Genomic DNA, 72,089 nt, shown 5'->3' on the forward strand with positions numbered 1-72,089 from the left:
TCATTTGAGCAAGTATGGTGCCATTTTAAAATTCGTCAATACGAACTGTTCTGTTTTGACAGATTCTGCCTTTTATTTCGCATTGCCTCTTTCGCTATGTTGGATGAATTTCTTTGATCCATTAATGTCCAGTAGCATTATGCAATGTCCAGAAGTGTTAAGAATGATTGTGTCACCTCTGAATATGTCAATTTATATTGTGCACTAACCCTCTAATGAGTTGTTTCGAGTTTGGTGTGGAGGAAGTTTTCAAGGATCAAGAGAGGAGTATGATGCAACATGATCAAGGAGAGTGAAAGCTCTAAGCTTGGGGATGCACCCGGTGGTTCACCCCTGCATATTCTAAGAAGACTCAAGCGCCTAAGCTTGGGGATGCCCAAGGCATCCCCTTCTTCATCGACAACATTATCAGGTTCCTCCCCTGAAGCTATATTTTTATTCCATCACATCTTATGTGCTTTTTCTTGGAGCGTCGGTTTGTTTTTGTTTTTTGTTTTGTTTGAATAAAATGGATCCTAGCATTCACTTTATGGGAGAGAGACACGCTCCGCTGTAGCATATGGACAAGTATGTCCTTGGCTTCTACTCATAGTATTCATGGCGAAGTTTCTCCTTCGTTAAATTGTTATATGGTTGGAATTGGAAAATGATACATGTAGTAATTGCTATAAATGTCTTGGGTAATGTGATACTTGACAATTGTTGTGCTCATGTTTAAGCTCTTGCATCATATGCTTTGCACCCATTAATGAAGAAATACATAGAGCATGCTAAAATTTGGTTTTGCATATTTGGTCTCTCTAAGGTCTAGATAATTTCTAGTATTGAGTTTGAACAACAAGGAAGACGGTGTAGAGTCTTATAATGTTTTCAATATGTCTTTTATGTGAGTTTTGCTGCACCGGTTCATCCTTGTGTTTGTTTCAAATAAGCCTTGCTAGCCTAAACCTTGTATCGAGAGGGAATACTTCTCATGCATCCAAAATACTTGAGCCAACCACTATGCCATTTGTGTCCACCATACCTACCTATACTACATGGTATTTTCCGCCATTCCAAAGTAAATTGCTTGAGTGCTACCTTTAAAATTCCATCATTCACCTTTGCAATATATAGCTCATGGGACAAATAGCTTAAAAACTATTATGGTATTGAATATGTAATTATGCACTTTATCTCTTATTAAGTTGCTTGTTGTGCGATAACCATGTTCACTGGGGACGCCATCAACTTTTCATTGTTGAATTTCATGTGAGTTGCTATGCATGTTCGTCTTGTCTGAAGTAAGAGAGATCTACCACCATATGGTTAAGCATGCATATGTTAGAGAAGAACATTGGGCCGCTAACTAAAGCCATGATCCATGGTGGAAGTTTCAGTTTTGGACAACAATCCTCAAATCTCAAATGAGAAAATTATTAATTGTTGTTATATGCTTATGCATAAAAGAGGAGTCCATTATCTGTTGTCTATGTTGTCCCGGTATGGATGTCTAAGTTGAAGAATAATCAATAGCGAGAAATCCAATGCGAGCTTTCTCCTTAGACCTTTGTACAAAGGGCGGCATAGAGGTACCCCTTTGTGACACTTGGTAAAAACAATGCATTGTGATGACCCGGTAGTCCAAGCTAATTAGGACAAGGTGCGGGCACTATTAGTACGCTATGCATGAGGCTTGCAACTTATAAGATATAATTTACATGATGCATATGCTTTATTACTACCGTTGACAAAATTGTTTCATGTTTTCAAAATCAAAGCTCTAGCACAAATATAGCAATCGATGCTTTTCCTCTATGGAGGACTATTCTTTTACTTTCAATGTTGAGTCAGTTCACCTATCTCTCTCCACCTCAAGAAGCAAACACTTGTGTGAACTGTGCATTGATTCCTACATACTTGCTTATTGCATCTATTATATTACTCTATGTTGACAATATCCATGAGATATACATGTTACAAGTTGAAAGCAACCGCTGAAACTTAATCTTCTTTTGTGTTGCTTCAATGCCTTTACTTTGAATTATTGCTTTATGAGTTAACTTTTATGCAAGACTTATTGATGCTTGTCTTGAAGTGCTATTCATGAAAAGTCTTTGCTATATGATTCACTTGTTTACTCATGTCATATACATTGTTTCGATCGCTGCATTCACTACATATGCTTTACAAATAGTATGATCAAGATTATGATGGCATGTCACTCCAGAAATTATCTGTGTTATCGTTTTACCTGCTCGGGACGAGCAGAACTAAGCTTGGGGATGCTGATACGTCTCCGACGTATCAATAATTTCTTATGTTCCATGCCACATTATTGATGTTATCTACATGTTTTATGCACACTTTATGTCATATTCGTGCATTTTCTGGAACTAACCTATTAACAAGATGCCGAAGTGCCAGTTGCTGTTTTTTGCTGTTTTTGGTTTCAGAAATCCTAGTAAGGAAATATTCTCGGAATTGGACGAAATCAAAGCCCAGGGGCCTATTTTCTCACGAAGCTTTGATGCGTGTGGTTGGCACGTCCGTTGGGAACCCCAAGAGGAAGGTGTGATGCGCACAGCGGCAAGTTTCCCTCAGTAAGAAACCAAGGTTTAATCGGACCAGTAGGAGTCAAGAAGCACGTTGAAGGTTGATGGCGGCGAGATGTAGTGCGGCGCAACACCAGTGATTCCGGCGCCAACGTGGAACCTGCACAACACAACCAAAGTACTTTGCCCCAACGAAACAGTGAGGTTGTCAATCTCACCGGCTTGCTGTAACAAAGAGTTAACCGTATTGTGTGGAAGATGATTGTTTGCAGAAAACAGTAGAACAAGTATTGGCAAGAGATTGTATTTCAAGAAAGAGAATTGGACCGGGGTCCACAGTTCACTAGAGGTGTCTCTCCCATAAGACGAACAACATGTTGGGTGAACAAATTACAGTTGGGCAATTGACAAATAAAGAGAGCATGACCATGCACATACATATCATGATGAGTATAGTGAGATTTAATTGGGCATTACGACAAAGTACATAGACCGTCATCCAACTGCATCTATGCCTAAAAAGTCCACCTTCAGGTTATCATCCGAACCCCTTCCAGTATTAAGTTGCAAACAACAGACAATTGCATTAAGTATGGTGCGTAATGTAACTAGTGACTACATCCTTGAACATAGCACTAATGTTTTATACCTAGTGGCAACAACACAACACAACCTTAGAACTTTCTCACATCGTCCTGTGTCAATGCAGGCATGAACCCACTATCGAGCATAAATACTCCCTCTTGGAGTTAATAGCAAAAACTTGGCCAGAGTATCTACTAGTAACGGAGAGCATGCAAGATCATAAACAACACATAGATATAACTTTGATAATCAACATAACAAGTATTCTCTATTCATCGGATCCCAACAAACGCAACATATAGAATTACAGATAGATGATCTTGATCATGTTAGGCAGCTCACAAGATCCGACAATGATAGCACAATGGGGAGAAGACAACCATCTAGCTACTGCTATGGACCTATAGTCCAGGGGTAGACTACTCACACATCACACCGGAGGCGACCATGGCGGCGTAGAGTCCTCCGGGAGATGATTCCCCTCTCCGGCAGGTGCCGGAGGCGATCTCTGGATCCCCCGAGATGGGATCGGCGTTGGCGGCGTCTACGGAAGGTTTTCCGTATCGTGGCTCTCGGGCTGGGGGTGTCGTCACGGAGACGTTTGAGAGGCGGAAGGCCAGGTCCAGCGGCGGCCCGGGGGCCCCACACCACAGGGCCGCGCGGCCAAGGGGGGGCCGCGCCGCCCTAGGGTGTGGCCCCTCCGTGGCCCCTCTTCGTCTCGCCTTCGGACTTACGGAAGCTTCGTGAGAAAATAGGCCCCCGGGCTTTGATTTCGTCCAATTCCGAGAATATTTCCTTACTAGGATTTCTGAAACCAAAAACAGCAGAACAAAGAATCGGCACTTCGGCATCTTGTTAATAGGTTAGTTCCAGAAAATGCACGAATATGACATAAAGTGTGCATAAAACATGTAGATAACATCAATAATGTGGCATGGAACATAAGAAATTATCGATACGTCGGAGACGTATCAGCATCCCCAAGCTTAGTTCTGCTCGTCCCGAGCAGGTAAAACGATAAATACGTATAATTTACGGAGTGACATGCCATCATAATCTTGATCATACTATTTGTAAAGCATATGTAGTGAATGCAGCGATCGAAACAATGTATATGACATGAGTAAACAAGTGAATCATATAGCAAAGACTTTTCATGAATAGCACTTCAAGACAAGCATCAATAAGTTTTGCATAAGAGTTAACTCATAAAGCAATAATTCAAAGTAAAGGCATTGAAGCAACACAAAAGAAGATTAAGTTTCAGCGGTTGCTTTCAACTTGTAACATGTATATCTCATGGATATTGTCAACATAGAGTAATATAATAAGTGCAATAAGCAAGTATGTAGGAATCAATGCACAGTTCACACAAGTGTTTGCTTCTTGAGGTGGAGAGAAATAGGTGAACTGACTCAACATTGAAAGTAAAAGAATGGTCCTCCATAGAGGAAAAGCATCGATTGCTATATTTGTGCTAGAGCTTTGATTTTGAAAACATGAAACAATTTTGTCAACGGTAGTAATAAAGCATATGCATCATGTAAATTATATCTTATAAGTTGCAAGCCTCATGCATAGCGTACTAATAGTGCCCGCACCTTGTCCTAATTAGCTTGGACTACCGGATCATCACAATGCATTGTTTTTACCAAGTGTCACAAAGGGGTACCTCTATGCCGCCTGTACAAAGGTCTAAGGAGAAAGCTCGCATTGGATTTCTCGCTATTGATTATTCTTCAACTTAGACATCCATACCGGGACAACATAGACAACATATAATGGAATCCTCTTTTATGCATAAGCATATACCAACAATTAATAATTTTCTCATTTGATATTTGAGGATTGTTGTCCAAAACTGAAACTTCCACCATGGAGCATGGCTTTAGTTAGCGGCCCAATGTTCTTCTCTAACATATGCATGCTTAACCATATGGTGGTAGATCTCTCTTACTTCAGACAAGACGGACATGCATAGCAACTCACATGAAATTCAACAATGAAAAGTTGATGGCGTCCCCAGTGAACATGGTTATCGCACAACAAGCAACTTAATAAGAGATAAAGTGCATAATTACATATTCAATACCACAATAGTTTTTAAGCTATTTGTCCCATGAGCTATATATTGCAAAAGTGAATGATGGAATTTTAAAGGTAGCACTCAAGCAATTTACTTTGGAATGGCGGAAAAATACCATGTAGTATAGGTAGGTATGGTGGACACAAATGGCATAGTGGTTGGTTCAAGTATTTGGATGCATGAGAAGTATTCCCTCTCGATACAAGGTTTAGGCTAGCAAGGCTTATTTGAAACAAACACAAGGATGAACCGGTGCAGCAAAACTCACATAAAAGACATATTGAAAACATTATAAGACTCTACACCGTCTTCCTTGTTGTTCAAACTCAAAACTAGAAATTATCTAGACCTTAGAGAAACCAAATATGCAAACCAAATTTTAGCATGCTCTATGTATTTCTTCATTAATGGGTGCAAAGCATATGATGCAAGAGCTTAATCATGAGCACAACAATTGCCAAGTATCACATTACCCAAGACATTTATAGCAATTACTACATGTATCATTTTCCAATTCCAACCATATAACAATTTAACGAAGGAGAAACTTCGCCATGAATACTATGAGTAGAAACCAAGGACATACTTGTCCATATGCTACAGCGGAGCGTGTCTCTCTCCCATAAAGTGAATGCTAGGATCCATTTTATTCAAACAAAACAAAAACAAAAACAAACCGACGCTCCAAGAAAAAGCACATAAGATGTGATGGAATAAAAATATAGTTTCAGGGGAGGAACCTGATAATGTTGTCGATGAAGAAGGGGATGCCTTGGGCATCCCCAAGCTTAGACGCTTGAGTCTTCTTGATATATGCAGGGGTGAACCACCGGGTGCATCCCCAAGCTTAGAGCTTTCACTCTCCTTGATCATGTTGCATCATACTCCTCTCTTGATCCTTGAAAACTTCCTCCACACCAAACTCGAAACAACTCATTAGAGGGTTAGTGCACAATATAAATTGACATATTCAGAGGTGACACAATCATTCTTAACACTTCTGGACATTGCATAATGCTACTGGACATTAATGGATCAAAGAAATTCATCCAACATAGCGAAAGAGGCAATGCGAAATAAAAGGCAGAATCTGTCAAAACAGAACAGTTCGTATTGACAAATTTTAAAATGGCACCAGACTTGCTCAAATGAAAATTCTCAAATTGAATGAAAGTTGCGTACATATCTGAGGATCATGCACGTAAATTGGCTTAATTTTCTGAGCTACCTACAGGGAGGTGGACTCAGATTCGTGACAGCAAAGAAATCTGGAACTGTGCAGTAATCCAAATCTAGTACTTACTTTTCTATCAACGGCTTAACTTGGCACAACAAAACACAAAACTAAGATAAGGAGAGGTTGCTACAGTAGTAAACAACTTCCAAGACACAAAATAAGAACAAAGTACTGTAGGTAAAAACATGGGTTGTCTCCCATAAGCGCTTTCTTTAACGCCTTTCAGCTAGGCGCAGAAAGTGTGTATCAAGTATTATCAAGAGACGAAGTGTCAACATCATAATTTGTTCTCATAATGGAATCAAAAGGTACCTTCATTCTCTTTCTAGGGAAGTGTTCCATACCTTTCTTGAGAGGAAATTGATATTTTATATTACCTTCCTTCATATCAATAACAGCACCAACAAATAAGAAAAGGTCTTCCCAATATAATGGGACAAGATGCATTGCATTCAATATCCAAGACAACAAAATCAACGGGAACAAGGTTATTGTTAACGGTAATGCGAACATTATCAACTTTACCCAAAGGTTTCTTTGTAGAATGATCAGCAAGATTAACATCCAAATAACAATTTTTCTGGTGGCAAGTCAAGCATATTATAAATTTTCTTAGGCATAACAGAAATACTTGCACCAAGATCACATAAAGCATTACAATCAAAATCTTTAACCTTCATCTCAATGATGGGCTCCCAACCATCCTCTAGCTTTTTAGGAATAGAGGCTTCGCGCTCTAGTTTCTCTTCTCTAGCTTTTATAAGAGCATTTGTAATATGATGTGTAAAAGCCAAATTTATAGCACTAGCATTAGGACTTTTAGCAAGTTTTTGCAAGAACTTTATAACTTCAGAGATGTGGCAATCATCAAAATTCAAATCATTATAATCTAAAGCAATGGGATTATCATCCCCAATGTTGGAAAAAATTTCATGACTTTATCAAAGGCGATTTAGCTAGTTTTAGCAGCTTTCATGCAGTTTTTCGCGCTTTGCATTAGAAGTGGAAACATTGCTAACACCAATTCTTTTATTAGTATGAGTAGGAGGTGCAGCAACATGTGTAGCATTAGCATTACTAGTGGTGGTAATAGTCCAAACTTTAGCTATATTCTTTTCTTTAGCTAGTTTTTCATTTTCTTCTCTATCCCACCTAGCACGCAGTTCAGCCATTAATCTTATATTCTCATTAATTCTAACTTGAATGGCATTTGCTGTAGTAACAATTTTATTATGATGATTTTCATTAGGCATAACTTTTGATTTCAAAAGATCAACATCAGCAGCAAGACTATCGACTTTAGAAGCAAGTATATCAATTTTCCCAAGCTTTTCTTCAACAGATTTGTTAAAAGCAGTTTGTGTACTAATAAATTCTTTAAGCATGGCTTCAAGTCCAGGGGGTGAACTCCTATTATTGTTGTAAGAATTCCCATAAGAATTACCATAGCCGTTGCCATTATTATAAGGATATGGCCTATAGTTGTTACTAGAATTGTTCCGGTAAGCATTGTTGTTGAAATTATTATTTTTAATGAAGTTTACATCAACATGTTCTTCTTGTGCAACCAATGAAGCTAATGGAACATTATTAGGATCAATATTAGTCCTATCATTCACAAGCATAGACATAATAGCATCAATCTTATCACTCAAGGAAGAGGTTTCTTCGACAGAATTTACCTTCTTACCTTGTGGAGCTCTTTCCGTGTGCCATTCAGAGTAGTTGATCATCATATTATCAAGAAGCTTTGTTGCTTCACCAAGAGTGATGGACATAAAGGTACTTCCAGCAGCTGAATCCAATAAATTCCGCGAAGAAAAATTTAGTCCTGCATAGAAGGTTTGGATGATCATCCAAGTAGTCAGTCCATGGGTTGGGCAATTTTTAACCAAAGATTTCATTCTTTCCCAAGCTTGAGCAACATGTTCAGTATCTAATTGTTTAAAATTCATTATGCTACTCCTCAAAGATATAATTTTAGCAGGGGGATAATATCTACCAATAAAAGCATCCTTGCATTTAGTCCATGAATCAATACTATTCTTAGGCAGAGATAGTAACCAATCTTTAGCTCTTCCTCTTAATGAGAAAGGGAACAATTTTAGTTTAATAATATCACCGTCTACATCTTTATATTTTTGCATTTCACATAATTCAACAAAATTATTAAGATGGGCGGCAGCATCATCAGAACTAACACCAGAAAATTGCTCTCGCATAACAAGATTCAGTAAAGCAGGTTTAATTTCAAAGAATTCTGTTGTAGTAGCAGGTGGAGCAATAGGTGTGCATAAGAAATCATTATTATTTGTGGTTGTGAAGTCACACAACTTAGTGTTTTCAGCGTTGGCCATTTTAGCAACAGTAAATAAAACAAACTAGATAAAGTAAATGCAAGTAAACTAATTTTTTTGTGTTTTAGATATAGCAAACAAGATAGCAAATAAAGTAAAACTAGCAACTAATTTTTTTGTATTTTGATTTAGTGCAGCAAACAAAGTAGTAAATAAAACTAAGCAAGACAAAAACAAAGTAAAGAGATTGAGAAGTGGAGACTCCCCTTGCAGCGTGTCTTGATCTCCCCGGCAACGGCGCCAGAAATTTGCTTGATGCGTGTGGTTGGCACGTCCGTTGGGAACCCCAAGAGGAAGGTGTGATGCGCACAGCGGCAAGTTTCCCTCAGTAAGAAACCAAGGTTTAATCGGACCAGTAGGAGTCAAGAAGCACGTTGAAGGTTGATGGCGGCGAGATGTAGTGCGGCGCAACACCAGTGATTCCGGCGCCAACGTGGAACCTGCACAACACAACCAAAGTACTTTGCCCCAACGAAACAGTGAGGTTGTCAATCTCACCGGCTTGCTGTAACAAAGAGTTAACCGTATTGTGTGGAAGATGATTGTTTGCAGAAAACAGTAGAACAAGTATTGCAGTAGATTGTATTTCAGTAAAGAGAATTGGACCGGGGTCCACAGTTCACTAGAGGTGTCTCTCCCATAAGACGAACAACATGTTGGGTGAACAAATTACAGTTGGGCAATTGACAAATAAAGAGAGCATGACCATGCACATACATATCATGATGAGTATAGTGAGATTTAATTGGGCATTACGACAAAGTACATAGACCGTCATCCAACTGCATCTATGCCTAAAAAGTCCACCTTCAGGTTATCATCCGAACCCCTTCCAGTATTAAGTTGCAAACAACAGACAATTGCATTAAGTATGGTGCATAATGTAACTAGTGACTACATCCTTGAACATAGCACTAATGTTTTATCCCTAGTGGCAACAGCACAACACAACCTTAGAACTTTCTGTCACTGTCCCAGGTGTCAATGCAGGCATGAACCCACTATCGAGCATAAATACTCCCTCTTGGAGTTAATAGCAAAAACTTGGCCAGAGTATCTACTAGTAACGGAGAGCATGCAAGATCATAAACAACACATAGATATAACTTTGATAATCAACATAACAAGTATTCTCTATTCATCGGATCCCAACAAACGCAACATATAGAATTACAGATAGATGATCTTGATCATGTTAGGCAGCTCACAAGATCCGACAATGATAGCACAATGGGGAGAAGACAACCATCTAGCTACTGCTATGGACCCATAGTCCAGTGTAGACTACTCACACATCACACCGGAGGCGACCATGGCGGCGTAGAATCCTCCGGGAGATGATTCCCCTCTCGGCAGCAGGTGCCGGAGGCGATCTCCTGGATCCCCCGAGATGGGATCGGCGTTGGCGGCGTCTCTGGAAGGTTTTCCGTATCGTGGCTCTCGATGCGGGGGTTTCGTCCACGGAGACTTTTTATAGGCGGAAGGGCAGGTCAAGAGGCGGCACGGGGGCCCCACACCACCGGGCCGCGCGGCCCACGGGGGGGCCGCGCCGCCCGCTCGGGTGGCCCCTCCGTGGCCCCTCGTCGCCTCTCCTTCGGACTTCCGCAAGCTGCGTGAGAAAATAGGCCCCGGGGCTTTGATTTCGTCCAATTCCGAGAATATTTCCTTACTAGGATTTCTGAAACCAAAAACAGCAGAAACAAAGAATCGGCACTTCGGCATCTTGTTAATAGGTTAGTTCCAGAAAATGCACGAATATGACATAAAGTGTGCATAAAACATGTAGATAACATCAATAATGTGGCATGGAACATAAGAAATTATCGATACGTCGGAGACGTATCAAGCTTCCAGAAGTCCGAAGGAGAGACGAAAAGGGGCCACGGAGGGGCCACACCATAGGGCGGCGCGGCCCCCCCCCTTGGCCGCGCGGCCCTGTGGTGTGGGGCCCCCGTGCCGCCTCTTGACCTGCCCTTCCGCCTATAAAAAGTCTCCGTGACGAAACCCCCAGTACCGAGAGCCACGATACGGAAAACCTTCCAGAGACGCCGCCGCCGCCGATCCCATCTCGGGGGATCCAGAGATCGCCTCCCGCACCTGCCGGGAGAGGGGAATCATCTCCCGGAGGACTCTACGCCGCCATGGTCGCCTCCGGTGTGATGTGTGAGTAGTCTACCCCTGGACTATGGGTCCATAGCAGTAGCTAGATGGTTGTCTTCTCCCCATTGTGCTATCATTGTCGGATCTTGTGAGCTGCCTAACATGATCAAGATCATCTATCTGTAATTCTATATGTTGCGTTTGTTGGGATCCGATGAATAGAGAATACTTGTTATGTTGATTATCAAAGTTATATCTACGTGTTGTTTATGATCTTGCATGCTTTCCGTTACTAGTAGATGCTCTGGCCAAGTAGATGCTTGTAACTCCAAGAGGGAGTACTTATGCTCGATAGTGGGTTCATGCCTGCATTGACACCGGGACAAAGGATGTAAAGTTCTAAGGTTGTGTTGTGCTGTTGCCACTAGGGATAAAACATTAGTGCTATGTTCAAGGATGTAGTCACTAGTTACATTACGCACCATACTTAATGCAATTATCTGTTGTTAGCAACTTAATACTGGAGGGGGTTCGGATGATAACCTGAAGGTGGACTTTTTAGGCATAGATGCAGTTGGATGACGGTCTATGTACTTTGTCGTAATGCCCAATTAAATCTCACTATACTCATCATGATATGTATGTGCATGGTCATGCTCTCTTTATTTGTCAATTGCCCAACTGTAATTTGTTCACCCAACATGATGTTCGTCTTATGGGAGAGACACCTCTAGTGAACTGTGGACCCCGGTCCAATTCTCTTTACTGAAATACAATCTACTGCAATACTGTTCTACTGTTTTCTGCAAACAATCATCTTCCACACAATTCGGTTAACTCTTTGTTACAGCAAGCCGGTGAGATTGACAACCTCACTGTTTCGTTGGGGCAAAGTACTTTGGTTGTGTTGTGCAGGTTCCACGTTGGCGCCGGAATCACTGGTGTATGCGCCGCACTACATCTCGCCGCCATCAACCTTCAACGTGCTTCTTGACTCCTACTGGTCCGATTAAACCTTGGTTTCTTACTGAGGGAAACTTGCCGCTGTGCGCATCACACCTTCCTCTTGGGGTTCCCAACGGACGTGCCAACCACACGCATCAGTGTCACAAAGGGGTACCTCTATGCCGCCTGTACAAAGGTCTAAGGAGAAAGCTCGCATTGGATTTCTCGCTATTGATTATTCTTCAACTTAGACATCCATACCGGGACAACATAGACAACAGATAATGGACTCCTCTTTTATGCATAAGCATATACCAACAATTAATAATTTTCTCATTTGAGATTTGAGGATTGTTGTCCAAAACTGAAACTTCCACCATGGAGCATGGCTTTAGTTAGCGGCCCGATGTTCTTCTCTAACATATGCATGCTTAACCATATGGTGGTAGATCTCTCTTACTTCAGACAAGACGGACATGCATAGCAACTCACATGAAATTCAACAATGAATAGTTGATGGCGTCCCCAGTGAACATGGTTATCGCACAACAAGCAACTTAATAAGAGATAAAGTGCATAATTACATATTCAATACCACAATAGTTTTTAAGCTATTTGTCCCATGAGCTATATATTGCAAAGGTGAATGATGGAATTTTAAAGGTAGCACTCAAGCAATTTACTTTGGAATGGCGGAAAAATACCATGTAGTATAGGTAGGTATGGTGGACACAAATGGCATAGTGGTTGGCTCAAGTATTTTGGATGCATGAGAAGTATTCCCTCTCGATACAAGGTTTAGGCTAGCAAGGCTTATTTGAAACAAACACAAGGATGAACCGGTGCAGCAAAACTCACATAAAAGACATATTGAAAACATTATAAGACTCTACACCGTCTTCCTTGTTGTTCAAACTCAATACTAGAAATTATCTAGACCTTAGAGAAACCAAATATGCAAACCAAATTTTAGCATGCTCTATGTATTTCTTCATTAATGGGTGCAAAGCATATGATGCAAGAGCTTAATCATGAGCACAAAAATTGCCAAGTATCACATTACCCAAGACATTTATAGCAATTACTACATGTATCATTTTCCAATTCCAACCATATAACAATTTAACGAAGGAGAAACTTCGCCATGAATACTATGAGTAGAAACCAAGGACATACTTGTCCATATGCTACAGCGGAGCGTGTCTCTCTCCCATAAAGTGAATGCTAGGATCCATTTTATTCAAACAAAACAAAAAACAAAAACAAACCGACGCTCCAAGAAAAAGCACATAAGATGTGATGGAATAAAAATATAGTTTCGGGGAGGAACCCGATAATGTTGTCGATGAAGAAGGGGATGCCTTGGGCATCCCCAAGCTTAGACGCTTGAGTCTTCTTGATATATGCAGGGGTGAACCACCGGGTGCATCCCCAAGCTTAGAGCTTTCACTCTCCTTGATCATGTTGCATCATACTCCTCTCTTGATCCTTGAAAACTTCCCTCCACACCAAACTCGAAACAACTCATTAGAGGGTTAGTGCACAATATAAATTGACATATTCAGAGGTGACACAATCATTCTTAACACTTCTGGACATTGCATAATGCTACTGGACATTAGTGGATCAAAGAAATTCATCCAACATAGCGAAAGAGGCAATGCGAAATAAAAGGCAGAATCTGTCAAAACAGAACAGTTCGTATTGACGAATTTTAAAATGGCACCAGACTTGCTCAAATGAAAATGCTCAAACTGAATGAAAGTTGCGTACATATCTGAGGATCATGCACGTAAATTGGCTTAATTTTCTGAGCTACCTACAGGGAGGTGGACCCAGATTCGTGACAGCAAAGAAATCTGGAACTGTGCAGTAATCCAAATCTAGTACTTACTTTTCTATCAACGGCTTAACTTGGCACAACAAAACACAAAACTAAGATAAGGAGAGGTTGCTACAGTAGTAAACAACTTCCAAGACACAAAATAAAAACAAAGTACTGTAGGTAAAAACATGGGTTGTCTCCCATAAGCGCTTTTCTTTAACGCCTTTCAGCTAGGCGCAGAAAGTGTGTATCAAGTATTATCAAGAGACGAAGTGTCAACATCATAATTTGTTCTCATAATAGAATCAAAAGGTACCTTCATTCTCTTTCTAGGGAAGTGTTCCATACCTTTCTTGAGAGGAAATTGATATTTTATATTACCTTCCTTCATATCAATAATAGCACCAACAGTTCGAAGAAAAGGTCTTCCCAATATAATGGGACAAGATGCATTGCATTCAATATCCAAGACAACAAAATCAACGGGAACAAGGTTATTGTTAACGGTAATGCGAACATTATCAACTTTACCCAAAGGTTTCTTTGTAGAATGATCAGCAAGATTAACATCCAAATAATAATTTTTCAGCGGTGGCAAGTCAAGCATATTATAAATTTTCTTAGGCATAACAGAAATACTTGCACCAAGATCACATAAAGCATTACAATCAAAATCTTTAACCTTCATCTTAATGATGGGCTCCCAACCATCCTCTAGCTTTTTAGGAATAGAGGCTTCGCGCTCTAGTTTCTCTTCTCTAGCTTTTATAAGAGCATTTGTAATATGATGTGTAAAAGCCAAATTTATAGCACTAGCATTAGGACTTTTAGCAAGTTTTTGCAAGAACTTTATAACTTCAGAGATGTGGCAATCATCAAAATTCAAACCATTATAATCTAAAGCAATGGGATCATCATCCCCAATGTTGGAAAAAATTTCAGCGACTTTATCACAGCAGATTTCAAAGCTTTTAGCAGCTTTCAGTAGTTTTTCGCGCTTTGCATTAGAAGTGGAAACATTGCTAACACCAATTCTTTTATTAGTATTAGTGGTAGGTGCAACAACATGTGTAGCATTAGCATTACTAGTGGTGGTAATAGTCCAAACTTTAGCTATATTCTTTTCTTTAGCTAGTTTTTCATTTTCTTCTCTATCCCACCTAGCACGCAGTTCAGCCATTAATCTTATATTCTCATTAATTCTAACTTGAATGGCATTTGCTGTAGTAGTAATTTTATTATGATGATTCTCATTAGGCAAAACTTTTGATTTCAAAAGATCAACATCAATGACAAGACTATCGACTTTAGAAGCAAGTATATCAATTTTCCCAAGCTTGTCTTCAACAGATTTGTTAAAAGCAGTTTGTGTACTAATAAATTCTTTAAGCATGGCTTCAAGTCCAGGGGGTGAACTCCTATTATTGTTGTAAGAATTCCCATAAGAATTACCATAGCCGTTGCCATTATTATAAGGATATGGCCTATAGTTGTTACTAGAATTGTTCCGGTAAGCATTGTTGTTGAAATTATTATTTTTAATGAAGTTTACATCAACATGTTCTTCTTGTGCAACCAATGAAGCTAATGGAACATTATTAGGATCAATATTAGTCCTATCATTCACAAGCATAGACATAATAGCATCAATCTTATCACTCAAGGAAGAGGTTTCTTCGACAGAATTTACCTTCTTACCTTGTGGAGCCCTTTCCGTGTGCCATTCAGAGTAGTTGATCATCATATTATCAAGAAGCTTTGTTGCTTCACCAAGAGTGATGGACATAAAGGTACCTCCAGCAGCTGAATCCAATAAATTCCGCGAAGAAAAATTTAGTCCTGCATAGAAGGTTTGGATGATCATCCAAGTAGTCGATCCATGGGTTGGGCAATTTTTAACCAAAGATTTCATTCTTTCCCAAGCTTGAGCAACATGTTCAGTATCTAATTGTTTAAAATTCATTATGCTACTCCTCAAAGATATAATTTTAGCAGGGGGATAATATCTACCAATAAAAGCATCCTTGCATTTAGTCCATGAATCAATACTATTCTTAGGCAGAGATAGCAACCAATCTTTAGCTCTTCCTCTTAATGAGAAAGGGAACAATTTTAGTTTAATAATATCACCATCTACATCTTTATATTTTTGCATTTCACATAATTCAACAAAATTATTAAGATGGGCAGTAGCATCATCGAACTAACACTGAGAAAATTGCTCTCGCATAACAAGATTCAAAGAAAGCAGGTTTAATTTCAAAGAATTCTCTTTGTAGTAGCAGGTGGAGCAATAGGTGTGCATAAGAAATCATTATTATTTGTGGTTGTGAAGTCACACAACTTAGTATTTTCAGCGTTGGCCATTTTAGCAACAGTAAATAAAGCAAACTAGATAAAGCAAATGCAAGTAAACTAATTTTTTTGTGTTTTTGATATAGCAAACAAGATAGCAAATAAAGTAAAACTAGCAACTAATTTTTTTGTATTTTGATTTAGTGCAGCAAACAAAGTAGTAAATAAAACTAAGCAAGACAAAAACAAAGTAAAGAGATTGAGAAGTGGAGACTCCCCTTGCAGCGTGTCTTGATCTCCCCAGCAACGGCGCCAGAAAAAGAGCTTGATGGCGTGTATTTCACACGTTCGTTGGGCAACCCCAAGAGGAAGGTATGATGCGCACAGCAGCAAGTTTTCCCTCAGAAAGAAACCAAGGTTTATCGAACCAGGAGGAGCCAAGAAGCACGTTGAAGGTTGATGGCGGCGGGATGTAGTGCGGCGCAACACCAGGGATTCCGGCGCCAACGTGGAACCTGCACAACACAACCAAAGTACTTTGCCCCAACGAAACAGTGAGGTTGTCAATCTCACCGGCTTGCTGTAACAAAGAGTTAACCGTATTGTGTGGAAGATGATTGTTTGCAGAAAATAGTAGAACAAGTATTGCAGTAGATTGTATTTCAGTAAAGAGAATTGGACCGGGGTCCACAGTTCACTAGAGGTGTCTCTCCCATAAGACGAACAGCATGTTGGGTGAACAAATTACAGTTGGGCAATTGACAAATAAAGAGAGCATGACCATGCACATACATATCATGATGAGTATAGTGAGATTTAATTGGGCATTACGACAAAGTACATAGACCGTCATCCAACTGCATCTATGCCTAAAAAGTCCACCTTCAGGTTATCATCCGAACCCCTCCGGTATTAAGTTGCTAACAACAGACAATTGCATTAAGTATGGTGCGTAATGTAACTAGTGACTACATCCTTGAACATAGCACTAATGTTTTATCCCTAGTGGCAACAGCACAACACAACCTTAGAACTTTCTCACACGTCCTGTGTGTCAATGCAGGCATGAACCCACTATCGAGCATAAGTACTCCCTCTTGGAGTTACAAGCATCTACTTGGCCAGAGCATCTACTAGTAACGGAGAGCATGCAAGATCATAAACAACACATAAGCATAACTTTGATAATCAACATAACAAGTATTATCTATTCATCGGATCCCAACAAACGCAACATATAGAATTACAGATAGATGATCTTGATCATGTTAGGCAGCTCACAAGATCCGACAATGATAGCACAATGGGGAGAAGACAACCATCTAGCTACTGCTATGGACCCATAGTCCAGGGGTAGACTACTCACACATCACACTGGAGGCGACCATGGCGGCGTAGAGTCCTCCGGGAGATGATTCCCCTCTCCGGCAGGGTGCCGGAGGCGATCTCCTGGATCCCCCGAGATGGGATCGGCGGCGGCGGCGTCTCTGGAAGGTTTTCCGTATCGTGGCTCTCGGTACTGGGGGTTTCGTCACGGAGACTTTTTATAGGCGGAAGGGCAGGTCAAGAGGCGGCACGGGGGCCCCACACTACAGGCCGGCGCGGCCAGGGGGGGCCGCGCCGCCCTATGGTGTGGCCCCTCCGTGGCCCCTCTTCGTCTCTCCTTCGGACTTCTGGAAGCTTCGTGAGAAAATAGGCCCCTGGGCTTTGATTTCGTCCAATTCCGAGAATATTTCCTTACTAGGATTTCTGAAACCAAAAACAGCAGAAACAAAGAATCGGCACTTTGGCATCTTGTTAATAGGTTAGTTCCAGAAAATGCACGAATATGACATAAAGTGTGCATAAAACATGTAGATAACATCAATAATGTGGCATGGAACATAAGAAATTATCGATACGTCGGAGACGTATCAACTATCAACCGCTTCTCTTCTAGTCAACTTGTTGGGGTTGTAAGGCTTGAAGCCTTCCTCGATGATTCTCCAAAGTTCATTGGAGGCACTGTGAACATGAGAGCTAAACTCAAATTGCCAAGTATCGTAATTATTAACGGAAAACTTAGGTGGGTCACCCCGGATGTTTATATGAGGATGGGGAACCGGTATATCGGGTGATTGGAAAGGTGGAGGTACTCGATTGTAGCTCTCATCACCACTAGTTCCCCTAGGAGATGCAATGGTAGATTTGATAGTGTTTATGTTATCACCATCCACGGGTGCGGTAGAGGAGGGTAATACCGAAGCATCACCAATTCCTAACGCATCCGTAGCATTATCCTCTTTGGTGGAAGCCACGGGACGGGGCGGAGCCAAAAGCTGCACTAAAAGTATAATAAGAGAGCTATTATTCTCTATGGCCATTATAGAAGTTAAAGAAATCCATCACATGCATAGCCACTATCCATTTGTGTGATTGCATCAAACAACCAACATGAAAGTTACTGCAATTCTCCTACTTTTACAGTTTGGTAACATATCACCAATAACAAATCGATGTGTAGCCGTTAGAAAAGTAAGCTAGGACAACACAACCCTTCATAATCCTCCAAAGTGGGTGCAGTAGGGATTATGGCAGTGGAGACCGTACACAGAGGGGATCCGAGCCAGAGACAATAGAACCATTGTTGCACAAGACTTTTTTGCTCATGTCTAGTACAAATAATCAAAGGTGCAAACTGATGGAGGGTGAAAAGCTACAGACATCACAACATTTTTCTACCTTTTCGATGTGAAGATTACTCATGTGTCGTCGAAGATGCTAGACATCGATCACCCATGTCTCCCCCTCTGCAGCAACAATCGATGCATCCTCCACATTCTCGGGGCGTTGGCACTGCTGGCTCCTCCTATGCATCGCCCACTACCGCTCTTTGTCATCACCATCTCACCGTCGTCGCGACCATCATGATATTGGAATAATCCAAAATAACAACAAGAGTTAGAACATATGCATTCCGAAGAAATATGGCGAGAGAGAAATGAAAAATCAACTACAAAGGATAGGAACCTCAGCATTTGGCATGAAGCAGACAATCGCAAGAAGCAATACTAAGGGGAAAGATGCAATGGAGAAGAGAATGAGCCATAACCTCATGAAACAGGGGAGATGAGGCAGGCATGCCCGAAACGGTTTCCACTATCACTAGAAATCAAGGAAATGGGAGGGCAGTGACGATATACCTGGTGCTACCATTAATTTTTAGATGCAATTACGGCGGCGGCGCGATGCCTCTAGGGCCTTCCGTCGAGGCAGAGCACAACCAGCAGCTGAAAGCCCACATAACCAACGAAATAGCCTATACCTACGCAACAAGAGATGGCTAGTAGGTCTTGCGGGAGTTTCTGAGCCCGATTAACGAGATGGCTTGCAGGTTCGTCCCTGGAGTAGCGTCCATTTGACGTTGCGCCCGACGTAAGGTTCGACGTGCGGTGAAAAACACTGCGGTGAGATATAAGAACGATATGGTACGTCCGTTCGTAGGATCCGAGGCTGAAAACTTGTTATCGATGTTGTAATCGATGTGGTGGTTACTTCTAGATAGTTCAATTTTAATATTTTTTCTTATAATAACAACACAACGTATTCTTAGCATTCTCTTCTCCATCCGACGGCTGCAAAAGTGCGCATCAATGGTGCTCACGAAAGAGAAGAGTAGATTGCAAAATAATTTCGATAAATAAAAAGGTTCCCTGGAAAATAATAGCGCCAAAAGATCCTCGCCATTATGTGTTTCATCGAACGGCTGGAAAGTGGCGCTGGAAGGACCGGAGAATCTCGGTGCACCCTCCATACCTACACATATTTCAATCAAACCCCTTCCATCATTTTCCCCGTGCCCTTTTTGTGGCTCTCTTCGTCTACCTGACGTCTTCGATCTCGGGGGATTTCTCCCGAAACAAAAGGCCAATCCGGCGAATTAGCACCGGCAGACGTAGCTGAAACTCGCGCTGAGAGAGCGAGTAGCAAAGGAAGAATCTGATGGATCAGCATCAACGTCAGGTAAGAAGTTCCTTTCGATTCGCATTTCTTGCTTCGTTCAGGAGATTCGGACCAGAGCTGTTTTGTCCCGCTATTACTTCTAGGGTTTGGCTTTGTGTTGGAGCTGCTTCAGATCTATGGATTTGTCTCCGCTAGAATCCTGAATTAGGGTTTGCTTCGAACGGTGTGGCGAATCTCCCCTAGTCGGCTAGTCCTCCTATCATGCGTTAACAGAGAATCTCGAAAAATCCCCCCCTTCCAAGATCCAGGCTGGTCATCAGTATTTACTTTCTATGACAAGCAGATGATTTTTGTTAGGTGCTTTGGATTCTATTGTATATGGTTAAGCCATATAGTTAACTTATCCGCTGGTTAATCGAGATTCAGGATATAGAGGGGGGTGGTATTTAGCGTGATAATTTATTTTTCTCTTGTTGCAGGAGGTTAGTGAGAATTATTCGAATCCAAAGACCTGCCTCTTTCATGTGCTCTTCAAGGTACCGTGCCTGTTCCTTCTAAGATATGCATTCATTAAGGAGAAGACATGTGAATTTGTATATGGAGATCCATTGTATGTATATGCATGCTTAATTGATTTTGAGTATTTGTGTTTGAAGGCTGGGGCATTGGCATTCTACATACTGTCCGCACTGTTTGTGCACAACTTTGTCATCATCTTTGTTGTCACCGTGTTCCTAGCAGCACTTGACTTCTGGGTGGTTAAGAATGTAAGTGGAAGGATATTGGTTGGACTGCGTTGGTGGAATGAGATTAATGATGAGGGCAATAGCGTGTGGATGTTTGAATGCCTTGATGAACAGGTTTGTATTTTCCTTCTTGCCATTCTTATGCAGTTTTGTTTTGACTGTCCACCAGTAAATTGATGTAGCTGTTTCGTTGCAGTCTCTTGCTAGGATGAACAAGAAAGACTCGTGGTTGTTTTGGTGGACTCTTTACTTGGCCGTAAGTGATGCTGAGAATACGATGGTTTGGTTATTTTTGTTTTTGTTTACGAATGAAATTAATCATGCACAATTTTACTCTCTTGCTTTAATACGTCTGCCTGATAAGTGTACCAAGAATTCTGCTACAAATGGAATATATAAACATAAACAACATACAAAGGAATGTTAGACAACAAACAGCAGTCAGGCAAGCATGGTAAGGTGTAATGGGATACCGACTTTCTTTTGCAAGGACTGATTAAATCTTCTTTAAGTATTAATCTTGACGCATTCTACCTTGGACGTGTTTGGTATTAAAAACAACACCCTGTTGCATGGAGTCTATACGCTCAGTGGAACTATTTGATGTGTCTCGGTATAGTATGGGCGGCAATACTGTTTTTATTAGGTATTATTACCTTTTTCAACTCTGCCGATTGCTGAGATGGTAATGCTTTTGGAAAAATACGAGTTGGTGTTACAAGCATGCTTATTTTATAGAATGTTATTAAATCAATGATTCTTTTGTTGGTGAATGCCACCACAAAATTATTCCCTTGAAGGAACAACAAATTCAAGACAGCATTACATTACAAGCATGCTTATTTTGTTATGCTTTTTGGTACATATGTCCTATGGCACAACCATCTAAGAGCACATGTGGTGTTTTATCAAGTACTATAACTTCCCGGATATGTCTGCTTTCCATATATGATTCTTAGTTAGTTATGTGCTTCACTGTTTAGCTATTATGAAACAGTTTACCTGGACATTAATGCAAAAGCTTGAAAGTAACATTGATCCAAGTGTCGATCATGTCAAGCTATGGGAAAGGAGAAGTCAGGATCACTCCAATGTTTGTTTAATAAAAATGCCCGACACAATTGGAAAATTAAGCAATCACCATCTCTAAACTTGGACAGTTAGTTCTACCAGAAAATATTCTAGATTCATCGTTGAAAACCAGTGTGGTAGCTAAGTTCAGATGTGTGAGTTTCAGAACATGTTCAACATCAGCACTGTAGACTGACATCACATTAGAGAAAATATTGATATTTTTTGAAAACTCTTGAAAAGGATGACCTAATTCTGAGAAACAAGGGTTTAAAGCTCCAAGCTGTCTTGCCTGTTTTGTTTACAATCTTTTTTCCATGCTGCAAGAAGACCTTTTTTATTACATTATTGCATTGATGTCATATATTCATAAAGGTAATGGCGTCAAGTCTATCAATGTGTTATATTGTGGGTTTGGCAGTTGTAAACTGAACATGTAAAAGGTATGGGATGATGATATTGTAAACTCTGACAAGTCATTGACGAACATAATAAGCTAAATCTGATTCAGATCCTTCAATGTTTTAATTCTTCTCATTTTCTTGAGTAACGTGAAACTGGAAACTAATTTGAAATAAGGAGACTATGTAAACTGATAATTTAAATGAGGAAGCTTCTCTGAATGAGTAAATCACTGAAGTGCCAAGGCCAGATTCATAGCTACTTCTTTTCCTCCTTGGTACTGTCTGGTCTATTTAATTTTGGGTACTGTCTTTGATTTGTACTCCTGAATGAAACTTTGCCTCAAGTGTTTAAGGTTTTAAAAGTGGGCCCCATCCATATTTCAGGCTGCTGCATGGGTCGTTCTTGGGATATTCTCGCTCATCAGACTTCAAGCTGATTACCTTCTTGTCATTGGAGTGTGCCTGAGTCTCAGCATTGCAAATATTATTGGGTTTACGAAATGCAAAAAAGGTGCGGCTTCTCCTGCACAATCTACGTTCATTGGAACCATGTTATAGGATGCTGTGGTTATTTGGATTGGCCAGTCAGATAAGAAACTGTTGTTAGTTGTTAATAAAACTTACTAGTCTAGAGCTTTATGCTATTTGACAGATCTGCAGCTTCAGCATCCTGGTCTAACTATTTGGAATGTACAGTCGTAGTAATAGAACACTTGAGACTAGACTATTCTTCTGAAAAAAAACCCTAGCAGTTTACCCTTAGCCAGCTTTCTTTAGTACTCCCTCTGTTCATAAATATAAGATGTTTTAGGTATTTCATAGTGAACTAGATACACACCATAGTGAGTGAATCTACATACTAAAAAAGACTAGCTACATACCAAAATAGATGAATCTACTAAAAGCTAAAACATCTTATATTGATGAACGGAGGGAGTATTACTTTTTCTGGGTATGCTGGTCAGTTTAGATCATTAGAAGATGTTCATGTTTCTTAAGTTGTTCGCATTTTGATAACTTGCATGTGGATCATCTATTAGAAGAGTCATGCTAATCCTAATCACCTTTTAAGTAGTTTTGTAGCAATAGAACACTTGAGACAAGACTATTCTTGTTCTGAAAAAAAAACCTAGCAGTTTAGCCTTACCCAGCTTTCCTTAGTATTACTTTTTCTGGGTATACTGGTCAGTTTAGATCATTAGAAGCTGTTTATGTTTCTTAAGTTGTTTGCATTTTGATAACTTGCATGTGGATCATCTATTAGAAGTCTGGAGTCATGCTAATCCTAATCACCTTTTAAGTAGTTTTGTGTCCTTGAGGCTCTCGTTTTATGACGTTACAACTTATGTAATTGGTTTGAAACATACTATTATTCATCAAACGAGTTGAAAGAAATTGGCCCGCAAAGCCCAGTTACTTGGGTTTGGATAGCATGCTGTTGTAGTTCATCGGAGTATCCTCTGCAGTAAATGCCATTTTGTTGCTACGTGATCTCACTCATAGTTGCCTATAATGTTTGGGTCAAATAGAAGTTGTGCCACTCTAATCATACGTGTTGCTAATGAAACATCTTGATTTTATAGTTTTAACTTTGACATTTGTACTGCGATGTTTATTATGCAGATGCCAAGAAAAACTTCCAGGATATTGCTCAAAGCGCACTCCTATCATCCAGCATGAGGTCAACTCTGCAGTCAGCATTTGGTGTCTAACCATAACCAGAGGACCTATTTGTGGCATGTAACGTGTACAATCCATGGATAAGATGATGCATTTGCCTTTTGCTTTAGTTGCTCGTGCCTAGCTTTTCTCCAACCATGTACATCTTCCTGGCCCACAATGTCCTTGATATTGCTCTACTGTCACCAAAGAGGTTGGTCATGAGTTCTGACTGGCGCTAACGCACTTTGAGCGTCAATATAAACACATTACTCGGTAATCACTAGGTACTGATGATCTTTGAGGGTTTTCTAGCATTCAGTCATTATGCTATACTGTAAAAGGGAGTAATTCGGAGTGCAGTCTAGTTGACTTAATGAAACCTCATGTACATGAACTTGTCCTGATGTCTTTACTTGGAGTACCCTCGTTTTGTTTTCTCTTTTGGACCTCTCCGTTTCAGACAACTGTTGGCTGTATATTATCCGTACCTGGAAATGAAATCGGGAGCGTATGCTCCTTAATTTGGGGAAAAAAAAGAAGCAAAGGTAAAGTTCTCATTTGGTTGGTGTTATGGGCGTCCAATTTGTCCTCATGGAGGGATCTCTTCTTTGCATATGCCGTGCAGCTCATGCGTTCCAAATCATCAACGCCGGGTGAACCCAACATTTGAAAATCGTCAAAATTAACAAAAGTAATGACCAAACAAACTCGATTTCTCCTGGCTTCCCGTGTTCACATCGAATCTCCAGCCCCTTTATTTGCTCATCGCAAATCGTTTTAGAGTTATATGTACGTATGGTGCTGTGGATACTTGAGCACTTGCAGAAAGTAAAGCATTTTTCAATTCATCCTTTTCATTGCGATGTGAAGACGACTAGAGCGTTTCCCACGTCGAAAAGACGGATCGCCGGTGAGCGCCGGCGATAGCTGAAAGCAAAACATTTGGGTTCGCGTGAGAAAACACTCCCACGCATCTTCGAAATTGGCGATCGATTTCCGGTACAGGTACAGCGACGAGCCCATGGCTGAACGGTTCTCAGCCAATGCTCCGTCTCCGGTCTCCTCAGCGTTATCTTCTCTCGGCGAGCTAGGCATGCCGCGTCGGACGTTATCCGCGTAGAGCGAGCGACGTCGTAGACCAACGCGAAACACGTCCTCCATTTTCCCCTCCGCTCGCTCGCACCGTCGCTCTCACCTAAAAATCACGTAAAATCCTTGTGAGCTTGGGAAAACAGAAGAAACCCGTCGTTTCGCCGCCATATATTTTGTCACGCAAAAACCTCGAAATGATGGGGAACCAATCCTGGAACGTAGTTTCCGTCTCATGCCGTGTCCTTTTTCACGGGTTGTTTTCTTGCAATCTCCTCCTCGTATTCTCTTTGTTTTCTTTTGGTTTTGCTCAAAAGTGCATGCAAAGCAACAAACTTTATTCTGGAAAATATTTCTTCTAGGTAGGAGATCTTTCCATGGTACAGATTGGCGAGGAGAAAAAGGTCACGTTGGCCTCGTGGCGCCGTGGATCACACAGATGGTAGGGAGACATCAGCGCCACCTAAGGAAAAAAGGGTTTACGATATCTCAGCCAGGTCATCCGACTACTCTTATCCACTTAAATTTCATTGCATTTTCTCCATTCTTTTGCTTTGCTTGTGGCTGGACTGCTGCCTGACAGAATGGTCAATGCGTGTAATTTCGGATTTACATTTCTGCAAAATAACGAGAGAGAGGTGATGCTTCAAAGTTAGATTCTCTGCAGAATTTGCGTTCTGAAGCATTAACCAAAAACCCGGATCCACTCATCGTGTGTGGGTTATCCGTCCCATAGGAAAAACACTTGCTCGATCGGTGTGGGTGAAAGAGGAGAAATTCCTTTTCTGCACCAACAGATCGTGAAGTTGCAGTCTTGCAATGCAGTTCCAAGAGACCACACGTTGCACCAGATTTTAGTCCAACATCATTACCCCACGTTTTTTAAAGAAAAACAGGGCATAGCCCCGGTTTCATTTCATCACAACGTTATTACAAGCATTTCACAGTTAGATCTTCCATAATTACAACATTAGGCATACCTAGGGCGAGGGACAAGTTCCACAGCTCTCAAAAAGGGGGGGGGGGGGGGGGGGACGGGGGGAATACATCTGACGATAACTGAAAAAACAAACTGAGCTCTACAGAAGAAGACAACAAAAGGAGACTAAAGCATGTGAAGCACCCTGCAACCTTCACCATCTCCCACCAGCATCAAAGCATTCACTCCTAAGGTTCTTGCCAGGTCTGATCAACCGAGGTCCAGATCCCCTCTTATGATTCATAGTGCGTACTTTCAGAGAAGTTCATTCTCATGAGTCAGCTAGGTTCTAGCCACAATAGCAGAGGTGGCATTCGAGCCATGTACTCCAGCTTGTTCACCATCATCAGTTTTCCTCTTTCTTCCTCTTTTAGCAGGATGCTGCATGGTGCAAGAGTGTAAGCAGTTTTCCTCCATATCACCTGCATCCCAAACCATTGTGTTCGATTAAACATCATGTCATTTTTGGTAAGCCAGATGATTTCAAGATAGCAGCATTAACCATATTCATCAAACAATTTCTTTTTTTTTGTTATTCCATAAGCCAAATATATCAACTATAGTTGTAGAGGGAAAGTTTAAACCCAAAACCCTCTTAATATTTGACCACATATTGGAAGCAACAACACAATCACAGAATAGATGTTGACAAGATTTAAGCTTATTATAGAAAACACAAGTCAAACCATCTACTGATTGCCTTTTTACTAAGTTATCTCTAGTGAGTAGCTTATTATAATCCAGCAACTAGAGAAAGAACCCCACATTTTTTTCTTGAATGGCCTTCTTCGGATTTTGTCTTGTCTTCCTCTCTTCAACACCAGTTTTAATGAGATTCGCTTATCTACACAATATCAACCATATTTTCCAAAGAGCCGTGCATGTGAGCAAATTGAGCGCCACCAAAATATAAATTATTTTCGTAACTTATTTTGCAAACCAGTGTCCGGACAGGGGATAGGGTTGAGAAAAGATGATGGCCAAAATATGGATTATGCCAACTATGGAAACAAGACACACTTTTTCTTCAAGTTTACATACTTGATTCCGATTTGGGAAAACATGAAAACTTGGCTTGGGGCATGGGAGATCGTGCCGCCCAATTAGGCAAACAACCCCTTGGTCTAAAGGTGGCGGCATTCCTTTCTCCTGGGAGCCGACAACCAGCGTAAAACCATCTCCTCCCTTGATATGCTAGTCTCTTGGGATATTGGGAAGGAAAGTAATGCACATATGTTTTGGCAAGCATCTACGATGCCAACAATCGTTGCCGCCAAGATCAAGGAGGAAGCAGAAAATTGGGTAACCCCGCGAACTATGTATTTCAGTGAGATTATCCCATGAGAGTGGGATTTGTAATAAGGGGGTGTGTGGATCCCTGCTGACTAAAAGCTCTTTCATAATTAATGGGATACGTCAAAGTTTTTTTCCTCAGTTTCGAAAAATATTTGTCAATGAAACAATTACCATATTAGACTTACAGTAGTGTGATGATGCCCATCATCGTCATTGAGGGTTATCTAGGTTATTAGCTAATCTACTTTCCTAAGTAATATTGTTTAGTATGGCACGTTGATTAATGATTATCATGCCTATTATTTCATCATCATTAAATATTTGATTGCCCGCGGTCATTTTGGGCATCTCATAATCGTAGCCCGCGGAGTGATGATTTACTTGGCCAAGTCTAGAGTCCGCTTTATCGAGAAAATGACTAGAGTATGCATGTGCATCTTATTTGGTTGATCACATTTATTCAAAACTCATTTCCTACACCTCGTTTGGTTGACAGCAAACGAGGATTATAGCTAACATGATTTAGCTTGTTTGGATGCACATAGCTTAGTGTTGTGGCCACCTCTTCTCAAAGTGGTGATCTTACCATACACTACTATACATATGGAACTAACAGGCAGCAGAAAATTAACATCCTTTTAGCCCTAGCAACTATTAAATCTCAGTTCGACACATGATAGTACCCATCTGTATCCAATAACAGTTATACAAGCGTAGAGCATAGAACATGACGGTCTTCACTTATTCATCTTTGATGTGGGCATAACCCTTCGGGTACTCGGCATTGCCGTACCCGGTGCAAATTATGAAGATGGACCAGCACAAGGACTCGACGAGCTGGACCCGCAAGGAATATCAACTTGGACTACAAGGAAAGAAGACTCCAATACGAATCCTACTAGGACTCTTGTAAACCCTAGCTTGGCTGATATATAAAGCCAGGCAGGGGCACCCCTTAGGACACTCATATTCAGAAACATAAAACATAGGGCGACACGCCTAGACATCACAACCCACATATTAGAACTAGACTAGATCCAACAACTCCGCCTATGGCGGCCCCCTGTACACATATATTCATATAGTGGATTGCTAGCAGGACGTAGCGATCCTCCACCGTGGGGACGTGAACCTGGGTACGTCATGTACCGCCTCGCTCCCGGAACCTCCGTCGTCGCCTTTCTCTAAAACCCAAGCCTCTCATGGTGGGCATTGCCGAGGAACCGCCTCGTCAATTGGCGCCGTCTGTGGGAAGCGCAACGACTGGATTTTGTTATCCGGGCGGGATCTCTCGTCATCAACTTCTAGATTGCATCGGGTACGGCTAAACAATGGCGGCTGCATCTAACCCGGCAACTTTGGATCGCGCGGACTTCATGATGAGGACATCCCTACTACACCACTACCTCCGTCATTGATAAATGAAGATGAACCTGCTGTGAAGCTCAAGTCCAATGAAGTGCGGATTGGACCAATTACAAGGGCTCGTGCGAAGCTACTTAAACAACAGGTGAATTTGTTTCTAAACGATACTTTGATTGATGAGAACTTTATACTGCCTAAGTCCTGTTACTTATGTGTCATCAGGTATCAAGAGGAGACAAGCATCGCACGAGGAGGAGAAGAGCAGCTGGACGTGAAGAAGCTGCACATGGAGATGGACATGAAGATATCTCATGGACGCGCGAGGGAGGAGCGGGAGGCATGCGCGAGAGGAGAAGACGAAGTCCAGGCCGGCCCAGCACCCGGTCAGACTGGCCGCCACGCCGGCGCGCCGGGTCCCTCGCCCGGTCCAACCGGGCGGCAGACCGGATCTGCCCCGGCGCCAACCGGGCGCCCCGCTGACTGCAACCGGAGAGGTACTGCGCCACAATTCCCGAGTCCGGTTTCCACCCGGTCCCTGGCCCAGTTTGAACCGGCCAGCCCGGTCCCAGGCCCGGTCGACCGGCCCCCAGACCGGCCGTGTCCGAGTCTGTCTCGACCAGATCTATTCTGGGTCGGTTATTCTTGTATCTTTTCGACCAGAAGTCGTCCTGGACGCCTATATAAGTCCATAGGACGCCACCCTAGCTGCTTTAGACCACGTTTAAGGTAAACCCTAGTTCATAGTTGTTTGCTAAGCAAAACTATTGTTCTCCAACTCTCCAATTCGTTGCGATCTGAAGTTTTATTGCTACTGAAAGTTTGTGTGATCTGATGTTCCATTGGGATTAGAAGATTGCAATCTACCGCTTCGTGGTCGGCGGCTACGTGCGTAAGTGTGTGGAGTTGCGAATATCTTGCAGGTTGAGAGCTGTTGCATTGGCATCAGGAATCAATCGAGAGACTTCGTCGGCGTCATACAAGTTATCCTCCTCATATCATCGATTCCATCCGCTGCTACCATCGCATGTTCATCACCACCCGTCGCTTACTGAGAAGATCGGGCAACCCCTTATCATCTTGGTATCAGATTCTCGGGTTTCCTCGGTAAGCCATCCACAATCCACCCCATAGTTGAGTTGTGAGTGTTTTCCTATACAGAAAAAGCCATAAAAAGTTAGGGTTAGGGTTTGCCATAGCCTTAGATTGCACTAATTTCGAGTTTTAGTTGCTTTTCGTAGTTGTTTTTGCGTATCTTTATCTTTCATCTAATAGAATTGTTAGGGTTTGTGTTTTCTCTATCATCTAGTTTATCATAGTGTGTCAGTTTTTGTTACTCCGAGTCCACATAGCGTACAGTGTGCTTGTTCCCAACCATAGACACAACTTTTCGATATAAAGTGACTAGGAACTTCCCCCGAAGAGACTAGTTTTGCCGCTCGACAGGCTGCTCGTTAGGGTTTTGGTGCTTTGCATATCTTGTTGGCCGTGTTATCAAGGAGTTGTGTCATAAAAAAAACAGAGAAAATAGAAAAGAAGCAAAAAGAGCTACATAGCTGCGTGTGTTATACAAAACGAAAATTCCAAAAAAGAAAAGTGAAGTGCTAGTTGATTCAAGTGAAGGCCTAAGTTTACTTTACTGCACCAGTAGTTGAGCAATCTTGTGCCTGTCTCATTGAGCTTTGCTAGCGTCTCTCTAGTGCATTGCAACCTTTCCTACCTATAGTTGCATTGCCCCATTATATCGCCTGGTGTGAGTATCATTGGTTGTCTACGGTCAGCGCTAGAGCTTGTTATTGGTGCAAATAGGTAGCCCACCTACAGCCCCACATATATCCTGCTTTATCGTGTGATTTGTTCTTATACCCTTGATATTCGCTTCGCTACATCCATGCACTAGTCCGTCAATCCAAGTTGGTAAGCAATACTAATTCACTTTGGAGCGGTGAGATTTACCTTTCTTATCAGTTTTGAGTGAGTTGTGAGAGTACCACCAAAGATTTTTGTTTAGTGCACTAACCTACTAATCATGTCTTCTATCGAGAATATTGATGTGATGCAGAAAAAGGATCCAACTACTACCGTTACTTGGTTGGAATTTGAGGCACTTCGTGATCATATGCAACGTGAAATCCGTGTTGCTAGTGACGTGTTGGACAAGGACATTCAAGGCGTTCACTTGAAGGTCGATGAGGCTACTATAGCGGTTAACACCGTTCAAACATCGGTGACGACTCTTCAAGCATCTATACAAGCTTTGACAAACGCCGTTGGAGAAATACGTACAATGGTGCAACAACAACAACCACCACCTGATGAAGATGGCAGTGTGCAAGGTGAAAATGCTGAAGCTGCTAATGCTCAAGGGCATGGTGTTGGTCGTGGTCTTGGACGTGGCGTTGGTGATGCGTTCCGTGGTCGTGGTTTTGTCCCCGTCGGAGCCCAACGTGTTCTACAACAACAAGAAGATGATTTGGGTAAGCCCAAGTTCTCAATTCCCAGATTTGAAGGAGGTACTGATGTTGAAGAATATCTCACATGGGAGCTAAAGATTGAGAGATTATGACGTTTACATCCTGATTATACTGAAGATAGGAAGATCAAGCTTGCTTCCTCTGAATTTGATGGCTATGCATTGCGTTGGTGGGATGGACTTATTCGTGCTCGCGAAGAAGATGGTGAGCTCGCTATTATCACATGGCGTGCTATGAAGGCGGCAATGAGAGCTCATTTTGTTCCTACCAATTACTTGCGATCAGTTTTTGACAAGTTGACCCAATTGAAACAAGGTGTGTTGACGGTTGATGCTTACTACATGGAGATGGAGATGCTTATGCGGCGTGCCCATGTCCGTGAGTCTCTTGAGATGACACTACAGCGTTTTCTGAATGGTCTGCGGTTTAATATCAAGGGCATTGTTCATCATCACAATTACGCTACTATGAATGAGCTACTACATCATGCAAGAGAAGCTGAGTCACAGTTGGCTGAAGAACAGCAAATGAAGGGCCGTGCTACAGGCGCTGGGCGTTATACACCCCGGGCGCCGCCCTCCATGGCTCCATCTTCGCGCCCTGCGGATGTTCCTACTTCATCTAGCAAGCCAAAGCCGGTTTCTACGGTGTCTAACACAAAGAAGCCCGCCCTGCAGCAAGTGGAACTAGTTCTAACATGTCAACAACGCGCAACCGCGATATGGCTTGTCATACATGTGGTGGCAAGGGTCACTTCAAGCGAGATTGTCCTAACCGCAAAGTTATGATCATTAATGAGGGCAATGAGTATGAGACTGGAGATGATGTTGATCCAAATGCTCTAGATGAGGATGATTATGACAGTGATGGTTATGATGCTTTTCCTTCTGAAGCTCAAACTATTGTTGTCTCGCAGCGTGTTCTTAATGTGCAGTCAAGTGCATCTACACAGCACTGTAATTTGTTCCAAACAAAGGCACTAGTTGGTCCTGATAAAGCTTGCAAGGTCATTATTGATGGCGGGAGTTGTCGCAATTTAGCAAGCAAAGAGTTATGTGCCAAGCTGAAACTGAATTATCTACCGCACCCGCATCCATATTATATTCAGTGGTTGAGCAATAATGGTGAGATGAAGGTGAGCCACATGGTGCGTGTTGATTTTGAGATTGGACCGTATAAGGATTCCATTGACTTTGATGTGGTTCCTACGACGGTTTGCCATCTACTGTTGGGCCGGCCATGGCTCTATGACCGTTCTGTGCAACACAATGGCCGCACCAATACATATCACTTGGAGTTCAAGGGCAAGAAAATTAATTTACAGCCTATGTCACCACAGCTAATTGTCAATGAGTCTCGTCAGAAGATTGAAGTAAACTTGGAGGATGCATCTATAGATAGGCGAGAGAATTGTAATGCCGTGAGTGATATAACGAAAAGTGAGAGAGTGAATTCCTTAGTCTCATTAGCCACCAAACAAGACATGAGAGAATTTTGTGAGGATCCTACAGCCATGCCTCTTGTGCTCATGTACAGGGGTACGGTTTTGGTTTTTAACGACATGACCCCTCTTCCTCTTGGTGTTTCTAATGTTTTGCAGGAATTCAGTGACTTGTTTCTGGAAGAGGTACCTGCAGGACTTCCACCATTGCGAGGTATGGAGCATCAAATTGACTTGATCCCCGGAGCTTCGCTGCCCAATAGGGCGCCATATAGAACGAATCCCGAAGAGACGAAGGAGATACAGAAGCAAGTACAAGCGCTACTCGACAAAGGTTATATCCGCATAAGCCTTAGTCCTTGTGTTGTTCCTGTTATTCTTGTTCCTAAGAAAGATGGTACATGGCGTATGTGCGTAGATTGTAGAGTTATAAACAACATTACTATTCGATATCGTCATCCTATTCCCCGTTTAGAGGATATGCTAGATGAATTGAGTGGTGCTGCTGTGTTCTCTAAAATTGATTTGCGTAGTGGTTATCATCAAATTAGGATGAAAGAAGGGGATGAGTGGAAAACAGCCTTTAAAACAAAATTTGGTTTATATGAGTGGTTAGTAATGCCTTTTGGTTTAACTAATGCACCTAGCACTTTCATGAGACTTATGAACCATGTTTTGCGTGATTTTATTGGCAAGTTTGTGGTTGTGTACTTCGATGACATATTAATCTACAACCGCAATGAATCTGATCATACTATACATATTTGACATGTTTTGCAAGTGTTGCGTGTTAATCAACTCTATGGTAATCTTGAGAAGTGCACATTTTGCAAAGATAGGGTCATATTTCTGGGTTATGTTGTCTCTAAGCATGGAGTAGGAAGTCGATGTGTCTAAAATTGAAGCTATTCAAAATTGGCCTACACCCATGAATGTGAGTCAAGTAAGAAGTTTGCATGGTCTAGCTGGGTTTTATAGACGTTTTGTGCCTAACTTTAGTACTATTGCTGCACCTTTGAATGAATTGACTAAAAAGGGTGTTGCATTTGAGTGGGGCGTCGCCCAAGATCATGCGTTTGATGAACTGAAAAGATTGTTAACTTCTGCACCGTTACTTGCACTTCCTGATTTCAATAAGCAATTTGAGATTGAATGTGATGCTAGTGGTATTGGAATTGGTGGTGTGTTGATGCAAGAGGGTCACCCAATTGCATATTTTTCTGAGAAACTTTCTGGTGCTAAATTGAACTAGCTATCCTATCTATGATAAAGAATTGTATGCTTTAATTAGAGTTCTTGAGGTTTGGCAACATTATTTGTGGCCAAAAGAATTTATCATACATTCTGATCATGAAGCTTTGAAATATTTGAAAGCCCAATCTACTTTGCATAGGCATCTTGCTAAGTGGGTTGAGTTCATTTAGTATTTTCCATATATTATTAAGCACAAAAAGGGAAAAGATAATATTGTTGCTGATGCTTTATCTAGGAAAACTATGCTATTAACTCATCTTGATGTTAAAATTCCTGGATTAGAGGTGTTATGTGCTTTGTATGCAACTGATCATGATTTTGCTGAACCATACCGCTTGTGTGTTATTGGTAAAGCATGGGAAAAATATCACATACATGATGGGTTCTTGTTTAGAGCTAACAAACTATGTGTTCCAGAATCGTCTGTGCGTTTGCTCTTATTGCAGGAATCACATGCTGGAGGTTTGATGGGTCACTTTGGGCGTGAGAAGACGCTACTCATGCTCGCTGATCACTTCTATTGGCCAAAGATGAGGCGGGACGTGGACAGGTATGTGAAGAGGTGCATTACTTGCAATAAGTCCAAGTCCAAGCTGAAGCCTCACGGTTTGTATACTCCTTTACCGGCACCTACTACACCATGGGAGGATATAAGTATGGATTTTGTGTTGGGTTTGCCGCGTACTAAGAGAGGCCATGATTCTATATTTGTGGTAGTGGACTGATTTTCTAAAATGTCACACTTTATTGCCTGCCACAAGAGCGACGATGCGTCGCATATTGCTAACCTGTTTTTCAGGGAGGTTGTACGTTTACATGGAGTCCCGAAGACTATTGTTTCTGATCGTGACGTGAAGTTTATGAGCTACTTCTGGAAGATGCTGTGGAGAAAGCTGGGGACGAAGCTACTGTTCAGTACTACTTGTCATCCCCAAACTGATGGTCAAACTGAAGTGGTGAATAGAACATTGTCACAACTATTGAGATCCATGATGAAGAAGAACCTGAAGGATTGGGAAGAGTGTTTGCCGCATGTGGAGTTTGCTTACAACAGGGCGGTACATTCTACCACGGAGCTATGTCCTTTTGAGGTGGTGTATGGTTTCAAACCCATTACTCCACTTGACTTGTTGTCTTTGCCCATACATGAGCGAGTTAATATGGAGGGATCCAACAGGGCAGATTTTGTGCGAAAGATCCATGTGAAGACTAAAGAGTTGATAGAGAAGAAAGGTAAGAGCAATGCTGCAAGGATGAATAAGAAGCGCAAAGAGATGTTGTTCAAGCCTGGTGATATGGTCTGGGTACATTTTCGCAAGGATAGGTTCCCGAAGCTGCGGAAGTCTAAGTTGAAGCCTCGTGGTGCTGGTCCTTACAAAGTTCTTGCCAAGATCAATGATAATGCATACTCGATAGATCTTCCAGTTGATGAGTTTGGTGTCAGTAATTCTTTCAATGTCGCTGATTTGACACCATATGACGGAGAAGACCTTGGAGCGTCGGGTTCGACGCCTTTTGAAGGGGGGAGATGATGAGGACATCCCTACTACACCACTACCTCCGTCATTGATAAATGAAGATGAACCTGCTGTGAAGCTCAAGTCCAATGAAGTGCGGATTGGACCAATTACAAGGGCTCGTGCGAAGCTACTTAAACAACAGGTGAATTTGTTTCTAAACAATACTTTGATTGATGAGAACTTTATACTGCCTAAGTCCTGTTACTTATGTGTCATCAGGTATCAAGAGGAGACAAGCATCGCACGAGGAGGAGAAGAGCAGCTGGACGTGAAGAAGCTGGACATGGAGCTGGACATGAAGATATCTCATGGACGCGCGAGGGAGGAGCGGGAGGCATGCGCAAGAGGAGAAGACGAAGTCCAGGCCGGCCCAGCACCCGATCAGACTGGCCGCCACGCCCGATCCCTGGCCCGGTCCAACCGGGCGGCAGACCGGATCCACCCTGGCGCCAACCGGGCGCCCCGCTGACTGCAACCGGAGAGGCTACTGCGCCACAATTCCCGAGTCCGGTTTCCACCGGTCCCTGGCCCGGTTTGAACCGGCCAGCCCGGTCCCAAGCCCGGTCGACCGGCCCCCAGACCGGCCGTGTCCGAGTCTGTCTCGACCAGATCTATTCTGGGTCGGTTATTCTTGTATCTTTTCGACCAGAAGTCGTCCTGGACGCCTATATAAGTCCATAGGACGCCCCCTAGCTGCTTTAGACCACGTTTAAGATAAACCCTCGTTCATAGTTGTTTGCTAAGCAAAACTATTGTTCCCCAACTCTCCAATTCGTTGCGATCTGGAGTTTTATTGCTACTGAAAGTTTGTGTGATTTGCTGTTCCATTGGGGATGAGAAGATTGCAATCTACCGCTTCGTGGTCGGCGGCTACGTGCGTAAGTGTGTGGAGTTGCGAATATCTTGCAGGGTTGAGAGCTGTTGCATTGGCATCAGGAATCAATCGAGAGACTTCGTCGGCGTCATACAAATTATCATCCTCATATCATCGATTCCATCCGCTGCTACCATCGCATGTTCATCACCACCCGTCGCTTACTGAGAAGATCGGGCAACCCCTTATCACTTCATCGCTAACGGCACCTTGAGGCCTGGCTGATCGGATGTAAGAAATATTGGTGTGGCCAGCGCCCAAATCAATGAAGTTGTTTCATCGACAGCAGGCGTAGCGTCGGCTCACACGAACCATAGTAGACAGCCATCGGGATCAGGTCCCAAGAAACCACGATGGCAGTATAATCAATACAAAATCCATCAAAGAAAATAGATCTGAAGAGGAGAAATAAGCAGTATGAAGATCAGATCATTGCATCAAGAAGAGATGCTAATCGTGATTTGGAGATGCATTAATCACTGGATAGATGCATAAGGCACTCAGAAGTCCTTAAAAGGAAAGCATCGTTCAATATATGGTAGCTTATTATGTACGGGCGTACATGCTTTTTCAAGAATCATGAAGCGTGAAGACCAAGTCAGCGTATATTCTACAAGCGCTCCTAGCAGTATATTGCAACGGCAAGTTGTAGGGTTGCACGCACAATTTCGAAGGATACATTAACAAGTACCATGGCGGCTCTCGAATAAAGCTTCGACTACTCCGTCGTTCATGTTTCTCCTGGCTAGGCGCCGGGCGACTACTTCAAGATACGTCCACCTAATCGGCTACTACTACCCAACATGGATCAAGAGCGATGAACATCCGATACAAATTACCAGATTGACCGCGCCCACTATCGCGCACTCTTCTTACTCGGGGGCTCGCATGCGCGGACCCGACATTACGGACCCGATATATTCAGATGCTCACCCGCTGCGGATCGGCCATATCAACTGCGTCTTCTTCATCGGCCGAGTCAGCCAGACGCCGCGTGGATTATCTTGGATGGAGCAATTATTTCGGCTGCGCCCGCCGCATGGACTATCTTTGGCGGCGTAATTATTTCGGCTGCGCCCGCCGCATGGACTATCTTGGATGGCGCAATTATTTCGGCTGCGTCTGGCGCATGGACTATCTTGGATGGCGCAATTATTTCGGCTGCGCTCGCCGCATGGACTATCTTTGGTGGCACAACTATTTCGGCTGCGCCCGTCACCTCAAATATTGATTACTTCGCCCGCGTCCGCAATGCGACCTGCTTCCATATTGGGTTCGCCGCAGCCGAGCTAATGGATTTATCCTCTTCGGCTCTGGATATATCTTCTCCCGATGCACTCTCGGGTCAGTGGATTCATCGTCTGAAATATTCAATGGATATCATCTTATATAATATTGACCCAATGCGATCCCATCGGGAGCGCTGGAATTGCTCGGGGGCTCCTGGAATATCTTTGAACTATTGCGGTTACTCTCATCGGGAGCGCTGGTTCGTTGGGATTCAAGAAGATTTGAAGACTATTACTCCCATCGGGAGCGCCGGTTCGCTGGAATTGCTCGGGGGCTCCTGGAATATCTTCGAACTATTGCGGTTACTCTCATCGGGAGCGCTGGTTCGTTGGAATTCAAGAAGATATGAAGACTATTACTCCCATCGGGAGCGCCGGTTCACTGGAATTCAAGAAGATATGAAGACTCAAGTTTTGAAGAATTGCAGTAATTCGGGACACCCGAACTACATCGTCAGGAACCTTGTTCGTATATTACAACGAACATCGGTGCGATGGAAAATACGTCCAGAGATTGCACTCTGAAAAAGCCTCTGAAATTACGAGTGCTATGATGCAAAATCAACGGGGACCTTGCTCTTTTCCTTTGCTACAGATGCCTCAAAGAGTGCCGCAGATAGCAAGGATCATGAAAAAGCCTCTGAAATTACGAGTGCTATGATGCAAAATCAATGGGAACCTTGCTCTTTTCCTTTGCTATAGATGCCTCAAAGAGTGCCGCAGATAGCAAGGATCATGAAACACGTACGAAAATGACCCACGCTCAATACTTTAAATTATAGAAGTATCAAAGAGCGACGGAGTCATCGGCAGATCTAGTGCCACCGATCTATTCGGGAGCTGTTGTCAAGTCATGCATCGGTTGAAAGCAAAGTTGCACATACAACAGGTTTAGCAAAACCTGCAACACGAGCTGATCACTCAAATAATTTGCTGCCGATAAACTTACAAACAATGGCATCAACGATGCTCAAGGTGCATTAAGGATTGCCCCTTGAAATAAACAACAATGTGTCAATGGCACCTGAAGAAAACTATAAACATCGGATTGCTCGATTTGAGTCTACTCACGGTTGCAAGCATCAGTGCCTAGACTCGGGGGCTACTTCCATCGGGAGTGTTGGACGCGCACCCGATAAAAATATCGGCTCCTCTGAGATATCGCCCCAATCATCGGCTCCTCTGGGCCATCATCCAACTCATCGGCTCCTCTGGGCCATCATCCCAATCATCGGCCCCTCTGGGCCATCATCCAAATCATCGGCTCCTCTGGACCATCATCCAAATCATCGGCTCCTCTGAGATATCGTCCCAATCATCGGCTCCTCTGGGACAAGATCCAAATCATCGGTTCCTCTAGGATATCATCTAAATCATCGGCTCCTCCGGGATATCATCTAGACCATCGACTCCTCTGAGACATCTACGGTATTTGACTTAGCATTTTTTACACCCTGTACATAACTATTTCATATTCATCTACATGCTCGGGGGCTACTCCCATCGGGAGCGCTAGTTGCGCACCCGATAAAAAAATGGAAGCCTCGTCGACAATGAAGAATAAACCCAAAGACATCAACATCAAGATCTTTGAGTAGTACAACTTGAGTCTATGCGTGGCTGCAAGCACCCGCCCATAGACTCGGGGGGCTACTCCCATCGGGAGCGCTTCGCGCACCCGACAAAAAGAAACTTCGACTCTGCATCAAGCACAAGATTCAAGACTCAGCAGATGATCAAGATATTCGGACGATGACAACTTTAGTCCCTGCCCGAAGCTTCACTTTGGCCAGACACTCGGGGGCTACTGATGTGGGCATAACCCTTCGGGTACTCAGAATTGCCATACCCGGTGCAAATTATGAAGATGGACCAGCACAAGGACTCGACGAGCTGGACCCGCAAGGAATATCAACTTGGACTACAAGGAAAGAAGACTCCAATACGAATCCTACTAGGACTCTTGTAAACCCTAGCTTTGCTGATATATAAAGCCAGACAGGGGCACCCCTTAGGACACACATATTTAGAAACATAAAACATAGGGCGACACGCCTAGACATCACAACCCACAGATTAGAACTAGACTAGATCCAACAACTCCGCCTATGACGGCCCCCTGTACACATATATTCATATAGTGGATTGCTAGCAGGACGTAGAGATCCTCCACCGTGGGGACGTGAACCTGGGTACGTCGTGTACCGCCCCGCTCCCGGAACCTCCGTCGTCGCCTTTCTCTAAAACCCAAGCCCCTCATGGTGGGCATTGCCGAGAAACCGCCTCGTCAGTCTTCTTCCTCAAATCCTCGTGCTACCTCCGTTTTCCACATTTCGTCAGCACACTCCTGCCATTTGTTCTTCGAAGCTTCATTGTCATTTTGAAGGACACCATGGATTACGTTAGTGGTGTCACATGTCACCTCACTCTCTTCAGGGAAAAACTCATTAATGCCAAAGCCAAAGATCCATCTATGAATACTACAACATGCAAGAACAAGCTTATCCTGAGAGGGAAAATAACTAAATGACTTGTGATCAAGGATCTTAAATTTATTCTTCAGAGCAGGGAATGCCCTCTCAATCCTTACTCTAAGGCTAGAGTGTATGATATTGAAAAGTTTATTGGCGTTCTGAGATAGTGCCTTGCAGAGAACCCATTGAGATTGTACCTTGTTGACCTAAAGGGTTGAAGAATACCATGGTGACAACCATATCTTGCATATTCTAGGTAGAACTTACCTTGCAGAACTTTGAGCCGATCGGGTAGAGCCAAGTTTCCATTAATAGTGTTTGCATCATGGATCGAACCTTCCCCTCTAGCTAACACGTATGTGAAATTCAGATTGAAATTAACATCATAAATCATATTTTGAGTGGTATAGTGCTTTCTCCCCTTATATGTTTAAGTTTCCTCTTAGATGCACTCTAGTAGTCTCAGATAAGACTATCAATTTACCCAACACAATCCTAGCATGAAAACATGGTTACTTTTTTGTACAATACAATAATGTCATGAACTACAATATAGAGTTGCTCATTTGAGATGAAGTGGGTCAACATTATCGTACCCCCTATCCTATTTAGTGTAAAAGATTGTACCATATTTTGCAAAATGATGATATCTTTAGAAAATATAGTTCATTTTTTTTTGAATTAAAGAGGGCATATGGTACCCTAATATTGGCCCACTTGCATCTATATTGCCCACCTTGAAATATGGAAACCATTGGTAGCTTTCTTGTATCTTCGATCGAGATTGACGAGACTATGGCTTAATTGTCTGTCCTATGAGCTCTACAATACCATACATGACTTCCTTGAATTACCGAGATATTGTCTCACTGGATCTCCTCTATGTGTTGCGAATCACTCGAAATATATGGTTATGTCCAACATGAAGGAACATTGCTACTCTTCTTCTATAAAAATGTGGATGATATCTTGAAGCAACCCCTAGCTCATAGGTGGTTAAAAAGGGTCGGTTATCATCCGAAGCATGTTCATGAGGTTGTTGTTTCTGTTTTTTCATTCTATCTCTATCGCGTTCAAACATATGAGCATATGCGACCGATGGCTAGGAATTGAAAGGAAGCGCTCTCTTGTGGACCAAAAGCATCCAGACCCGAACCACAACTACGAGGTCAACTACGTGAAGCTTCATCCTTTGGTCTAATTTAATGGATGTTGCATAAGTGATATATGTAAAATGTATCCATGAACTTTGCTGTTTATTTTATGATATTTTCTTGATAAGTGAGGTTCCTTCCATGTTTTACATTGATATATCGGGTTTTGCAACGAAGTCCTCCTTCATTGGTTTCTAATGCTGCAGAACAGGAACTCCCTATCTAGCGTACTTTTGAGTTTGATGGACCTTCCGGACACCAAATGGACCCACACGTTTTGCCATGTCATTTGTTTTGGGAAATACAAGAGAGTGAGAAGGAGAAGTGGACTTGGATTTACCTAGGTCAGAAGATAGGGTCCATGGTGTGACCTTACCACCTAGCCGTGCCATGGGGCCCATCTTGGGCCTCAAGCCCCCGTTTGCCTCATTCTTCACCCCACCAACTTGTCTTGACTTAAAACCAATTATACAAAGTCTGGATACCGGAAAATCTCAAAAGCGTGACTGCGAAACAGAGACAAACTTGCAAAGATTGGAGGGGGGATGCTGATGGAGTCGGCCCCGGTTAGTAGACCTACTGGAGCTGGAGAGAAAGAGGACGAGAGGGTGGGAGATATGAAAAGGACAAGCAACGCCGGAGATCTGCGAGAATAGCTGCTACGGTAGACGAGGTGGACAATGGGTGATAGAGACAATGCTAGATATATGCGAACTCGGAGCAGCCAATGCCGCAGATCTAGATGTGCTCGAGACGAATAATGTGGATGGATTTGTTCTCCTGCCGGAGCTGACCGACCAACAGGGGTGAGGCTACCTTTTGCGCCAAACTGCAGCCAATTTTCTTTGTCTCTCACCATCATCATGCTTCCTCCCGCGCACTTGTTCCTCTCTTTGCGCTCACTCGGGCATGTCCAAGTGGAAACGGCTGGTTCGGACGTTCCAATGAAGCATATCCCAAAACTACTTTAAGGTTCATGTGAGCACTACTAGGAAAACCCTTATAGGTAGGAATGTATTCTATGGTGCACCTAAAAGTACGTGCTCCACAAAAATATTTTTGTGGCGCATAGAAAAATATGCTCCACAGAAATTGTGGCTTTCTGTGGAGCATGTAATACTGGTGCTCCACAGAAAGCCATTCTGTGGCGCATGTGGACGGGTGCGCCACAGAATCTCTATGGGGGTCTAGTACTGCACATGGGCGAAGGGAATTTTGTGGCGCATCTGCCCACATGCATCACAGAAAGTCAAAATTCTATGGCGCATATGGCAATATGCGCCACATAAGTTCATCTTTCTGTGGTGCATGTAGGCATATGCGCCACCAAAAGTGTAGGTTTTTTTTGCTCTGCACGCAACTCCACACCCCCCTCGGATCGCCTTTTTAGCTCTGCAAAATACAAAAGAAATAGATAGAAAATTCAAAAAATAAAATCCTTGGAGATACCCATGTATTATGTCATAACAAACATGAATTTTGACTTATTTTTTGCAAAATTGCGTTGCAAAATCATCAAACGGAATTTCTGGTTGCATACGAACTCGAAAAAACCCGCACAATATATCAAAATGACTGGGAGAAAATTCTACATCCAAATTCACATGGGTTTACTGATTAGCCAACTTTTAGAATCGCCCAATCCAAAAAGAGTAAAAAGTTATGGCAAAGTTAAGGTTTTTTCCTGCAAAAATAAAAAAAATAAAAATAAAAATTCTGTGGCGCACCATATGCACATGCGCCACAGAATTCTTAGCCCAAAATTTGAATTTCGGCGGCGCCCTTCTCCTCCTCGTCCTCTTCTGCTCCACTTTTCCCCACTTCTCCTCACTTCTCCTCCTTATCCTCCACTTCTTCTCCTCCTCCTCCTCCACCTACGGATTCCTCCTCCTTCGGCGACCACCACCTTCTCCTCCTCCTCCGGCGATCACCACCACCACCTTCTTCTCTTCCTCCGGCAACCACCACCACCACCTTCTCCTGCTCCTCCTCTGGCAACCACCACTACCACCACCACCTTCTCCTCCTCCTCCGGCGACCACCACCACCTCCTCCTCCGGTGACCACCCACCACCACCTCCTCCTCCACCACCTCCACCACCACCACCACCACCACCACCACCACCACTATCTCCTCCTCCACCACCTCCTCCTCCTCCACCACCACCACCACCACCACAACCTCCTCTGGCCAGCCTCCTCGGCCTCCTCCTCCTCCTCCACCCACCCCACCCAACCACTCACCTTCCGACGAAATTCCAAAAAAAAACCAGCGAAATTCCGGCGGCTAGATCTGACCGCATTTTTTAAAAAAATTCAATTTTTTTTTGTGGCGCACCAGTCCTGGGTGCACCACAGAAGTTTTCTGTGGCGCATTCCTACCTGGTGCGCCACAGAAGTTTTAAGAAATTATGTGGCGCATGTAGATATGCGCCACATAATTCAGATATATGTCGCGTGACAACTTTGGCGCAAGGCATATGCGCCACAGAAGTCCAAAAAGGTGCGCCACAGAAAAGGTATTTCCTTGTAGTGGAGCGCATACGGTGCCCTTGTCCTACAACCAAATGGTCTTTTCTTTTGGAGCCGATCAATGGAAAAATGGAAAAAATTGACCCATGGCCGCAACAAATTCACGAAATGAACTCGCGCAGAAACTATTTGACCCAGCTAACCCTTTTGTGTAGAGCCTTTGGCATCGGCGCTATGCTAGTCAGTGTAGTGTCATTCCGAGTGGTGCTAAAAAGCCTTGCCAATGTGGCATGGCGGGTCCTATTGGGCCCCACCCCCGTTTATGTAGCACCGCTAACTCAGGTGCTACACTATAAATCGTAGCGCCGCTCTCATTGGCGATACACACTCAGTTAGGGTTTTTGTAGCCCGACCGACCCACCACTCCAGTACCCCTCATTTTCCCATCCAAGGAACAACAAAGCTCGAGGCTTGCGGCTTGATGAGCGCAGATTGCACACCGTTGGGGAACCCCAAGAGGAAGGTATGATGAGCACAATGATGACCCACAAGTATAGGGGATCGCAACAGTCTTCGAGGGAAGTAAAACCCAATTTATTGATTCGACACAAGGGGAGCCAAAGAATATTTGTAAGCCTTAACAGCGCAGTTGTCAATTCAGCTGCACCTGAAAACAGACTTGCTCGCAAGAGTTTATCAGTAGCAACAGTTTTATAGCAGTAGCAGTAGTGAAATATCAGCAGCAGTGTAACAAAGATAGCAGTAGTGATTATAGTAAACAGCAGGATTAAAATACTGTAGGCACAGGGATGGATGAACGGGCGCTGCATGGATAAGATAACTCATGTAATAATCAAGACAAGGCATTTGCAGGTAATAATAAAACAGTATCCAAGTACTAAACAAATATAGGCATGTGTTCCATATATAGTCGAACATACTCGCAATGAGAAACTTGCACAACATCTTCTGTCCTACCAGCCGGTGGCAGCCGGGCCTCTAGGGAATCTACTGGTAATTAAGGTACTCCTTTTAATAGAGCACCGGAGCAAAGCATTAACACTCCGTGAACACATGTGATCCTCATATCACCGCCTTCCCCTCCAGTTATCCCAATTTCTGTCACTTTGGGGCCTCAGGTTCCGGACAGCAATATGTGTATACAACTTGCAGGTAAGATCATAAAGCAATGAATATCATCATGAATTGATAACATGTTCAGATCTGAGATCATGGCACTCGGGCCCTAGTGACAAGCATTAAGCATAACAAGTTGCAACAATATCATAAAAGTACCAACAACGGATACTAGGCACTATGCCCTAACAATCTTATGACTATTACATGATCAATCTCATACAATCCCTACCATCCCCTTTAGCCTACAACGGGGGAATTACTCACACATGGATGGGGGAAGCATGGATGGTCGATGGAGAGGCGTCGGTGGTGATGATGACGATGATCTCCTCCAATTCCCCGTCCCGGCGGGGTGCCAGAACGGAGTTTCTGGTCCCGAGGCGGAGTTTCGCGATGGCGGCGGTGTTCTGGATGTCTTCTGGCAATTTCGTCTAACCCCCGTGCGTTTTTAGGTCGAAACCCTTAAGTAGTCGAAAGGGGGCGTCGGAGGCTGGTCGAGGCGCCGCCACCATAGGCCGGTGCGGCCCAGGGGCCCACCGCGCCACCTTGTGGGGTGGGCGCCTCGTGGCCTCCCTCCTTCTGGTCTTCTGGCTCCGTCCATCTTCTGTGAAAATAGGCCCATCAGAATTAATCCCGGGGATTTTCCTGAAAGTTGAGTTTCTGCACAAAAACAAGACACCAGGGCAATTCTGCTGAAAACATCGTTAGTCCGTGTTAGTTGTATCCAAAATACACAAATTAGAGGCAAAACAATAGCAAAAGTGTTCGGGGAAGTAGATACGTTTTGGACGTATCAACTCCCCCCAAGCTTAGCTTATTGCTTGTCCTCAAGCAATTCAGTTAACAACTGAGTGCGATAAAAGAACTTTCACGAACACATTTGTTCATATGATGTAAATATTCTCATGATATATATGGACAAGTACTTAGGCAATTCATAATAAGATACAAGCAAATAAAGTCATCTAATAGCTATGTCAATCATGGAAAAGGTGCCAACAAATTAATAATAAGCATCATGAATCATGTCTATCAGCAAGATTGCAATGTTCATAAAAGGATATGATAAAGTGGTATCTCGCTTGCCTGTATTTGTACAGCAAAACATAAATGCCCGGGCACCTTCGAAGTTCATGGAAAGACTGGAAGTAGAGATTATCAAAGATAAAAGTATCAAAGTTATACCACAGTTAATCACATTTTGGGACAAGCATATTATACTAAGAATGACAGTTGTGCTCTCAAGAAAGTGCTCGAAGAAAGGATGGTGACTCAATGTAAAAGTAAAAGATTGACCCTTCGCAGAGGGAAGCAGGGATTAACATGTGCTAGAGCTTTTCATTTTTTCTAAAGACAGAAGTAAAATTGTTTTGAGAGGTGTTTGTTGTTGTCAACGAATGATAGTGGGCACTCTAACTACCTCGTCAACCAGACTTTGAAGAGCGGCTCCCATGAAGGACGTTATCTCTACTAGCAAGGTAGATCATCCCTCTTCTCTTTTCTTTACACATGTATTTTAGTTTCATTATGGATGACACTCCCCCCAACCTTTGCTTACACAATCCATGGCTAACCGAATCCTCAGGTGCCTTCCAACATTCACATACCATGGAGGAGTGTCTATTTGCAAATTAAGTTGCTTACTGATAAATCAGGGCAAAACATGTGAAGAGAATTATTGATGAAAGTTAATTAATTGGGGCTGGGAACCCCATTGCCAGCTCTTTTTGCAAAATTATTGGATAAGCGGATGTGCCACTAGTCCATTGGTGAAAGTCTGTCAGGAGTAAATGGCAAGATTGAAAGATAAAACACCACATACTTCCTCATGAGCTATAAAACATTAACACAAATTGAGAAGTACTTTGAAGGTTTAAAGGTAGCACATGAGAATTTACTTGGAATGGTTTGAAATGCCATGCATAGGTATTTATGGTGGACACTTTGGAATAACTTGGTTTTCAGGGGTTTGGAAGCACGAGCAGCGTTCCTGCTCAGTACAAATGAAGGCTAGCAATAGACTGGGAAGCGACAATCAAGAGAGCAATAACTGTCATAATCATGCTTGCGACAAAATAAATTAACAGAGGCATAAAAGTGATACAAGAACTCTGAGGCAAAGTAAATCATTGAGGCTTAATTGACTTTTGTTCAGTCATATGCATGCATGAGCATGTGCCAAGTTGATTCAAGTGAATTATTCAGAGGAGGATAGCACAATGTCATACCTATCTATGAATAAAACAATGCAAGCAAATATTTATGACATGCTACTCATATTAATAAATTGGAGCTAAACATGAGAGATCATGAACTACTAAACTTTCATTAAATGACATATACCTCACATGAACCAACTAAGCATGCTCACATGGATGAGTATATGTACAAAAATGAAAATAAATAGAGTTCATACCAGCCTCTCACCACAGTCGAGTTGTCGTAGATCGTCATTATTGCCTTTCACTTGTGTAGCTTGAATAATATGGAATGAAAACCAAGCTCCAGCCACCGGAGACCGCTGAACGCCATAATGAACTTTACAAAACCAAAGAAGAACAACAAATATTTTTGGTGTTTTCGAATTGGAAACAAGAACAAAAGGAAACAAGCAAATAAAGCAAAATCTTTTTGGATTTTCTCATAGCAAACCAACGATAGCAAATAAAGCAAAATAGGAACAAGAAACCAAAATAAACAAATGGTAAAGAGAAACAACAGAAATATTTTTGGTCTTTTTGTGTTTTAGGAAAGAAACAAAGCAAAAACAAGAAATGAAAACTAAAAGAGTCACATAAACACAAAGTAGCAGAAATTCGTCAAATTTGACAGCAGTACAGTAATCTATTTTTACGAAAATCTTCCGCTGCTCAACTCGAAAAGTGCTCAACTAATGAAAGTTAGATAATAACCTGGGGAATATGCACAAAAATTGGATTCGCAAAATAACGTTCTGGCTGTTTTTGGGAATTTTTGTGGTATCAGTCCAAAATCTGTTTTCAAACAGCACTTCCCCAAATATCATCTCCCTCTTATTAGAAACCACCTTAAGAAGCTAAAAAAGTATGTACAAGTATCCGGCAATTGTAATATGCAATGAATGAGTGATGCCGGTATACCTCCCCCAAAGCTTAGGCTTTTGGCCTAAGTGGAGATCAACCCCAGCGAGGGTCAGGGTTCCACGCCGGTGGATCGTACATGGTGTGGTCATAATAAGGTCCCTGTGCAGAAGAAAAGGGTGAAGGCTCCACATGACCAAAATGTTGATGTGAAGAGCTCGCTGCATCGGATGACAAGTCGAGGTGTTCCTCGGCCTCCTTCGTGCCGTCCCCTGCATGATGGCCATCCCCCTCTATGTATGCATTTAGTTCATCTTCCGTGACCGACCAATTTTTTCCTGGAATCAAGGTTAAACAAAGCAGGTGCAGGCAATCCTACTAGCCTTTCAGTTTTTTTAGTTGTTCTCCAATTTTTCTTGTAAAATGTTATCTTATAAGACAGGTTACTCAAATTAGACCAATCGGAAACAAAGTCATGTTTTATCATGGAAACAATATCAAGTTTCTCTATGGAGAGCTGAACATCAAGATGGTGAGGTCCTACACCATGCATAGCTAGCAAACGAGAGGCGATGAGACCTCCACAAATTCCTCCTTTATCACGGTTAGTAGCAAGTCTAAAGGCTATCAAAGCACCCAAATTATAAGTCCTATCACATTGCAATGCAGCAGCTAGGAAAGCCAAATCCTGGATAGATAACTTACTTGCATTCTTTCTAGCAAGAACGCACTTGGTGATGAAGTGAGCAAAGTAGCGAATAGTTGGGAGTTGAATACTACGAATTTTACCACTCTCATCCGAGAAACTTCTCCCTTGACAGATCATCTCGTAAAGTTTCAAGAGTTCCGATGGCAGCCCCCTAATCTTCTCACGCGATCCCCACTGTGGCACTTTAATAGCTGCACAAAAATCATCAAAGGGCAAGTTGACAGTTTTATTGTAAATTTTATATTGAACCATGGGGTTAGGTTGGTGATACGTCTCCAACGTATCTATAATTTCTGATGTTCCATGCTAGTTTTATGACAATACCTACATGTTTTGCTCACACTTTATAATGATTTTATGCATTTTCCGGAACTAACCTATTAACAAGATGCCGAAGTGCCAGTTCCTGTTTTCTGCTATTTTTGGTTTCAGAAATCTTACACAGGAAATATTCTCGGAATTGGACGAAACAAAAGGCCACGTTCCTATTTTTCCAGGGGCTTCACGGAGTCCGAAGGAGAGACGAAGGAGGGCCACGAGGAGCCCACACCATAGGGGGGCGCGGGCCCCTCCCTGGCCGCGCCACCTGGTGGGGAGCCCACCTCGGGACTCCACCGACATCGCCCCTTCGCCTATATATGCTCCCAGATGTGAAACCCTAAAAAGATAAGCCACGAGACGAGAAAAGTTACGCAGCCGCCGCCATCGCGAAGCCAAGTTCGGGGGACAGAAGTCTCTGTTCTGGCACGCCGCCGGGATGGGGAATTGCCCCCGGAATCCATCTCCATCGACACAACCACCATCTCCATCACCGCTGCTGTCTCCCATGATGAGGAGGGAGTAGTTCTCCCCCGAGGCTGAGGGCTCTACCGGTAGCTATGTGGTTCATCTCTCTCTCCCATGGTGTGATCTATATGAATATGTAGATGTTACTCTTGTCTATTATGCACTCTAGAGGTTACTTTAATATGAACTCCGGATGTTGTGGAGCTTGTTTACTCCGGCTTGAGGTGTGCTCTTGTAGCCCTACACAATGAATGGTGTTTGTTATCCAACAAGAGAGTGTTTGAGAGTAGTACTTATTTGTTCATCTATGTGATCATAGGCTTTGCAATCTAGATGTCATAGGCTATTAAAGTGTTTTATTATGTGAATTTTGGAGTTACTGTGACCTCGGTGTAATGGTGACAGTGTGTGCGCCGTGTGTAACTCCCTTATGAATTGTGGTGTGTTAGTACCTCGTATGAATGCTCACGGTGACGGTGTGGGGTGTTTATTAGTACTTGGGAATACGCCTTTGAGGTGTGCTTTTGCACACTTGCCCAATGAATTTGAGTTCTTTATTCAACAGGAGAGTAGTATGATGAAGTGCTTATTTATATTCAATTATGATTGCAATGTTGAGAGTGTCCACTAGTGAAAGTAGGATCCCTAGGCCTTGTTTCTAAGCATTGAAACACCGTTTCCAACAAGTTCTGTTACATGTTTGCCTGCTGCCATCTTTATTTCAGATTGCAATTACTACTTACAATCATCCATATTACTTGTATTTCACTATCTCTTCGCCGAACTAGTGCACCTATACATCTGACAAGTGTATTGGGTGTGTTGGGGACAGAAGAGACTTCTTGTATCGTAATTGCAGGGTTGCTTGAGAGGACTATCTTTGACCTCTACCTCCCTGAGTTCGATAAACCTTGGGTGATTCACTTAAGGGAAACTTGCTGCTGTTCTACAAACCTCTGCTCTTGGAGGCCCAACACTGTCTACAGGAATAGAAGCGTGCGTAGACATCAGTTGGGACCAATGGAATTCAAAATCCTGCACCACTGACATGGTTAGTTTTGCATATTGGTAAGGTTCACCAACAACAAAACTTTCCAACCCTGCATTGGAAATCAGATTTTGAACATCTTGCAAGATTCCTGCACTCCTCATAAAATCAGTGCATGGGTAATAGGAGGGGTATACTCCCTCTTCGCGGTGAACTCTCATAACTTCTTGCACCTCCAATTCTTGTTGGTTCAGTTGGTGCCTATTCCACTCCATTTTCTGAAATTTTTCAACAAACATTATAAAAGTTGATTTGGAGACATATCAATGAGGGAAACTACTATAGGAACTTGGTAGAGTACTAAACATGCATCAAAACTAATTTTTACAACTTAGAACAAGCATGCAAGCTCACTTAACATGTTACCTACAACAACAAAATACTCAAGATATACTCAACCAAACAAAATTCTATTTGGATAATCGGAGGAGTCACATACCGGAGAGCAAATGTGCCAAATTTCAGACAAAAATCTGGGCTGAGCAAAGAGATCGAAGAATCCTGAGCTCTTGAGTAAAAACGCGAGTGAGAGAAAGTTGGTACGAGTTTTTTCGGGAGAGAGAGTAGAATGGGAGGAAGAGCTGACTTAGTGGGCCAAGGAGGGGCCCACACCACAGGGTGGCGCGCCCCCCTCCTTGGTCGTGCCGTCTCATGGGGGGCAGCCCTGGGGTGCCCCACTGGTCAGCCCTAGGCACTCCCAGGTTGCTCTTCGAAAAATAATACCAACGGTATAATTTTTGTAAATTTTTGAGAACTTCGAAAAACGCACATTTTTGGGTGTTAAGATTATTATTTCATGGCAGAAAAAAGATTTTCAAACTTCTAAACAACTTAAGCATCTTGCAAAACAAGTGGTACTACAGCAAGTAAAACAAGTGGAGAAAGAAATAAATGTTGTTTAGCTCTTCTATGCATATAAAATATACTTGTTAACAAGGTTGATCAAGTCTTGGCACCAAATAAATTTTACATGTCATAAGAAGAAATAAACTTCAAATCAATCATGTTACCTTATATTGTATTGATATGGATCCAATCACAATAGTTTGATATCCTTCTTTAGGCTCATATATAGGACAATCAATAAGTCCCACTTTGATAGATCTCAAATTAGAAATTGTATTAACTCCATATATTTTATCAATCCTCTTAGGAAAATAAACATTATGTTCCTTATCATCAACATTGAAAGTGACTTTTTCTTTATTGCAATCAATAACAGCCCCTGCAGTGTTAAGAAAAGGTCTTCCAAGAATAATAGACATATTATCATCTTCAGGCATTTCCAACACAACAAAATCAGTTAATATTAAGCAATTATGAGCAACTTGAACAGGAACATCCTCACATATACCAACAGGAACAGCAGTAGATTTATCAGCCATTTGCAAAGATATATCGGTTGGTATCAACTTATCTAAATCAAGTCTCTTGTAAAGAGAAAAAGGCATAACACTAACTCCTGATCCCAAATCACATAGAGCAGTTCTAACATAATTATTCTTGATGGAACAAGGAATAGTCGGTATACCTGGGTTTCCCAGCTTCTTTGGAACCTTGCCATTGAAAGAGTAATTAGCAAGCATAGTGGAAATCTCCTCATTAGGAATTTTCCTTTTGTTAGAGACAATATCTTCCATATATTTTGAATAAGGAGGCAATTTAATAGCATCAGTCAAAGGGATTTGCAAGAACAAAGGTTTCATCCAATCACAAAATTTATTATAGTGTTCTTCCTCCTTTGATTTTAGTTTCTTAGCAGGAAAAGGTATTTGCTTTTGAACCCAAGGTTCTCTTTCATTACCATGTTTCTTAGCAATAAAATCTTCTTTAGTGTACTTTTTATTTTTAGCATGCTTTTCAGGTTCATTTTCAATCTCTTCTTTATCAGAAACATCATTCTTATCATTATCTTTATCATGTTCATTACCACTTTCTGGGCCAAAGATCGTAAATAGAAATACTATTAGGATCATTAACAGGTTCAGAGGATTCTACAACAGTTTTATGTTTCTTCTTCTTTTTCTTAGAAGGAGCACTAATTTCTTTAGTTCGTTGAGAATCTTGTTCAACTCTTTTGGGATGCCCCTCAGGATATAGAGGATCATGAGTAGAAACACCACCTCTAGTTGTTACTTCATAGGCATGTTTTTCTTTAGAACTATTTTTTAACAAGTCATTTTGCACTTTAGTGAGTTGATCAATTTGAGTTTGAACCATATGAAAATGTTTAACAAGCATCTTAACATCATTGGAGGTTCTCTCCACAATATCATGCAATTTACTAATAGCTTGAGAATTTTCCATTAAATGATTCTCTACTCTCATATTAAAATTATCTTGCTTACAACATAGTTATCAAATTCATCTAAACATTGATCAGGAGGTTTTGAATAAGGAATATCTCCTTTATCAAAGCGTTGAAGAGAATGTACCTCAATCGTGGATGAAGGGGGAGTTATCTTACATAAATCTTCTATGGGAGGTAAATTCTTCACATCTTCAGATTTAATACCTTTCTCCTTAAGAGATTTCTTGGCTTCCCTCATATCTTCATCATTTAATTTAATCATACCCCTCTTCTTCAATATTGGCGTTGGAGTTGGTTCAGGTGTAGTCCAATCATCATGATTCCGGCCTATTTTAGCCAATAATTCTTCCGCTTCGTCTGGAGTTCTTTTCCTGAAAACACAACCAGCACAACTATCCAGGTATGCCCTAGACTCAATGGTTAGTCCACTATAAAATATATCAAGTAGGTCATGCTTTTCCAAATCATGTCCAGGCCGAGCTCTGATAAGAGAGAAAAATCTTGCCCAAGCTTCAGGCAATTTCTCTCCATCTTCCTGATCAAAACTATAAATTTTCTGCAAAGCAATATGTTGAGCACTAGCAGGAAAGTATTTCCGAAAGAAAACATCAAGCAAACCACTTGGACTATCAATAGAATCACGAGGCAAACTATTATACCAAGTTTTAGCATCATCCTTTAATGAGAAAGGAAAATTTTTAGCAACAAAATAAGTATGCTTCTTGGTATCATCAGAAAACAAGCTACTCAAAGTAGACAGCTCAATCATGTGTTCTACAGCACTTTCTTTTTCAGTACCACAGAAAGGTGTTTTCTCAACAATAGATATATGAGATAAATTAAGAGAAAAATCATAATCCTTATCCTTAATGTTTATAGGAGATGTGGCAAATTTAGGATCAGGAGACAGTTTATATCTAACAGCACGTTGTGCAAGAAGCTTTTTAATGTTACTTGCATCAGTAGTAGCATTATATTTATCAATAAAATCATCATCAAGTTCCACATAATTTTCATCAAGATCATCACTAGAGTATTCAAGAGACTCAGGTGAATTAACAGGTGTAACAATATTTGCATTAGGAATTTCAGTATTTTCAGTTTGTCTAGACCTAACAATTGTAGCATCTAGAAAAGGACCTAATGAACCATTATCATCAAGCACAGTAGAAGCATCGTCAAAATTATCAGAGGAATTTTCAGTTTCAGTAGAAGTACCAACACGTGAAGCTTGTGGTGGTGAAACAAGTTGACTTATCACAGATGGTGAATCAAGAGCAGCAGAGGTACTCAGAGTTGTACCTTTTCTTGTAGTGGATGGTAATATGGCGACTTTAGTATCGCGAGGTTTACCCATGATGGAGAATTTGCAGCGAACAATATCAATCCAGGTGAACTTGCAAATAAAGCTATGCTCCCCGGCAACGGCGCCAGAAAATAGTCTTGATGACCCACAAGTATAGGGGATCGCAACAGTCTTCGAGGGAAGTAAAACCCAATTTATTGATTCGACACAAGGGGAGCCAAAGAATATTTGTAAGCCTTAACAGTAGAGTTGTCAATTCAGCTGCACCTGGAAACAGACTTGCTCGCAAGAGTTTATCAGTAGCAACAGTTTTATAGCGATAGCGATAGTGAAATATCAGCAGTGTAACAAAGACAGCAGTAGTGATTATAGTAAACAGCAGGATTAAAATACTGTAGGCACAGGGATGGATGAACGGGCGCTGCATGGATAAGATAACTCATGTAATAATCAAGACAAGGCATTTGCAGATAATAATAAAACGGTATCCAAGTACTAAACAATTATAGGCATGTGTTCCATATATAGTCGTACGTGCTCGCAATGAGAAACTTGCACAACATCTTCTGTCCTACCAGCCGGTGGCAGCCGGGCCTCTAGGGAATCTACTGGTAATTAAGGTACTCCTTTTAATAGAGCACCGGAGCAAAGCATTAACACTCCGTGAACACATGTGATCCTCATATCACCGCCTTCCCCTCCGGTTGTCCCAATTTCTGTCACTTTGGGGCCTCGGGTTCCAGACAGCAATATGTGTATACAACTTGCAGGTAAGATCATAAAGCAATGAATATCATCATGAATTGATAACATGTTCAGATCTGAGATCATGGCACTCGGGCCCTAGTGACAAGCATTAAGCATAACAAGTTGCAACAATATCATAAAAGTACCAACAACGGATACTAGGCACTATGCCCTAACAATCTTATAACTATTACATGATCAATCTCATCCAATCCCTACCATCCCCTTCAGCCTACAGCGGGGGAATTACTCACACATGGATGGGGGAAGCATTGAAGGTCGATGGAGAGGCGTCGGTGGTGATGATGGCGATGATCTCCTCCAATTCCCCGTCCTGGTGGGGTGCCAGAACGGAGTTTCTGGTTCCGAGACGGAGTTTCGCGATGGCGGCGGTGTTTTGGATGTCTTCTGGCAATTTCGTCTAACCCCCGTGCGTTTTTAGGTCGAAACCCTTAAGTAGTCGAAAGGGGGGCGTCGGAGGCTGGCCGAGGCGCCGCCACCGTAGGCCGGCGCGGCCCAGGGGCCCACCGCGCCGCCTTGTGGGGTGGGCGCCTCGTGGCTGATACGTCCCAAACGTATCTATAATTTCTTATGTTCCATGCTACTTTTATGATGATACTCACATGTTTTATACACATTATATGTCATTATTATGCATTTTCCGGCACTAACCTATTGACGAGATGCCGAAGAGCCAGTTGCATTTTTCTGCTGTTTTTGGTTTCAGAAATCCTAGTAAGGAAATATTCTCGGAATTGGACGAAATCAACGCCCAGGGGCCTATTTTTCCACGAAGCTTCCAGAAGTCCGAAGAGGAAACGAAGTGGGGCCACGAGGCGACGACACGCTAGGGCGGCGCGGCCTGGGCCCTGGCCGCGCGGCCCTATTGTGTGGGTCCCTCGTGACGCCCCCTGACCTACCCTTCCGCCTACTTAAAGCCTCCATCGCGAAACCCCCAGTACCGAGAGCCACGATACGGAAAACCTTCCAGAGACGCAGCCGCCACCAATCCCATCTCGGGGGATTCAGGAGATCGCCTCCGGCACCCTGCCGGAGAGGGGAATCATCTCCCGGAGGACTCTTCATCGCCATGATCGCCTCCGGATTGATGTGTGAGTAGTTCACCCCTGGACCATGGGTCCATAGCAGTAGCTAGATGGTCGTCTTCTCCTAATTGTGCTATCATGCTCGATCTTGTGAGCTGCGTATCATGATCAAGATCGTTTCTTTGTAATACTACATGTTGTGTTTGTTGGGATCCGATGAATATTGAATACTATGTCAAGTTGATTATCAATCTATCATATATGTTGTTTATGTTCTTGCATGCTCTCCGTTGCTAGTAGAGGCTCTGGCCAAGTTGATACTTGTGACTCCAAGAGGGAGTATTTATGCTCGATAGTGGGTTCATGCCTCCATTAAATCTGGGACAGTGACAGAAAGTTCTAAGGTTGTGGATGTGCTGTTGCCACTAGGGATAAAATATCGATGCTTTGTCTAAGGATATTTGTGTTGATTACATTACGCACCATACTTAATGCAATTGTCTGTTGCTTGCAACTTAATACCGGAAGGGGTTCGGATGATAACCTGAAAGTGGACTTTTTAGGCATAGATGCATGCTGGATGGCGGTCTATGTATTTTGTCATAATGCCCTGATTAAATCTCATAGTACTCATCATGATATATGTATGTGCATTGTTATGCCTTCTTTATTTGTCAATTGCCCAACTGTAATTTGTTCACCCAACATGCTATTTATCTTATGGGAGAGACACCGCTAGTGAACTGTGGACCCCGGTCTATTCTTTACATCTGAAATACAATCTACTGCAATACTTGTTCTTTAATGTTCTTCGCAAACAATCATCTTCCACACAATACGGTTAATCCTTTGTTCACAGCAAGCCGGTGAGATTGACAACCTCACTGTTACGTTGGGGCAAAGTACTTTGGTTGTGTTGTGCAGGTTCCACGTTGGCGCTGGAATCCCTGGTGTTGCGCCGCACTATACTTCGCCGCCATCAACCTTCAATGTGCTTCTTGACTCCTACTGGTCCGATTAAACCTTGGTTTCTTACTGAGGGAAACTTGCTACTGTGCGCATCACACCTTCCTCTTGGGGTTCCCAACGGACGTGTCAACTACACGCATCAAGCATAATTTCTGGCACCGTTGCCGGGGACCTGAAGAAAAGTTACACCACAAAGATTTCTATCTCCCACGTCAACTGCACGCCAGCAGCAAATTTCTGGCGCCGTTGCCGGGGAGATCAAGACACGCTGCAAGGGGAGTCTCCACTTCCAATCTCTTTACTTTGTTTTTGTCTTGCTTTATTTTATTTACTACTTTGTTTGCTGCACTTAAACAAAACACAAAAAAAATTAGTTGCTAGCTTTACTTTATTTACTGTCTTGCTCTCTATATCAAAAACACAAAAAATTAGTTACTTGCATTTACTTTATCTAGTTTGCTTTATTTACTACTGCTAAAATGAATACCCCTGAAAATACTAAGTTGTGTGACTTCACAAACACTAATAATAATGATTTCCTATGCACACCTATTGCTCCACCTGCTACTACAGCAGAATTCTTTGAAATTAAACCTGCTTTACTGAATCTTGTTATGAGAGAGCAATTTTCTGGTGTTAGTTCTGATGATGCTGCTGCCCATCTTAATAATTTTGATGAATTATGTGAAATGCAAAAGTATAAGGATGTAGATGGTGATATTATAAAATTGAAATTGTTTCCTTTCTCATTAAGAGGAAGAGCTAAAGATTGGTTGCTATCTTTGCCTAAGAATAGTATTGATTCATGGACTAAATGTAAGGATGCTTTTATTGGTAGATATTATCCTCCCGCTAAAATTATATCTTTGAGAAGTAGCATAATGAATTTTAAGCAATTAGATAATGAACATGTTGCTCAAGCATGGGAGAGAATGAAATCTTTGGTAAAGAATTGCCCAACCCATGGACTGACTACTTGGATGATCATCCAAACCTTCTATGCAGGACTAAATTTTTCTTCGCGGAACTTATTGGATTCAGCTGCTGGAGGTACCTTTATGTCCATCACCTTGGGGGCGGCTACAAAGCTTCTTGATGATATGATGATAAATTACTCTGAATGGCACACGAAAAGAGCTCCACAAGGTAAGAAGGTAAATTCTGTTGAAGAAACCTCCTCCTTGAGTGATAACATTGATGTGATTATGTCTATGCTTGTGAATGGTAGATCTAATGTTGATCCAAATAATGTTCCTTTAGCTTCATTGGTTGCTCAAGAAGAAAATGTTGATGTGAATTTCATTAAAAATAATAATTTCAACAACAATGCTTATAGGAACAATTCTGGTAACAACTATAGGCCATATCCTTCTGCTAATGGTAATGGTTATGGTAATTCTTATGGGAATTCTTACAACAATAATAGGAGTGTACCCCCTGGTCTTGAAGCCATGCTTAAAGAATTTATTAGTACATAAACTGCTTTTAACAAATTTGTTGAGGAAAAGCTTGATAAAATTGATATTCTTGCTTCTAAGGTTGATAGACTTGCCTCTGATGTTGATCTTTTAAAATTGAAAGTTATGCCTAATAAGGACATTTATAATAAGATTACTACTACAGCAAATGCCATCCAAGTTAGAATTAATGAGAATATAAGATTAATGGCTGAATTGCGTGCTAGGTGGGATAGAGAAGAAAATGAAAAACTAGCTAAAGAGAATAATGTAGCTAAAGTTTGGACTATTACCACCACTAGTAATGATAATGATTCACATGTTGCTACATCTCCTACTATCAATGGTAAAATAATTGGTGTTGGCAATGTTTCTACTCCTAGTGCAAAGCGTGCAAAATTACCTGAAATTGCTAAAACTGCTGAAACTGCTTGTGATAAAACTGCTGAATTTTTTTCCAACATTGGGGACAATGATCCCATTGTTGTAGCTCATAATGATTTAGATTTTGATGATTGTCACATCTCTGAAGTTATAAAGTTCTTACAAAAACTTGCTAGAAGTCCTAATGCTAGTGCTATAAATTTGGCCTTTACAAAACATATTACAAATGCTCTCATAAAAGCTAGAGAGGATAAACTAAAACTTGAAACTTCTATTCCTAGGAAGTTAGAAGATGGTTGGGAGCCCATCATTAATATGAGGGCCAATGATTTTGATTGTAATGCTTTATGTGATCTTGGTGCAAGTATTTCCGTTATGCCTAAGAAAGTCTATGATATGCTTGACTTGCCACCATTGAAAAATTGTTATTTGGATGTTAATCTCGCTGATAATGCTAAAAAGAAACCTTTGGGGAGGATTGATAATGTTCGTATTATGGTTAACAATAACCTTGTCCCCGTTGATTTTGTTATCTTGGATATTGAATGCAATGCATCTTGTCCCATTATATTGGGAAGACCTTTTCTTATTTGTTGGTGCTACCATTGATATGAAGGAAGGTAATATTAAATATCAATTTCCTCTCAAGAAAGGTATGGAACACTTCCCTAGAAAAAGAATGAAGTTACCTTATGATTCTATTATTAGAAAAAATTATGATGTCGATGCTTCATCTCTTGATAACACTTGATACACACTTTCTGTGCCTAGCTGAAAGGCGTTAAAGAAAAGCGCTTATGAGAGACAACCCATGATTTTACTACAGTACTTTGTTTTATATTTGAGTCTTGGAAGTTGTTACTACTGTAGCAACCTCTCCTTATCTTTATTTTATTGCATTGTTGTGCCAAGTAAAGTCTTTGATAGTAAAGTCAATACTAGATTTGGATTACTGCGCAGAAACAGATTTCTTGCTTTCACGAATCTGGGCAGAATTCTCTGTAGGTAACTCAGAAAAATCTGCAAATTTACGTGCGTGATCCTCAGATATGTACGCAACTTTCATTCAATTTGAGCATTTTCATCTGAGCAAGTTAAGTGCCCCTGTAAAATTCGTCTTTACGGACTGTTCTGTTTTGACAGATTCTGCCTTTTATTTCGCATTGCCTGTTTTGCTATGTTTGATGGATTTCTTTGTTCCATTAACTTTCAGTAGCTTTGTGCAATGTCCAGAAGTGTTAAGAATGATTATGTCACCTCTGAATATATGAATTTTCAATTATGCACTAACCCTCTAATGAGTTTGTTTCGAGTTTGGTGTGGAGGAAGTTTTCAAGGGTCAAGAGAGGAGGATGATACAATATGATCAAGAAGAGTGAAAAGTCTAAGCTTGGGGATGCCCCCGTGGTTCATCCCTGCATATTTTAAGAAGACTTAAGCATCTAAGCTTGGGGATGCCCAAGGCATCCCCTTCTTCATCGACAACATTATCAGGTTCCTCTAATGAAACTATATTTTTATTCCGTCACATCTTATGTGCTTTGCTTGGAGCGTCTGATTGCTTTAGTTTTTGTTTTGTATGAATAAAGTCGGATCCTAGCATTCTTTATATTGGAGATATTACGCTCCTCTGTTTCGTATGAACACATGTGTTCTTAGCTTTATCTTTAATGTTCATTGCGAAAGTTGAACTACCTCATTCATTGATATATGGTTGGAAACGGAAAATGCCGCATGTGGTAAATGGTATAATGTCTTGAATAATGTGATACTTGGCAATTGTTGTGCTCATATAGATCATGTTTAAGCTCTTGCATCATGTACTTTGCACCTATTAATGAATAACTACATAGAGCTTGTTAAAATTTGGTTTGCATGATTGGTCTCTCTAAGTCTAGATATTTTCTGGTTGAGGTGTTTGAACAACAAGGAGACAATGTAAAGTCTTATAATGCTTACAATATGTTTATATGTGAGTCTTGCTGCACCGTTTTATACTTGAGTTTGCTTCAAACAACCTTGCTAGCCTAGCCTTGTATTGAGAGGGATTCTTCTCGTGCATCCAAATCCTTGAGCCAAAATCCATGCCATTTGTGTCCACCATACCTACCTACCACATGGTATTTCTCCGCCATTCCAAAGTACATTACTTGAGTGCTACCTTTAAAATTCTATTCTTTACCTTTGCAATATATAGCTCATGGGACAAATAGCCTAAAAAACTATTGTGGTGAAGAATTTGTACTTATGTGTCTTATTTCTTAATAAGTTGCTTGTTGAGCGGTAACCATGTTTTCTGGGGACGCCATCAACTCTTTTACCTTTGTTGAATATCATGTGAGTTGCTATGCATGTTCGTCTTGTCTGAAGTAAGGGCGGTTTTCACAATCAAATGGTTTGAGTATGCATATTGTTAGAGAAGAACATTGGGCCGCTAACTAAAGCCATGAATCATGGTGGAAGTTTCAGTTTGGACATAAAACCTCAATCTCTTATGAGAATATTAACTGTTGTTGAATGCTTAAGCATTAAAAGAGGAGTCCATTATCTGTTGTCTATGTTGTCCCGGTATGGGTGTCTAAGTTGAGAATGATCAAAAGCGAGAAATCCAATGCGAACCTTCTCCTTAGACCCTTGTACAGGCGGCATAGAGGTACCCCTTTGTGACACTTGGTTGAAACATATGTTATGCAATGATAATCCGTGCTAACCCAAGCTAATTAGGACAAGGTGCGAGCACTATTAGTATACTATGCATGAGGCTTGCAGCTTATAAGATATCTTATACATAACTCATATGCTTTATTACTACCGTTGACAAAATTGTTTCTTGTTTTCAAAATAAAAGCTCTAGCACAAAAATAGTAATCAATGCTTCCCTCTGTGAAGGGCCTATCTTCTACTTTATTGTTGAGTCAGTTTACCTATTCTTTCTATCTTAGAAGCAAACACTTGTATCAACTGTGTGCATTGATTCTTACATGTTTACCTATTGCACTTGTTATATTACTTTTTGTTGACAATTATCCATGAGATATACATGTTGAAGTTGAAAGCAACCGCTGAAACTTATATCTTCCTTTGTGTTGTTTCAAAGCTTTCTACTAAGAATTTATTGCTTATGAGTTAACTCTTATGCAAGACTTATTGGTGCTTGTCTTGAAAGTATTATTCATGAAAAGTCTTTGTTATATGATTCATTTGTTTACTCATTATCTTCATCATTGCTTCGAATCGCTGCATTCATCTCATGTGCTTTACAATAGTATTGATCAAGATTATGATAGCATGTCACTTCAGAAATTATCTTTGTTATCGTTTACCTACTCGAGGGCGAGTAGGAACTAAGCTTGGGGATGCTTGATACGTCCCAAACGTATCTATAATTTCTTATGTTCCATGCTACTTTTATGATGATACTCACATGTTTTATACACATTATATGTCATTATTATGCATTTTCCGGCACTAACCTATTGACGAGATGCCGAAGAGCCAGTTGATGTTTTCTGCTGTTTTTGGTTTCAGAAATCCTAGTAAGGAAATATTCTCGGAATTGGACGAAATCAACGCCCAGGGGCCTATTTTTCCACGAAGCTTCCAGAAGTCCGAAGAGGAAACGAAGTGGGGCCACGAGGCGACGACACGCTAGGGCGGCACGGCCTGGGCCCTGGCCGCGCGGCCCTATTGTGTGGGTCCCTCGTGACGCCCCCTGACCTACCCTTCCGCCTACTTAAAGCCTCCATCGCGAAACCCCCAGTACCGAGAGCCACGATACGGAAAACCTTCCAGAGACGCAGCCGCCGCCAATCCCATCTCGGGGGATTCAGGAGATCGCCTCTGATACGTCTCCGACGTATCAATAATTTCTTATGTTCCATGCCACATTATTGATGATATCTACATGTTTTATGCATACTTTATGTCATATTTATGCATTTTCCGGCACTAACCTATTAACGAGATGCCGAAGAGCCAGTTGCTGTTTTCTGCTGTTTTTGGCTTCAGAAATCCTAGTAAGGAAATATTCTCGGAATTGGACGAAATCAACGCCCAGGGGCCTATTTTTAGACGAAGCTTCCAGAAGACCGGAGGGGAGACGAAGTGGGGCCACGGGGCGCCGCCACACTAGGGCGGCGCGGCCTAGAGGGGGCCCGCGCGGCACTAGCGTGTGGGGCCCCCGTGACGCCCTTTGACCTGCCCTTCCGCCTACTTAAAGCCTCCGTCACGAAACCCCCAGTACCGAGAGCCACGATACGGAAAACCTTACTGAGACGCCGCCGCCGCCAATCCCATCTCGGGGGATTCAGGAGATCGCCTCCGGCACCCTGCCGGAGAGGGGAATCATCTCCCGGAGGGCTCTTCATCGCCATGATCGCCTCCGGAGTGATGAGTGAGTAGTTCACCCCTGGACTATGGGTCCATAGCAGTAGCTAGATGGTCGTCTTATCCTTATGTGCTTCATTGTTGGATCTTGTGAGCTGCCTAACATGATCAAGATCATCTATCTGTAATGCTATATGTTGTGTTTGTCGGGATCCGATGGATAGAGAATACTATGTTATGTTGATTATCAATCTATTACCTATGTGTTGTTTATGATCTTGCATGCTCTCCATTATTAGTAGAGGCTCTGGCCAAGTTTTTACTCTTAACTCCAAGAGGGAGTATTTATGCTCGATAGTGGGTTCATGCCTCCATTAAATCTGGGACAGTGACAGAAAGTTCTAAGGTTGTGGATGTGCTGTTGCCACTAGGAATAAAACATTGATGCTATGTCCGAGGATGTAGTTATTGATTACATTACGCACCATACTTAATGCAATTGTCTGTTGTTTGCAACTTAATACTGGAAGGGGTTCGGATGATAACCTGAAAGTGGACTTTTTAGGCATAGATGCATGCTGGATAGCGGTCTATGTACTTTGTCGTAATGCCCAATTAAATCTCACTATATTTATCATATCATGTATGTGCATTGTCATGCCCTCTCTATTTGTCAATTGCCCGACTGTAATTTGTTCACCCAACATGCTATTTATCTTATGGGAGAGACACCTCTAGTGAACTGTGGACCCCGGTCCTATTCTTTACATCGCATACAATCTACTGCAATACTTGTTCTTTACTGTTTTCTGCAAACAATCATCTTCCACACAATACGGTTAATCCTTTGTTACAACAAGCCGGTGAGATTGACAACCTCACTGTTTCGTTGGGGCAAAGTACTTTGGTTGTGTTGTGCAAGTTCCACGTTGGCGCCGGAATCCCTGGTGTTGCGCCGCACTACATCCCGCCGCCATCAACCTTCAACGTGCTTCTTGGCTCCTCCTGGTTCGATAAACCTTGGTTTCTTTCTGAGGGAAAACTTGCTACTGTCTGCATCACACCTTCCTCTTGGGGTTCCCAACGGACGTGTGTTAATTGCACGCATCAAGCTCTTTTTCTGGCGCCGTTGTCGGGGAGATCAAGACACGCTGCAAGGGGAGTCTCCACTTCCCAATCTCTTTACTTTGTTTTTGTCTTGCTTTATTTTATTTACTACTTTGTTTGCTGCACTTAAACAAAACACAAAAAAATTAGTTGCTAGCTTTACTTTATTTATTGTCTTGCTCTCTATATCAAAAACACAAAAAATTAGTTACTTTCATTTACTTTATCTAGTTTGCGTTATTTACTACTGCTAAAATGAGTAATCCTGAAGTTGAAGTTCGTTCGTTTAAACAACAAGGTGGAGAAAGTTTTAAAGATGCTTGGTATAGAATTAGTGATGCTCATCATAGGTGCACTAAGAAACACTCCACTATTATCCTACTTAGGAATTTTTATGTTGGTATATCTAGTTGGAATAGGTATGTTCTTGATACTCTTTCGGGGGGTAATTTCCTAGGTACTCCTGCTTTACAAGCTAGTTGCATCATTGAGAGTCTAGTTGGAATACCACCTGTTAATGAAACTAAAATTGAAATCTCTCTTGAGGACGTCATGAAAAAGTTGGAAGCCATAGAGAAATTTTTTCCAAGTGTTGAAACTAAATTGGAAATGTTACTTGATAAAACTGATGAACTTGATAAATCCTTAGAAGGAATTGATGAAAGAATTAGTGTCCTAGGAACTTGTGTTGACCATGATAATCAAATTAATAGGATTGGCGAACTTGAAAAAGCCATGGGAACCTTGGGTTCAACTTTTTCTTCTCTTAAATATAAGGAGAAAGCTTATGTGGGTAAAGAGCAAAAATTCATGTATGTCTCTAAGGTGCCTAAACCAAAGAATTATTATAGGCCTAAAATTGATAAAACTCCCAACACCCCTGGTAAGAATGTCGATGCTTCATCTCTTGATAACACTTGATATACACTTTCTGCGCCTAGCTGAAAGGCGTTAAAGAAAAGCGCTTATGGGAGACAACCCATGTTTTTACTACAGTACTTTGTTTTATATTTGAGTCTTGGAAGTTGTTTACTACTGTAGCAACCTCTCCTTATCATGTTTTTGTGCCAAGTAAAGTCTCTATGGTAAAGTTGATGCTAGATTTGGATTGCTGCACAGAAACAGCATTGCTGTCTGTCACGAATTCGCGCAGAAATCTCTGTAAAAAAAATCAAAAATCTGCAAATTTACGTGCGTGATCCTCAGATATGTACGCAACTTTCATTAGTTTTGAGTTTTTCCGTTTGAGCAAGTTAAGTGCCCCTTCCAGGTTCGTCTTTACGGACTGTTCTGTTTTTGACAGATTCTGCCTTTTATTTCGCATTGCCTCTTTTGCTATGTTGGATGAATTTCTTTGTTCCATTAATGTCCAGTAGCTTTGTGCAATGTCCAGAAGTGTTAAGAATGATTGTGTCACCTCTGAACATGTGGATTTTTATTGTGCACTAACCCTCTAATGAGTTTGCTTGAAGTTTGGTGTGAAGGAAGTTTTCAAGGGTCAAGAGAGGAGTATGATATACTATGATCAAGAGGAGTGAAAGCTCTAAGCTTGGGGATGCCCCGGTGGTTCACCCCTGCATATTTTAAGAAGACTCAAGCGTCTAAGCTTGGGGATGCCCAAGGCATCCCCTTCTTCATCGACAACATCATCAGGTTCCTCCCCTGAAACTATATTTTTATTCAGTCACATCTTATGTACTTTGCTTGGAGCGTCTGTTTGTTTTTGTTTTTGTTTTTGTTTGAATAAAATGGATCCTAGCATTCATTGTGTGGGAGAGAGACACGCTCCGCTGTTGCATATGGAAAAATATGTTCTTAGGCTTTACTCATAGTATTCATGGCGAAGGTTGAATCTTCTTCGTTAAATTGTTATATGGTTGGAATCGGGAAATGCTACATGTAGTAATTCTAAAATGTCTTGAATAATTTGATACTTGGAAATTGTTGTGCTCATGTTTAAACTCTTGCATCATATACTTTGCACCCATTAATGAAGAAATACATAGAGCTTGCTAAAATTTGGTTTGCATATTTGGTCTCTCTAAAGTCTAGATAATTTCTAGTATTGAGTTTTGAACAACAAGGAAGATGGTGTAGAGTCTTATAATATTTACAATATGTCTTTTATGTGAGTTTTGCTGCACCGGTTCATCCTTGTGTTTGTTTCAAATAAACCTTGCTAGCCTAAACCTTGTATCGAGAGGGAATACTTCTCATGCATCCAAAATCCTTGAGCCAACCACTATGCCATTTGTGTCCACCATACCTACCTACTACATGGTATTTCTCCGCCATTCCAAAGTAAATTGCTTGAGTGCTACCTTTAAAATTCCATCATTCGCCTTTGCAATATATAGCTCATGGGACAAAATAGCCTTAAAAACTATTGTGGTATTGAATATGTACTTATGCACTTTATCTCTTATTAAGTTGTTTGTTGTGCGATAACCATGTTCCTGGGGACGCCATCAACTTTTTGTTGAATATCATGTGAGTTGCTATGCATGTTCGTCTTGTCTGAAGTAAGGGCGGTTTTCACAATCAAATGGTTTGAGTATGCCAACTGTTAGAGAAGAACATTGGGCCGCTAACTAAAGCCATGAATCATGGTGGAAGTTTCAGTTTGGACATAAAACCTCAATCTCTTATGAGAATATTAACTTTTGTTGAATGCTTAAGCATTAAAAGAGGAGTCCATTATCTGTTGTCTATGTTGTCCCGGTATGGGTGTCTAAGTTGAAGAATGATCAAAAGCGAGAAATCCAATGCGAACTTTCTCCTTAGACCCTTGTACAGGCGGCATAGAGGTACCCCTTTGTGACACTTGGTTGAAACATATGTTATGCAATGATGATCAATGTTAACCCAAGCTGATTAGGACAAGGTGCGAGCACTATTAGTACACTATGCATGAGGCTTGCAACTTGTAAGATATAATTTACATGATACATATGCTTTATTACTACCGTTGACAAAATTGTTTCATGTTTTCAAAATAAAAGCTCTAGCACAAATATAGCAATCGATGCTTTCCTCTTTGAAGGACCTTTCTTTTACTGTTATGTTGAGTCAGTTCACCTATCTCTCTCCGCCTCAAGAAGCAAACACTTGTGTGAACTGTGCATTGATTCCTACATACTTGCATATTACACTTGTTATATTACTTTACATTGACAATATCCATGAGATATACATGTTATAAGTTGAAAGCAACCGCTGAAACTTAATCTTCCTTTGTGTTGCTTCAATACCTTTACTTTGATTTATTGCTTTATGAGTTAACTCTTATGCAAGACTTATTGATGCTTGTCTTGAAGTACTATTCATGAAAAGTCTTTGCTTTATGATTCATTTGTTTACTCATGTCATTACCATTGTTTTGATCGCTGCATTCATTACATATGCTTACAATAGTATGATCAAGGTTATGATGGCATGTCACTCCAGAAATTATCTTTGTTATCGTTTACCTGCTCGGGACGAGCAGGAACTAAGCTTGGGGATGCTGATACGTCTCCGACGTATCGATAATTTCTTATGTTCCATGCCACATTATTGATGATATCTACATGTTTTATGCATACTTTATGTCATATTTATGCATTTTCCGGCACTAACCTATTAACGAGATGCCGAAGAGCCAGTTGCTGTTTTCTGCTGTTTTTGGTTTCAGAAACCCTAGTAAGGAAATATTCTCGGAATTGGACGAAATCAACGCCCAGGGGCCTATTTTTAGACGAAGCTTCCAGAAGACCGGAGGGGAGACGAAGTGGGGCCACGGGGCGCCGCCACACTAGGGCGGCGCGGCCTAGAGGGGGCTCGCGCGGCCCTAGCGTGTGGGGCCCCCGTGACGCCCTTTGACCTGCCCTTCCGCCTACTTAAAGCCTCCGTCGCGAAACCCCCAGTACCGAGAGCCACGATACGGAAAACCTTACTGAGACACCGCCATCGCCAATCCCATCTCGGGGGATTCAGGAGATCGCCTCCGGCACCCTGCCAGAGAGGGGAATCATCTCCCGGAGGGCTCTTCATCGCCATGATCGCCTCCGGAGTGATGAGTGAGTAGTTCACCCCTGGACTATGGGTCCATAGCAGTAGCTAGATGGTCGTCTTCTCCTTATGTGCTTCATTGTTGGATCTTGTGAGCTGCCTAACATGATCAAGATCATCTATCTGTAATGCTATATGTTGTGTTTGTCGGGATCCGATGGATAGAGAATACTATGTTATGTTGATTATCAATCTATTACCTATGTGTTGTTTATGATCTTGCATGCTCTCCGTTATTAGTAGAGGCTCTGGCCAAGTTTTTACTCTTAACTCCAAGAGGGAGTATTTATGCTCGATAGTGGGTTCATGCCTCCATTAAATGCAGGACGGTGTGAGAAAGTTCTAAGGTTGTGGATGTGCTGTTGCCACTAGGGATAAAACATTGATGCTATGTCCGAGGATGTAGTTATTGATTACATTACGCACCATACTTAATGCAATTGTCTGTTGTTTGCAACTTAATACTGGAAGGGGTTCGGATGATAACCTGAAAGTGGACTTTTTAGGCATAGATGCATGCTGGATAGCGGTCTATGTACTTTGTCGTAATGCCCAATTAAATCTCACTATATTTATCATATCATGTATGTGCATTGTCATGCCCTCTCTATTTGTCAATTGCCCGACTGTAATTTGTTCACCCAACATGCTATTTATCTTATGGGAGAGACACCTCTAGTGAACTGTGGACCCCGGTCCTATTCTTTACATCGCATACAATCTACTGCAATACTTGTTCTTTACTGTTTTCTGCAAACAATCATCTTCCACACAATACGGTTAATCCTTTGTTACAGCAAGCCGGTGAGATTGACAACCTCACTGTTTCGTTGGGGCAAAGTACTTTGGTTGTGTTGTGCAAGTTCCACGTTGGCGCCGGAATCCCTGGTGTTGCGCCGCACTACATCCCGCCGCCATCAACCTTCAACGTGCTTCTTGGCTCCTCCTGGTTCGATAAACCTTGGTTTCTTTCTGAGGGAAAACTTGCTACTGTCTGCATCACACCTTCCTCTTGGGGTTCCCAATGGACGTGTGTTAATTGCACGCATCAGCCTCCGGCACCCTGCCGGAGAGGGGAATCATCTCCCGGAGGACTCTTCATCGCCATGATCGCCTCCGGATTGATGTGTGAGTAGTTCACCCCTGGACCATGGGTCCATAGCAGTAGCTAGATGGTCGTCTTCTCCTAATTGTGCTATCATGCTCGATCTTGTGAGCTGCCTATCATGATCAAGATCGTTTCTTTGTAATACTACATGTTGTGTTTGTTGGGATCCGATGAATATTGAATACTATGTCAAGTTGATTATCAATCTATCATATATGTTGTTTATGTTCTTGCATGCTCTCCGTTGCTAGTAGAGGCTCTAGCCAAGTTGATACTTGTGACTCCAAGAGGGAGTATTTATGCTCGATAGTGGGTTCACGCCTCCATTAAATCTGGGACAGTGACAGAAAGTTCTAAGGTTGTGGATGTGATGTTGCCACTAGGGTTAAAACATCGATGCTTTGTCTAAGGATATTTGTGTTGATTACATTACGCACCATACTTAATGCAATTGTCTGTTGCTTGCAACTTAATACCGGAAAGGGTTCGGATGATAACCTGAAAGTGGACTTTTTAGGCATAGATGCATGCTGGATGGCGGTCTATGTACTTTGTCGTAATGCCCTGATTAAATCTCATAGTACTCATCATGATATATGTATGTGCATTGTTATGCCTTCTTTATTTGTCAATTGCCCAACTGTAATTTGTTCACCCAACATGCTATTTATCTTATGGGAGAGACACCGCTAGTGAACTGTGGACCCCGGTATATTCTTTACATCTGAAATACAATCTACTGCAATACTTGTTCTTTACTGTTCTTCGCAAACAATCATCTTCCACACAATACGGTTAATCCTTTGTTCACAGCAAGCCGGTGAGATTGACAACCTCACTGTTACGTTGGGGCAAAGTACTTTGGTTGTGTTGTGCAGGTTCCACGTTGGCGCCGGAATCCCTGGTGTTGCGCCGCACTATACTTCGCCGCCATCAACCTTCAACGTGCTTCTTGACTCCTACTGGTCCGATTAAACCTTGGTTTCTTACTGAGGGAAACTTGCTACTGTGCGCATCACACCTTCCTCTTGGGGTTCCCAACGGACGTGTCAACTACACGCATCAGTGGCCTCCCTCCTTCTGGTCTTCTGGCTCCGTTCATCTTCTGTGAAAATAGGCCCATCAGAATTAATCCCGGGGATTTTCCTGAAAGTTGTGTTTCTGCACAAAAACAAGACACCAGGGTAATTCTGCTAAAAACAGCGTTAGTCCGTGTTAGTTGTATCCAAAATACACAAATTAGAGGCAAAACAATAGCAAAAGTGTTCGGGAAAGTAGATACGTTTTGGACGTATCACACAACAGCAAGTTTTCCCTCAGTAAGAAACCAAGGTTTAATCGATCAGTAAGAGAAAGGCGTGACTTCTGAAGGTGTTGCTAGCTGACTAGTGGCACTCTGAGGAAAATATTTTTTTGTTGCTCATCTCGAAAAGTGGTCAACTAGCGAAAGTTAGATAATAACCTGCGGCATATGCACAACAATTGGTAGCTCAAAATGTTTATGGTGACAACACATAATCTGTTTTCAGGACAACACCTTCCCCAAATCTTACTTTCTTCATATTAGAGGCTATTCTTGGCACAAAAACGAAATAAAAATGATAAGAAGAGGTTATTACAGAGGTAATAACTTCCAAGACTCAACAAAAGAAAAATTACAGAAATAAAACATGGGTTATCTCCCAAGAATGCTTTTCTTTAATGCCTTTTAGCTAGGCTAGTTTGAGAATATGCTCACATAAGAAATATGCATTGAAGTAAAAGAGAGCATCAAGAAGCAACTATAAAACAAATTTAAGTCTAACCCACTTCCTATGCATAGGAATCTTGTACACAAATAACCGTAAAGAACAAAGTGGCAAGCATAGGAAGATAAAATAAGAGTAACTTCAAAATTTTCAGCACATAGAGAGGTGTTTTAGTACCATGAAAACTTCTACAACCATATTTTCCTCTCTCATAACAATTTTCAGTAACATCATGAATAAAATCAACAATATAAATATTACATAAAACATTATTATCATGAGCCACATGAATAATATAATTATTACTCTCCACATAAGCATAGTCATTCTTATTAACTGTAGTGGGAGCAAATTCAAAAAATAGCTATCATTATTATTCTCATCACCATAATCATTAGATATAGTATACATGTTGTAATCATAATTAATTTTCTCCTCAATAGTGGGTGGATTGAAAATATCATATTCATCATTGTAATCATCATAGCAAATTTTCTCCTCTAAAGCGGGGGAAGTAAAATGATCATTTTCATGAAAACTAGCTTTCCAAAGCTTAGACTTTTCCATAGCATAAGCAATAATGGTGTTCAAAGAATTTGTACTAATAACATTGTTACTAGCATGCAAATATAGTTCCATAGGTTTTTTTAATTTTCTCTTCAAACACTTCATGTCCTAACTCAAGAGAAATACTATAGAACTCTCTAATTTTGTTGTTGTTTTTCATTAAGCCTAACTAGTGAAAATAAAAACAAGAAACGTCAACATGGAAAGTGAGCATGGAATAAACTAAGCAAAACAATAACAAAGTAAAGAGATTGGAGATGAGAGACTCCCCTTGGAGAAATCCTCTTTCTCCCCGGCAACGGCGCCAGAAAATTAGCTTGATGAGCGCAGATTGCACACCGTTGGAGAACCCCAAGAGGAAGATATGATGAGCACATCAACAAGTTTTCCCTCAGTAAGAAACGAAGGTTTAATCGACCAGTAAGAGAAAGGTGTGACTTCTGAAGGTGTTGCTAGCTGATTAGTGGCAGGACGCACTACCGGCATCAGCAACAACGTGGAACCTGCACACAACGCAACCAAAATACTTTGCCCCAACTTACAGTGAGGTTGTCATTCTCACCAGTTTCACTGAACACAAAGGATTAAATGTATCGAGTGGAATGAGATGTTTGCAGTAAGTAAATAAAGAAAACAGAGCTTACAGTAAGTAAAAAGAGCAGGATTGCAATGGATGAATTTATCAGTGTAAATGAAAGGACCGAGGTCCACAGTTCACTAGAGGTGTCTCTCCATAAAGATAAATAACATGCTG

General features: G+C 41.8%; 1 protein-coding gene across 1 annotated transcript; it reads left to right on the top strand.

Moving 5' to 3' along the window:
- Positions 1-19,795: 19,795 nt before the first annotated feature.
- LOC127327110 (Golgi apparatus membrane protein-like protein ECHIDNA) lies at positions 19,796-24,229 on the top strand. The gene is made up of 6 exons (XM_051353890.1): positions 19,796-19,966; positions 20,386-20,442; positions 20,563-20,766; positions 20,849-20,908; positions 22,512-22,638; positions 23,751-24,229. Exons 1-6 carry the CDS (start codon positions 19,946-19,948, stop codon positions 23,837-23,839), a joined length of 558 nt encoding a protein of 185 aa, XP_051209850.1. The 5' UTR covers positions 19,796-19,945; the 3' UTR covers positions 23,840-24,229.
- The last annotated feature ends 47,860 nt before the right edge of the window (positions 24,230-72,089 follow it).

Source organism: Lolium perenne, chromosome 3 (assembly GCF_019359855.2).
Source record: "Lolium perenne isolate Kyuss_39 chromosome 3, Kyuss_2.0, whole genome shotgun sequence".
NCBI lineage: Eukaryota > Viridiplantae > Streptophyta > Magnoliopsida > Poales > Poaceae > Lolium > Lolium perenne.

What these genes read in the sequence shown, in the direction of transcription:
- LOC127327110 (XM_051353890.1), top strand. Translation starts at nt 19,946, where the DNA reads ATGGATCAGCATCAACGTCAG. An exon ending in TCTTTCATGTGCTCTTCAAG is followed by an intron (nt 20,443 to 20,562) that starts GTACCGTGCCTG and finishes TTGTGTTTGAAG; the next exon opens with GCTGGGGCATTGGCATTCTA. An exon ending in TTGAATGCCTTGATGAACAG is followed by an intron (nt 20,767 to 20,848) that starts GTTTGTATTTTC and finishes GTTTCGTTGCAG; the next exon opens with TCTCTTGCTAGGATGAACAA.